This window comes from Cryptomeria japonica, chromosome 8 (assembly GCF_030272615.1).
Source record: "Cryptomeria japonica chromosome 8, Sugi_1.0, whole genome shotgun sequence".
Classification (NCBI taxonomy): domain Eukaryota; kingdom Viridiplantae; phylum Streptophyta; class Pinopsida; order Cupressales; family Cupressaceae; genus Cryptomeria; species Cryptomeria japonica.
This window is the reverse complement of record NC_081412.1, coordinates 168,143,649-168,215,737: the sequence shown is the minus strand read 5'-3', so window position 1 is coordinate 168,215,737 and position 72,089 is coordinate 168,143,649.

The following is a 72,089-nucleotide window of genomic DNA, read 5'->3' as shown; positions in this document are numbered from 1 at the left end:
GGAATCAAGTTTTCTATGAACATGTCTACTTGTTCTGTTTCTGGGATAACTGTCTTGCACCTCCTATAGAGAGCCCTCCATTGTTGTATGAAGGATGCAAATGTTTCATTCTCATATTATTTAGCAACACACAAGTTCATCAAAGTAACTAGAGTGTCAATGTTGTGCGAGAAGTTTGCAATAAATTGTTCAGCTAATTCTCCCCATGATGTGATGGTTGGTGGTAAATGTGAAAACCACTCTAAAGCTAGACCTCCCAAACTTTTAGGAAATAGTCTCATTAGATAAGTATCTTCTGAGGCCACCTCTATACATGTCGTAAAAAATTCCCTGATATGATCTCTAGAATCACCCTTCCCTTGATATCTATCAAATTTAGGCATTTCAAAATGTTGTGGGAAAGCCGGCATGTATAGTGTGTGATCAAATGGATAAGGACGTAAGTCCTGCATTGTGTAGCTCTTTTTATCATTATTGGTCTGTATGGTTATCATGTGTTGTTACAAATTCTGCCTTTATTGTGTCAGAATATCTGTTTGAGTCAAAGGTAAACCTTGTATTTGTGTATGTCCCACAAAAGGATTCGTGGTTGCATAACTAGGAGGTTGTTGGAAGGGACCAAGATTATAACTTTGTGTGGTTTGTGTTCCACTAGGTACTGTGAAATAGGTGATATGTGAACCCATGTTTGGTTGAGTTGTACTTGTTGTATTGGCAAGACCTAGATTTACATTTTGATGACTATATGTTGATCTCATAGAATATGAAATTGGAGGTTGGGTAGCACTTGCTCTTTGTGTTTGAATAGGTGTTGAGACACTTGATATTATCGGTATGTTCTGTGTTGGTATACTAACATTGATTGCCAAAGATGACGCACTTGTTTGAAAGTTTGCATTTGTGTTGACATTTGTTTGGGTAGGTACATTTTGAGGAAAACTGGAGATCATTGCTTGTATTTGTGTCATGGGTGGTGTTTGACTGTTATCTTGACCTAAAGATTTTCCCGGTGGTAAAATATTTGTGACATCAAAATCCTCAGGTAGTTTTACCCCATTTTGTATTAACAATGAGAGATACTTGTCCCTATCACTATGTATGAGTGCATCTAGGATCATGAGGAAATGTGGATCTTATTGAGTAGACTCTATTTCCTCCTTTGTCAAATGTTGTTGTAATTCATTTAGGGTAGACATTGTTTGAGTACCTGAGTGTTGACCTCTTGACATATCCATATTCCAAGTAGGGTTTACAGACTATGTGTTGTTCGGATCCATTATTCCTTTCACTGCTTGTGACCTTGTGATGGGCATCTAGACTACTTTTATGAGGGTGGTTCTATGCAAGATGATGACTTAACACTAGACTGTAGACGTAAATATGAGGTATGAAAGACCATACTAGACTCTCTATTGAGGATTTTGATGCGAGACCCATTGATCTTTTCTAGATTTCTCTAATGCAAGTCTTTCCATTTCTTGACTAAGTTGTTCAGCCTCAATCTCTTTATCAATTCTATAGGAAATCTTAGACTCAATGTTTATCTCATATATGACTCCTATATATTGAGGTGCACTTCTTCTTACGTCCCAATCTAAGTTAGCTAGACCATCAATGATTTCTCATTGACCGTAGTTTGGAACTAGATTAGGTTCCTTGAAGGGGAGCAAACCATCACCTAGGAGACCCATGAAGGCACATGCTATGACTCTATAATTGACAATGCACTTAGACGTACATGAGGTCTAGATGAATACGTATATGATAATATAGGACTACGTAACTAATATGGATGATAATGTAAAAAGACTTAGGACGATAATAAGGATGTAATTGGAACTATGCAAAAGACTTAGGATGATAATGAGGACATAAGTGGGACTATCCAAAAGACGTAGGACGATAATGAGGACGTAAGTGGGACTATGCAAAATATGTAGGATGATAATGAGGATGTAAGTGGGAGTATGCAAAAGATGTAGGACGATAATGAGGACGTAAGTGGGACTATGCATTTAAAAGACTTCCTAGGGTCACAAGTATGTAATGACTTTAAGTTTTTGGTTTCAAAATGGACTTTGTTTTTTGGAACTTCGTGTATATGACAAGTTTTGTAGTTTTCCAAATCTGAGAACAATTGCTTGTAGGTATGTATAGCTGACTGACTCAATTTTCATACAATCTCAAAAAAATTGGAGGTACGTGGGATAGGGCCTCAAATAGCCCAAGGGACTGACTCAATACTGGTCTAGTACAACGATACATAAAAAATCATGGAATACAATCTTAGGTTGGAAAGTGGACACCATTCAATGAGGCCCCCGCAACAAAATACTGAAAAAAGATGGACAAATAGAGAGTCTAGCAGCACTCGCTCCACACCATGACACACACTTCTCGGGCATGCCAGTCTCTCTTACCCCGAAGATTCAAAGATCTTATCACCAAGGGATTTCTGTCTCATAATGTAAGGTACATGAGGGGTATCTATGGGGTATGATCCACACTCTCGCAATCACTGAATGTAGGATTTTAGGCAGCTAAATTAGTTCTTAGTATTAGGTTTTGAGGGATCTCGATCCAATGATGGATTCTCAAAGAAAGCCACTTAAGACTTTAATTGAGCTTATCGGTGCAGGGAAGGCCGCCACATACATCGAATTCACTCAACACTCTAGCTGCCTAACCAGTATACTTATATAGCGGCTCAAAAAAACCACTCAAGAGTATGCTGGGAGAGATGATATCCCCAGCGCATCCCAATTTGAAGTACCTTTGTGGGGTGATGAAATCCCCAGTCAAAGATACCCCTCACTACGTAGAATAAAAAAAATGGATGTCGTTGTCACCTCCTTCCTTTCTCCCAAGACCCCGAAGGTGGGTGGAAAGTCAGTCAATGCAACAGTAGGTCCACCCTAGACACAATAAAATTCTTTCCCTTAAGAAAAAGAAAAAATGATTTAATCTAATGCAGCTTGATTCACGTTCATTTTATAGCCCAAATTTAGGTGTTAGATACGCATGTGCATGTCCATTTTAAACACCAAATTGAAATATGAAGGCATACATGTCAATTTTAACCATTTGTTGATTTTAAGCACCAAAAGACCAAGTGTGAGATACATGCATGTCAATTTTAGCCCATGTTCATTTTAAACACCAAACAACGAAGTGTGAGATTATCCATGCATGTCCATTTTAATTATTGTTGATTTTAAGCACCAAAAGATGAAGTGTTAGGTGATGCATGCAACAATTCTAATCTAATCCTTTCTGCAAATCTGCCACAGGTTGTAAACAGGAGATTAGTAGTAAAATCCAACCAACAGAAAACAAAAGCTCAAAATTTGACAGAAACGAATGCGTAATTTTACCTATGCGATTGCATGATACTTACAGATCGAATGCGTGAACCTAATAGAGCGAATGCATAATTCTGACAAATCGAATACGTGATGATGATTGATCGATTGCGTAACACTAACAGTTTGATTGCGTGACAGGTAGGTAGACAACAAAAAAAAAGTTAAAAACTAAAAAAAATAAAAGAAAACTAAACCCAATCAGGAACTTGCAAAACCAATTGTGAAGCCCTAGCTAAATCTCTCATCATCCATTCAATATTGATTAGATCATATTTAACTTGATAAGAAAGATCTAAGCTATTATAGCTATCAAAGGCTAGTTGATCTTCTGAATCTTGTATCTAATGTTCTGCTCGGAGAACCTTTTGATAGCGTTTGGCTTCTCTTCTTTGTTGTTTTGTCTATCTTGCACCTAAAATTCTAAACTGTACTTTTCTTGCCATAAACTTTTATAATGAAATTATGAAATAAAAGTAATTCGATCCCAGATTGAAGCAATTTTAGACATAATTAGACAGATGAAATAACAGATAGAAGAAAAAATTAGACAACAATTCTCCTTGCAAATGCATGATCCAGAAAGGGCGATTGCGTGATCTGAACAGGGCGATTGCGTAACCCTATCAGAGTGAATGCGTGACCTCGAGGGGTCGAATGCGTAATTCTATCTATGCGATTGCGTGACGATGTAAGCTCGATTTCATGATGAAGAATCTGTTCTCAAAATTCGTGCAACCTAAAAAAATGAAAAATTCGTACAATCCTACAAAAATCACATAGAAAATAAAGAAGGTTAAATTATTGTTAGTTCACATCGGGTTCACCAAAATGTCATCTATAAAATTCATCTAAGATTAAAAATGTATCAATTAGAGTCAAAGGGAAATCACGAATCCCTATCTAATCAAAGAATCCTAACAAACAAGACAATCAAAATAACACAATATCAAGCAAAATAGAAATTAAGAATGAAATCAATAAAAACTCCCTACTCCGTGACTGCGTATAACTTCCATTGCTCTTCTCTTCTCTATGGTATGATGGCTCTCAGATATTACACTGGCAACCTGCAAATGACACAAAGATTCAAAGTTCATGATTGTTGAAAATGGAGATTGGATGCTCAACTTATAGATTTTTGGAGAGGATTGATTGAAAAGATGGAACAAACGGATCAAGAGGTGGAACTCAGGTGAGCTCAAATGAAAATTGATAGTTGAACTGTTGATTGTAGGAATGAAACTCAATAGATTGAATAGATTAATTGAGCCAACTGATTGAGAAAAAGATGACTGAAGGAAGAAAAAGAATGATTGGAGGAAATAAACAGGATGACAAAGAAAGCAGAATTTAGAAAAAGCTAACTAAAAGATGGAAATAGAGACTGGAGAGATAAATGATTTAATTAATTAATTGATTGAATTAATTAATTTAGCATGTGCTTTCATTTAGACTTAGATTTTCAATTTAATCTTTACATGAGATTTTAATTCAAATAATTGAATTTATTTTAATTCAATTTAGCATTTGAATATATTTAGAACTTGACTTTAATTTTCAATTTAATTTTTTGAAATCATGCACATGTAATTGAATTTGGAAGAAATTAGAAGAAATAAGAAATTAAATGAAAATAGAATTTGGGGATTTGGAAATGGAAGAATTAATTAGTTAATTAAATAATTTAAAGAAACTATTTAATTATGTAGAATGGAATTTAATTAAATAATAAATATTTAATTAATATTTAGAAGAGGGTTGAATGATTAGATGATCAGAGATGAATAATTAGTAATTTATTTAAATAATAAAGATTATTTAAATTGGGGATTTAATAAAAAATAATAAACATTTAATTATTATTTTGAAAATGATTAAATGATGAAAGAATAAGAAAATAGAATAATTAGTAAGATTATGAGGAAATATGAAATTAGAAGAATTTAAATGAAATGAATTTAGAAGAATAATTAATTAACTTAATTAAATAATAAAGATTATTTAATCAAATAGAGGAATAATTAGTACATGATCAATGAGACATTTTTAGGTGTCTACATTCATCCTAAATAATTGAATCATGTATATATTTTTGAAAGAGAAAATTTATAATTTAATTTGTTTGAAAAAAATGTATTTAATTGTAAAATTGAATAAACATCATACATGATATCATTTATATATATAATTTCAAAATTTCATGTTGTTTGCAATGTAAGATTTGATATTTAAAAACTTGAATACATTAACACAAATCTAAAGTCAATTATTAATATAAAATTTAGTATATGGAAAACATATTAGGCCCACATACCTTCAGTTTTTAGATTTGATCTAAAAAATTTAAATATTTAATAAATATTTTCCATCAAGTTGACATGGATAATCAAAGGTCAATTTAGAATAGAAATTTTAGCATATGACAAACACTTAAGGCCCACAAAACCTAAATTTCTAGGCTTGTTCTAAAGATTTTAGATGTATAATGCAAATATCTCGAAGCTAATTTGTAGTCAATTTAGAGTATACACTTTATTAAGTGGCAAACATGTATGGCCCACTTACCTCCAATTTGTGTACTCAATCTAAAAGTTGTAGACTTATAATCACATCAAAAAATAATTAATTTACATTCAATTGAAAATTTAAAGTTTAATTTACACTCAATTGAAAAAATGTATTTAACTATACAATTGAATAAACATCATACGTGATCTCATTTATATATATAATTTCAAAATTTCATGTTGTTTGCAGTGTAAAATTTGATATTTAAAAACTTAATAATTAACACAAATCTATAGTCAATTATTAATATTAAATTTAGAATATGGCAAACATATTAGGCCCACATACCTTCAATTTTTAGATTTGATCTTAAAAAATTTAAACATTTAATAAATATTTTCCATCAAGTTGACATGGATAATCAAAGGTCAATTTAGAATATAAATTTTAGCATATAAAACACATGTAAGACCCACAAAACCTTAATTTCTAGGCTTGGTCTAAAGATTTTAGATGTATAATGCAAATATCTCTCATCAAACTGATAAAGCTAATTTGTAGTCAATTTAGAATATACACTTTATTAAATGGCAAACATGTATGGCCCACTTACCTCCAATTTGTGTACTCAATCTAAAAGTTGTAGACTTATAATCACATTAAAAAATAACTAATTTACACTCAATTAAAAATATAAGCTTTAGTATATGATAGATACATAAGATGCACATATGCTCAATATTTATTTTTGCCTTGGCTTAAAAGTTGACAAAGTGAATATTCGTAGTCAAGTGGGCAAAGAAAAAGTTGATGTATTCCACCATTTCCATGCACCATTGACAATTGCATGGTCTTTAAAATAAATATTATAGAATAGGTGGATACACGGATGCATATTTCCCTTGAAGGTCTTTAAGAGAAATATACATATGTGCATGCATATTTATTCTTCATTTCATATACTTACACGTATATACATTATACGTATTTGTACATTCACGCATACATGTATTGATTAAGTGATTAAACAATGAAGATGTTTTCGATTACTTAAGCAAGGAAAGGGCATTGATCCCTCACAAAGAAAGATACCTAACAACAAAATTGAGCAACAACAAAACAACAACTAACACCACACACTAAGAAGCTAGGAAAAAATCAAGTCTCCATATTAATATTAATAATAGTTACCATAATTAAACAATGAAGATGTTAATAACAGTAGCCATAATAATATTAATAATATTGACAAATAATATTACCACTACAAATTGTGGATTAAGAAAATACGTTAATAACACAGGTAGATCCAACCATAGCTTAGGTCAAGGTTTGATGACCAAGGTTCAAACATAGATCAATTATCACATACTTGACAGTACACAAGGGATTATAACAAAGTTTGATCAAATCCACTTATTCTGATGTGAATGTGTGTGTGACGACTCTGATGGCAACTTAACCCATTTTTGTGCCTCCAATCCTTTCTAACGATGCTCTCCCTCTCCTAAAGGGTGGTGATGCATCCTATGTCCAACTTGGTTTGACAACTGTAATTAGACCATTTAGATAACCATCTCATTGTATTAAATATCAAACATTAATCACATTGATTATTTCCAAAAAAAAAAAAAACTCATTTTAAACATCTAACTGATGCAATCACATAAATAAATATATATTCACCACAAAACTATTATGTAGAGGAGGAAAACAATAACTGTAACTTAAGAGGGGTATAACATGTGTACCCCCTCATGAATTATTGTCCTTGATGATTAGTATCAATGTAAACATAACGTGCCAAGTTTTAAAGCAAAGAGCTCTTTAGCTATTAAAGACATTGAAAAGGTTATGAAACTTTTGCTGGGTCTCGTCATAGTCCTGTCGGGTGGCACTCTCTTTTGCATACTTTGCATTTTAATCTTCTCGCATGGAAAAGAAATTTAAAGTAATGCATTCACTTGATTTGGTATAGCATGTTTTTCATGGCATTGTCATTGTCACTGTCTGCCATTGTCATTGTCATTGTCAGTCTGCCTTCACTTGTGGAAAATAGCTCACTTTTGGAAAATGCATTGGCTTGAAAGAACGAAAAAATCGCGGTTTGTAACGGCCAGATCAACGGATGGTCTTTTCTACTGCTCTACTTTCAACTACACCCAACAATTTAGCCACAGATTATGCCCCTGACTTCTCATCATGTATAGAGAATTAGCGATATAAAATTACAAGCTCTTTGCATTTGGAAATAAAAAATTATATATTCAGCAAAAGGCAAGTGTCTAAATCTTTTCTTTCTTTATTTTCTTTTTCCTTCTAAATTTTATTAAGGTTGGGATCCCATGGGAGGGGTTTGGACTCTATTTTTGTAGAGGAGGCAGTCTCATGAAGAAATTGATTATTTGGAATCTTTTCCAAAAACATATCAGCCCCTACTTTTTAGGCATGCAAATTTGAACGAGTGCAAAAGGGGTGGGGCTAGAAAGCTTAGGGATGTTATTTGCCACTTGTCAAAAATCTAAATTTAATTTCTATTAAAAAATAGTTTTGGAGGGAAATGAATAAGGAAATGAATTATTTTTATTTGTTTTTATTATTCACATCTTATAAAATATATTCATGAGACCACCAACCTCCTTAAATTTAGGAGCTGGACTACACTACAAAATTCATGGGACCACCAACTTAAAAAATTTCTTAAAAAATCTAAGCAACTCCTGCTCTATTTTTTTAGGAAGCACCCCTCCATGGGACCACAACTTAATACTATTCATTCTGATCTAGTAGAAGTATGAAAGAGACTTGCTTGGATTCTATTCTTGGTAGTTTCTATTTAACTTCTACGCTAAGGATAGTCCACTTTCCAAAAAGGGAGTCGAGTAGTTTTGAATCATTGACCTCCACTCTTCACATTTTTCTCTCCACCGGTGCGGCTGCAAGTATTTTGGGATACACATTAGTGATTCTAGGGTTTTGTTAAATGATAATTTGAGAGTTGAAACCCAAGCCCTTCCTGATTTGGAACCATAAACTAATTCAAATAAACCTGATAAATATAAACACAACAAGATTATAATGTGAGGCTCAATTTAATATGAGCCAAAAATTTAAACGGATGAGAATATTTTATAAGATTATAAGTTATTTTAAGAGATATAGTTTAAAATTGGGAGATATGGGGATATTGTAAAATAATATTGTTTTAACCCAATTTTAGCATATGGAATTGTATAAAAGGCAATTGATGTTTGTAATGGAGGACATGGAAGAGTAGAGAATGGTAGATAATTGTGAGAGAAGTGTGAGAGGATTTTTGGAGAGCTAAGCCATTTGGAGAGTTAGCTTGTGATAGTGAATTGTTAATCTTTGTGCATTGGGAGCTTGAAGTCAAGCTTGTTGTACTTGTTGGAGAAGGACTTTTTGTAATTCATTATCATCGATGGAGACATGAGGAGACTTTGTAACAAGTTGAAGACCTTGTAACCTTTTTTTTGGAGCATAATCAAGGATCGGTCACTCTATTGGAGAGGGACCTGGAAGCCATTTGGTGAACTTCATTATCAACTCGTGTTTCCTTGTCTTCTCTTCTTTCTCTTTGTTGTTAATTCATTGTTTAATCATTGTGATGTTTATTTAAGCTTTTTAATTTCAATTTCAAGACGTTCAATTTAATTGTTGTAAAAGTTAACATCTCACGTGCAACAATCATAGATCCTAATATCAGATCAAGTGGTATCAGAGCTTGTTTGACTAGTGTTTGTAGAGGTGGATGTAAACGCAATCTAAGAGCCAACAAGGTGAAGGTACATTTGCAGAGTATAATCCTGACATCGGTAAACGAAGGAGCTTTCCACCAAAGATGTCAGAAATTGTAATTGAACAGGAATACCCTGAGCTCAGTGAAAAAGACTTTTGGAAAGCCTTTCTTGAAAGGAAGGCTATGGTGGAAGAACTCTACTAAGAGAGGCAAGAATGAATGAAGCACGAAAAAGGAGATTCATCGAAGGACCATGATGATCGAGAGGACAAAGCGAAGCGATTGAGAGTTGGTGATTCACCACCAAAAACTCCTCCATCTCCATCTCCTCCTTATTCCCCTTCTTCTTCTTCTACTTATGTTAATCCTTTCAAGAGCACATCTAAGCCTGTAATTAAACTGGATGTAAAATTTGAATTACCTAAGTACTATGGGGAGTTGGATGCTGAAAAGTTAGATGATTGGGTCCAACAAGTAGAAGTGTATTGTATGATTCAAGGCCTTGTAGAAGATGCTTCTAAGATTTAGTTAGCTACTCTCTAGTTGGGAGGAACAACTCTCACTTGGTGGGAGAGTAGGACTCGAGTAGAAATTGCTTGCCATGGTAATGTTGGTATGACTTGGATGGAATTTGTTGTTGTTGTCAAGAAGCAATTCTATCCTTTAGGTCATATGCAACAATTGAAAATTAATTGGAAAACCTTTAGGCAAGCTAAGGGTTAGTCTGTCCAAGATTACAACCATCAGTTCAGAAAATGGGCTATTGCTTTGAATGTTCCATTGTATACTTAGGATACCCTGCTTAAGTACATAGGTTGTTTTCATTCTTACCTAAGACATTCTATTTTGATGTTGAATCCTAGTAATTTGGATGAAGTCAGTGTTCAAGCCACACATCTAGAGTCTAGGGGTAAGAATATGGACAATGATAATTTTGTACAAAAGTCATCTAAAGTTGCAGAGATAGGAAAAGGGAAGAATATAGCTGTCATTAAGAAGAACGATGATCAACTCGCATGCTATCATTGTGACAGGAAAGGGCATGATGAAGATCACTATTGGCAGTTGCATCCAGAATTGAAAACAAAATGGGCTAAAAAATAGAAAGGTAAGGAGCAGTCTGTTAATATTGTTATGGATCTTGGTTCAGAGTCTGAAGATGAAGCTAATATAAAAATAAAGGGATTAAAAGGTAAAGCTTCTATTGCCAATGTTTATGTTGCTAATTGTGCTTCTACTTCTCAAGTCTATGATGTCCATGAAGATAAGAAAATAAATGAATTTTTTCATATAAGGGTTGGTGCTAAACACACTAAAGTTGGTGCACTCATAGACAGTGGATCCCAAAATAACTTAACCTCAGAAGATGTTGTAAGGAATTTGGGATTGAAAACCACACCACATAAGAGACCTTATCCACTAGGTTGGGTTTGATAAAATAATGAATTGCAAGTAACAAAACAATGCACTTTAAGATTCACAATCTCAAGTATGTTGATAAGGTGCATTTTGATGTGGTTCCACTAGATATTTGTGGAATAGTGTTGGGTAGCCCTTATTTGTATAATCAAAAAGCTATTTTCTATAGAGAATTTAATAGTTATCATTTGTTCAAAGATGGCATTAGGTATATTGTACACTCTCATAGGGTTAAGACTAATCAATCTTTTGCAAACATAGGGTAGTTGAAGAGGATGATTAATGCAAGTAAAGATTTGTCTCTTATGTCTGTCAAGTCAAGTGATTCAAGGCATGAACTTGAAGAAATCAAGGCTAATCAAGATCAGATGTCCCAGGATATGACAACAATATAGTGTGAGGAGACAACAAATGAAAACATTGATGATCCAAGTCCTCAACTTATGGTTGAGATTTCAGAGGTTCCCTTAGGTAAAAATGTTCCTGTTGTGAAAAATAGACATGTTGTTGATTCATTTGCTTTTGTATCTACATTATTATTCAGCTTGATATTAGTCAGTGGTTATTGGTTAATGGCTATAACAATTGATGTAGATGCTTATGGAAGTGATAAAATGATGCATATGTTCAACAATATTGTTGCAGTCTTGATTGTGGTGATGAGCCAGGTGTACAAATGGGGTCCAAAAGTTCTCCAGTGGCGAGGATTGATCCAGGAGGATATGCTCTCAAAATAGTTCTAAATGGTTCCAAGTGACACCTCGTAGAAGTATGAAAGATTTGGTTGGTTAAAATGTTTGTTATGAGGTTCAAACTATGAACCTCCTATCACCTATTCTCATGCACTACCAATATACCATCTGACTTGCTTGAATTCTATTCTTGGTGGTTTGTATTTAACTTCTACGCTAAGGATAGTCCATTTGCCAAAAAGGGAGTCAAGCGGTTTTGAACGACCTCCACTCTTCACATTTTTCTCTCCACCAGTGCGGCTGCGGGTATTTCGGGATTCACATTGGCGATTCTTGGTTTTTCTTAAATGATAATTTGAGAGTTTAGGACTCAGGCCACACCTAAGCCTTTCCCCATTTGGAACCATAAACTAATTCAAATAAACCCAACAAGATTATAATATGAGGCTCAATTTAATATGAGCCAAAAATTTAAATAGATGAGAATTTTTTAAAAGATGATAAGGTATTTTAAGAGATATAGTTTAAAATTGGGAGATATGGGGATATTGTAAAATAATATTGTTTTAACCCATTTTAGGATATGGAATTGTATAAAATGGGGTTGATGTTTGTAATGGAGGACATGGAAGAGTAGATAATGGTAGATAATTGTGAGAGAAGTGTGAGAAGATTTTTGGAGAGCTAAGCCATTTGGAGAATTAGCTTGTGATATTGAATTGTTCATCTCTGTGCATTGGGAGATTGAAGTCAAGCTTGTTGTACTTGTTGGAGAAGGAATTTTTGTAACTCATTATCATCCGAGGAGACGTGAGGAGACTTTGTAACAAGTTGAAGACCTTGTAACCTTTTTTTTGGAGCATACTCAAGGATTGATCACTCTATTGGAGAGGGACCCGAAGATGTAGCCATTTGGTGAACTCCGTTATCAACTCGTGTTTCCTTGTCTTCTCTTCTTTATCTCTATTTTTAATTCATTGTTTAATTATTGTGATGTTTATCTAAGCATTTTAATTTCAATTTCAAGACCTTTAATTTAATTTTTGTAAAAGTTAACATCTCACGTGCAACAATCATAGATTCTAACATCAAATCACATTCATACATGCTAAAAAAAAAGTCAAAAATTTGTCGCACAACAAATTTTGATTACACTTCTTATTTGATATATGGGGATCTGTATGCGTGAATGAATTTATATTTATTCATTCTATTAGTTTACATTAACATTCACTATAACACACTAAATTCAAGAATTTAAATGTGTTATCTATTTGGGATTAAGGTGCTTCAACCTTAGGAGTCCCAAGAATATTATTTAATCATTTTTAATGGTCCTATGTGCTGATTTTATTTATTTAATGGAATATATTAAGTTTCCAAAGTGCAAAGCTTTATTGCAAGGCCTGATGGCAAGTTGGGTGCAACAAACTTTGAGATGAAAGGAAATTGTGACACTTGGCACAAGGAGGGAACTTTGGAGAAGTAAAATTCTTAGGAGCTTCTCAAACCCCCCTCCAAGTGACATATGACAATTGCATTCTTTAGCGCGTTTTTGGAAAGATTTTTAGCAAGACCAAATCTTCCACTCGGATAAGCTTGGAGTAAAATAGAAAGTTTTATATTAGCAAAAGATTTGTTTATCTAATCTTGGATGACTTGTACTTGTGGATAAATAATATTAAATATTATTTATGCAAGAGTTATGTAAAAGGAAGTTTCTAATTACATTTGGGATACATTGAATGTGGACGCTTTTGGGAAGCTATTGTTTTTGCATTGTAAGCTCTATAAATACTAGCAATTGCACCTTTGTGTGCAATGGGTATGCCAAAAATGTGTGGAAGGTCAATTATATATATATATATATATATATATATATATTTGTCTATTTTTTGCATATTGAGAAGTGGGGAGAGGGAGAGAGAAAGGATAAGGAGATAGATATTGGGGATAGAGATGGAGATTGAGATGGAGATGGAGACGAAGATAAAGATAGGGGATAAAGAGATATGGGAGAGGAATAGATAAAGATGGAAGAGACAAATATATAGATAAGGGAATAGAGAGGGAAAGATAGAAAATAAAGATATAGGACACAATATATAGAGAGAGATAGAGAGATGAAAATATAACAAGATAGAAATAGGAGACATATTAGAAGAAATATGGAGAGATGGAGATAAAGGAGTGAATAGATATAGACATAGAGGTTTAGAAAGAGGGGGAGAGAGGGAGAGAGATGAATTGGTAAATAGTGGGATACATGTCTAGAGATAGAGGGGGAATGGGAAAATAGAGGGAGAGATGAAGATGGAGGGAGGGAATAAGAGGGTGAGAAATAAATAGAGAGATAGAGAGGGTTAGATGGAGAGATAAATATAGAGGTAGGGAGATGGAGAGGGAGAGATGAAGATGGAGATATATAGATGGTGAGATAGAGTGATGAACATATTAAAATCTAAGGAGATATGGAGGGGAAGAGGAAGAGAGACAAAGAGATAGATAAAGAGGTAGAGAGAAGTAGAGAGAGAGTGTGTTGGAGATGGAGTGATATATAACTACATAGGAAGTGATAAAGGGATATATAGATAAAGAGGGAGAGAGAGATGAGAAGATATCGATAGAGGGGGTAATAATGAGAAATAAAGGAGATGATGTAGATAAGTAATAGAGATAGTGAGGGATAGATAAAGAGGGGGGGAGGAGGGATATATTAAGACAAGAAAGAAGAAATAAGGAGTGAGTGTGTATATGTGAGTGATAGAGATATACAGATCTAGAAACAAGGAGGAAGAATTAGGGAGTGTGTGAGTGAGAGAGTGAGATTGAGAGAGATATTGAGATGGTGCTAGTGATCCAAACATGATTAAAACAAAGCCTCTAAATTAGGAAAAGTAGAGAGAGAGATATTTGGGTAGAGAAAGATTGAGAGATAATGAGATACACATAGAATGAGAGATAAAAGAAGAAATATGGAGATATATAGATAAAGAGGAAAATAGATATAGATATAGAGGTCTATGAAGAGGAGAGGGAGAGGGACAAAGAGAGAGATGGATGGATATGGAGAGACATTTCTAGAGAGAGAGAGATTCACAAAGAGAAATAGAGGGAGATAGACCGAGGGAAAGAGAAAAAGGGACAGGCAAAGATATATGTCAAGAAAAAAAGACAAAGGTAAAGATATATGGGAAGACAAAGGGAGAGATATATAAAGATAGGGAGATAGATAGGGGATATGGAGGGAGTGAGGAATGTGAGGGAGAGAGAGAGAGAGAGAGAGAGAGAGAGAGAGAGAGAGTTCAATATAGAGAGAGGAGGAGGAGGAGGAGGAGGAATATAGATAGAGGGAAATATATAGAGTAAAATGCCTATAAATATATGTTTGTAGTAACTAAATTTAAAGTTTAGAACTTATGACTCAAATTTGTAATGAAGAGGGCATTAAGTGGCCTAATCCAAGATATCAAATGATGTAGACATGTGGATCATTTTAGATTAAAATACAATATAATAAAATTTGGATAACAAACTCTAAATACAAATTAATATAAATACCAGAAAACAAATAAAATATAACTTTATGGTTACAAATGATATATAAATTTAAAAACTAAAAATACGAAATATATATTTTTATCCCTTACATATAAAAACCTAAAAAAATAAATGAGACAAAATAATCTTTGAACCAATGTTAACAATTTTAACAAAATATTGAATTATTTTTAGTTGACATGCATAACCTTATTTTATTTTATTGTCACACATGCAGAGTCCTTTAGTGCCCTTGTCCATGTATACTTCTTAAGACAAAATACATTCTGAGGAATTTTGTAGAGAGAGTGGCAAGGGAGGAAGCTACTTAGAATTTGCATAGGTGTCATTTTTCATTGAATATGTATGATTTTCATAGAATATTTATTAGTTTGACTTCATTGCAACTAATCTATTTTAGCTTCATTATCATTTCTCCTGTTTATACTTGTTTCTCGTCTTTGAGAGTCTTAAATTACACTATATGCCATTATTTTCCTTATATTTGTACTTGCCTTGATTTAGTTTAACATATAACTTTATTACCATTGATAAGTAAATAAATACAAAATAGTATTGAACTAATTTAATAATTATTATATAATATTAAATAGAATTTAAATAATAACTATTATTGATTACTATAAATACAATAAAATTTATATAACAAGGTTGTTTCTATGATTATAAAATAAAATAAATATAATTTATAAATGATTATATATACTAGATAGAATGTAAAATATTTATTATTGCTAATAAGAAAAAAAAAAAAATTTATCTTAATTTAATTTGTATTATATTAAAAAAACATGTATAATATAATATTATGTTTTTATTATGATTGTAATATAATATAAGTATGATACAATAATTATTAAAATAAATAAAAATAAAATTTAAGAAAACATATAATTTATTATCAATTTTTAAATATATAATTAATTATTAATATATTATCTTTATCATTTTAATATTATAAACTTATAAAAACAGTTAAAATTAATACATAAAAGTTTAAATGAAAAAGAATAAAATAAATTATTTTTAAAACTCATAATAAAATTTTAAAAAATTAATATTAAATTTTACATTTTCAAAAACCATGAAAAGTTAAATGCATTAGGTATTAAAATGTAAAATATGATATAAACTATGAAAACTAAATATCAGGGTACCACTTCTCACGTGGTACCATTTCCTTACATGGTACCATGTGAGAAGTGGTACCCTGATATTTATTATACCCATCTGTTTGCATGAAGACTGTGACGTGACGATAAGAATAAATGGTGAAGCGGGAAAGCCGTTAAAACAAGACACACGTTACATGGAGAATGGTGATGACAGACCACGATACTTATAACACTTAGTGTACAAAACTGTTGGAGTACTTTCAACCCATCCAATTTATTCGATAGTCACGATCTTTGTGATGGTCTTGCAACTCACTAGATACATTATAGACCATTGATTTACAAAGTCAGCCGATGCATCTCATATAAGAGACGCCTTCGGTGTAATAAGAATTGCTAAAGTTGTAAGATAGAGGAGTTCATTTTATAGGGGTTATGCTACCAGATTTTCTCTAGAATGGAGCAGGATGTAAATCTCCATGTAAAGCCGTAGAGCTTGAAGATTGTATTATAAATGCCTAGAGCTTGAAGATTGTATTGTAACTATTTTTTGTTGCTGAATAATACAATGGCTCTCTGGTTTTGGAGTGTGGGGTTTTTTAACCAAAAGGGTTTTTCCCACGGTAAATCTGTGTTCTATTCTTTTGTCTTTTTCTTTTGTTTTATGATTCTATGTTGTTAAATCTAAATATATGCATGTTGTTGAAATTTCTCTTTGATTTGGCAATATCTTAAATTTCAATCACTTTCCTCTAAGGGTTAATGTGGGAAATAAACTATGTCTGATTCCACTCTATGGCATAGTATTGTGCACTTGTAATTAATCTTGGATGCGCATACTGATATCAGATGGTTGTTTTCTGGGATGCCCATTTTCCCTTCATTATCCGTTTGGTTTGTTCATGATCTATTGTCTAAACGAGTGTTCTCATAACCTAAATATTAGTGCAACTTTCTTGAGCTTTCTCAAGAAAATTCTAGACCATCATGTGGTATCATTATCGTAGAGTTACCTCTTAGTAGAACCATTGTTAAGATTGCGATTTTGAATTTCAATAACAATGTAAGGTCCTGAATTTTGCATCAAAAAGAAAAAAAAGTCATATTTTATAGCATATCAATTGATTTTACAACAAAAAATATAATATATCATATCCTTCATTTTTGTTTATCTAAAACAAGTAGAAAAGCATAAAATTACCATATTGTATTTTTAATTAAAAAAGTAGAAAGTTTTAATATGTGAAGTAGTTTCACTCAACCATCTACATTTTTATTTCTAGATCCTTGGCTTCCCTCATCAACCAACACTTTTTCCTTAACCAAATCTCCCATCTTTATAGATTTAGGCCTCACATGTTGTCCCTCTTCTTTATCCATAGCCATCCAGATAGCTTTACAAACATCCCCTCCTATAATAGATCCATTAGTTTCTCTACTAAAAAAATAGAAAACTTCAAACTCAAATTTTAAATATATAGCTTTATAAACATCCCCTCTAATAATAGCTCATTGTTAACTAATTTCTCTAGCTTGGAACAAATCAATTTGTCATTTAATAATCTCATTGTTCAAGCTTGCCCACTTCAATTGGTCGCCTTTCAAATTTACCCTAATTTTTAGGATTGAGATCAAATGAAACTGGGGGAAACACACCAGATGAGATTGGTAACCTCACATACTTGGTGGCAATAGACCTAGTAGAAAACAGATTCAATGGGACTATTCCATCTACACTCAATAAACTTTGAAATCTGGAAAGATTATCTTTGGACACAAACAATTTGCAAGGAAGAATTCTAGAAAGTTTTGGCCAATCAAAAGGCTTGGATTGTTGTCTCTTACCGAGAATATGCTTTCAAGGTAAATTCTAGATAGTCTTGGTGAGCTTCCACAACTAAGAGATATTTTTCTTAATCATAATCAGCTATCAAGTAAAATTCTTGCAAGTTTAGGGAGATGTCTGATGATGGATGGTGGACTTTGCCCACAAAAACTATCGGGAAATATACCTCCTAAAATTGTAGGTCTTCAGAATCTCCAGTTTTAATTGAACATTTTTAACAACTTCTTGCAAGGTTCTATTTTGGAAATAAGAAAAATTATTATGGTTTTAGCTATATATGATTCTCAAAAAAATTTCTTGGGTGTCATTCCTAGTGCATGGCAAGCTACAAGGGTTTGGAATATCTAAATTTTTCTTGGAATACATTTGAGGGTCCAATACCTACATCTCTGGCAAATCTAGCAAATCTATAGTACATGGATCTTTTGTGCAATAATTTTTTAGGTATGATACTAGTGATTTTCAAAAAGATGAAAAAGCTTTGGTATCTCAATCTCTTTTCAAATAGGCTAATTGGAGAGGTCCCAAAGGGAGCAGATTTCACAATACTTGATGCCTCACAAATTATGGGAAATCTTGGCCTCTATGGTGGATGGATAAACTTGCCACCATGCTCTCATTCTAATCACAAACAACCATTAGTCTCCAAAAAAGTGATTATTCACATCGGAGTAGGCATTACAATTTTGATCATGTCTTCTATTGGTAGTATTCTTCTATAGATCATACATACGTTCTTGTACCCCTTCTCTCAAAGTATGGCCTGCAAAAGTTTCATATGAAGAACTTGTAGTAGCAACTAGTGAGTTTAGTGGTGTAAATATTTTAGGAATCAATAGTTTTGGGCTAGTTTATAAAGGGATTGTAAAGAGTGGTACACATATTGTTTTTAAAGTTCTCAAGTTACAAGATGAACATGCTCACCAAATTTTCAACAAAGAATGCAATGTATTAACGAGAGTTTGACATTGCAATGCAACTAGAATCATTTCATCATGCTCCAACCTTGATTTTAAAGCCTTAATTCTTATTTTTATGTCAAATGGAAGTTTAGAGAGATGGTTGTATCATTCGAAAGGTGGTAGATGCAAATTAAATTTGAGTGATCGATTAAGGATAGTAATGAACATGGTAGAGGGAATGGCATATCTTCAAGCAATCAATGCTTCAAGCTCATCTAGTTCTCTTTCTTGCTCTTCCATCTCTCTCCTTTCTCTTTCCTATCTGGATATTCTGCTTTCATCATGATCATATTTCTTCTTTCCGGATATAGATGCTCTAAATGTTGTCTCAAACTTTCCATGTGATTCACAGCATTTGCTCAGATCAAAAGCAACAATCTTTCCAATCGACATATCTCTTGTCACTGTAGTCACACTCTGGATCTCATTAATAGCAGCTACCTTATATTTGTAAGCATGAGGCAAATATCTCAGCACCTTAGCAACAATTTCATCTTCTTCAAGGGTTCCATCGACACATCTGATACCTAGGACAAGGTCATTCACCTTAGCAATAAAGGTATTTATATTCTCATCTTCTCCCATCTTCAACATCTCATATTTCCCTTTCAAACTCTACAACTTAGCAACTTTCACTTGTTTATCTCCTTCATACAGGGTTTGAAGCTTCTCCCAAATCTCGTGTGTAGTCTGAAGTCCGATTACATTTGTCATCTCTGAATCAATCAGGGAACTCATCAATGCTTCCTTCACTCTAATGTTATGTTCAACTTCCCCGATCTCATCACCAATAATCCATTCGAAGGAGCAAAGTAGGCATTCTTTGTAATCTTCCAGTAATCCTCTCCAAGACATCTCAACTGCACTTCCACCCAGTTCTTTCATATAGCATAGTTACTCCCATCAAATCTCAGACTTTCCTTTTTAAAGATAACACCTTCAGTTCTAGTTGCCATCCTGGATCTCCTCAAGTGGTTAAGCTTCTTCGGGAAGATCTAGCTCTAATACCAATTGTTGGCAACAACAATGAGAGAAAACTGAGAGGGGGGGTGAATCGGATTTCTCCATATCAACAAACTTAATCACAAAAATAGATTTGATAAACTGCAACAATAACAAAGATAAGCAAATTGATAACACAACACACAACACCAAGATTTTGACGTGGAAAAATCAGTTAAGGGAAAAACCATAGTGGAAACCTACCCACAATAAGATGATACTCTATAGTAGTATGTGAAACTATTACAATGGGGAATGCACATCAATTCAGGCACACTGCCTAGAGCTCACTACTCAAAAGATAATGAACTGGAAGGCTACAACCCTCAAGGAAGTCTCACTGACTTATAATAAAATTTATACTACAATCTGAAAAAGAATGGACTGGAATAATAGCAACTCCAAATGCTTGATGGTAGTTCTGATTAAGCACAATTGTCTGCTCTGCAACAACAATCTCTACTCAATCACAATGTCAAAGGATGAATCAATTGATTGCACATACACCACTCTCTGATAATGTAGACACAACCACAACACCTAATTAACATGACTATATCACCTATTTATACAATTCATCAACCTTAACAACAAGGTTGGTTAAACCCTCAACTCACAATTACAAAATTACATCACAAGATACAAAGATTGACCATCGGATCAATATAATGATTTACATGACATAACATGGACCTAATTAAAATTCTCAAACACGCAACACCACTTGAAATCATGCCAAGATCAACTGCAATATGCTACACCACTAGGAAAATTGCATAACACGAAGAACATCACCAGATTAGCAAAATCACCGAAAACTCACACAATGATCAATTCAGATCATAAAAAAAATAGGGCACAATTAGGAAACACCAACAACCACATTAGAATCATCAATAATAGCTACACCAACACCACTTATCAAATCTTCATTGATCAACATCTAAACCTCAAGAATACTCAAACAACAACAACTATCACGAAGAAAGATAACTTGAGGAGAACCAAATCACAAACCATGTCCAAGGAAGATAGAAAAGACCATCCCAAACAATATCCCAAAATTTCAAATAGAGATCTGATCACATCAGAATATACCAGAGGAAATACTGAACTCTGCAAAGCACTAATTAGAAAAGTAAACTACAAAACCGGATCATATGATATGATTAATTAATCTTCTCAAATCACCAAAACCAATACAAAAGAATATAATGATACTAGAAATACTCCATGCACAAAACCATAATCCCAATAAATCAATCTGTAATCACCGAAGGAGGAATATGTTGACATCAATGACAACAACATATCCTAGCAGTGACAATGTCCAGCAAAAAGGACTAGCATAATAACAAGGATCCCACATAAACATATCTCATATATAAGTACAACTCGATGATACTCTCTCTTAAGTTATCCTTTCTAATTTCCTCTCAACTTTTATTAATTGGGTTTATCTTTTTAATTAGATTAATACATATATACATGAAGCACTTCATTACGCAACATTATAGAAATGTATATATAGGCACTTTGTCATAGTCTCGAAGATCAGTAATACAAACTATAATTATATATTTAGAACCATTTGTAATATCTTGACCAACCTTACTTTTAGCTTTGTTAATAAAATGAATTTTAATAGTGTGTTTTTTCTTTACTTAAAATAAGTTAGCCTATGCACAAACCTATATATAAATAAGAAATTGTTGACTTCCTTTTAGAATTCAGAAACCATCCCACTTAAACCTTAGAAAAAATATTAAAATTTTGATAATCTAAAGAAAACATAAGATTATTTATATAGAATGTGGGAATTGGGTATCCCCTTGGAAACTGTAGTGCACTTGGCAAACTTTTTAATGTGATTGGTGACAAAGGCATGACACGTCCTTTGGTACCACATGGGTTGAGGGTAGAGGGGACCTCATGACCTTGTTCTTTACCACATGAAGCTCTTACCAATCAAGCTCAACCCCTAATTTGAAAACATAAGATTTTAGTTTACAAGGCCAATTTAAATTTATTAAGTAGTGTAGCATCGTAAATTGTACTTCCCTAATTAGGGTTGTGCAATTCCATGCTTAGGTTACCACCTGTCTTAGTGTGTCCCTTTGCATTTTTCATTTTAAGGATTCCTTTGATCATTTAATTATTAATTTAATTAAATTTAAAGTCCTCTATCAATAATTCACATATTATAAAATTAGGCCCTTAACCCTAAGTGTGCCCCTTTTTATTTCATTTAATTAATCCTAATAAAGTCCTAATTTTGATCTTCAAAGTGAATTTCGCACATCTAAACACCTTGGATTCACACACCAATCTATATTTTACTTTGTAATCATGATATTTTACTTCCCTCAAAATTTGGTAAAAATTCAGTCGAACCGCAACAACCATTGCCATGGTCTTTACTTTTTCTCCATGAATTTTACGAGCTTAATTTGGCAGTATTATAATGTTCAAATCCCACTTTATGAATTTTTTAATCAATTCTAGGTTATCCTATGATCAAAATTAAAGTTAGGGTTTCATATATATAACCCTTTCTTTCCTCATTTGAAGGATCCATTCACTAGCAATTGAACTTGAGACTCTTATGAAGTACTAGTGTAAGTTTTTATGTGGAGTCTACAATTAGAAAATTCATCATTTATCAAGTCATCATCAACCTTTTCATCAACCATGGAAGCTTAGGAGATATTGAAGAATGATAAGGAGATCACTGATTATTGATTGGCTTGTACCTCTCCCTTAAAAGTTTGGTATGGTTTCATGTTATTTTCATATCTCTATGTTAGCCTTCAGATCGACATATTGATAATTTTTGGATTTTCATTATTGCTTTAGATCCATATAGTATTTTTTATTTGAAGCATTTACATTATCTTCATTTAGAGTTTTCATTCCAAAAATAGAGTAAAACTCTAGTTTTGCATGTTTAGCTCATATGAATCTTACAAGCACATGAGATTCTAGGGCACACACACTTTTCAATACTTTATTGGCTATTTGTGAAGGTGGAAATCACCAAAACAAGCAGTTTAACTAAGGCAAAACCCTATATAGCTACAAACACACCATTTCTTTGATTGCAGGTGCAAGTATAAGTTTCCATTAGAGCTACACGTTTCTGAGAAGTTGCAATCAATAGGCACAGATCCAAATCCAAAATTTAGGCCCAAACCTCAAGGACTAGAGAGCCCAGTGCCCTAGTCCCAAGACTAGAGCGCCCAGGGTAAAAACACAAAATTGTGTCATGTTTCAGGCTAACTTATCAACACAAGTTAATTGAAGTAATTCTAACTAAAAAATAATTTTAGTCAAACATATAGTCTATAGAGATTCACTAGCTATCTTATATATGGGCCATAACTTTTCGAATTGGAATTATCCACTAGATTTACATTTTATACCACTTTGGGCTAATTACCATTTTTTTTTTGAAAAACTCAATGTTTCAACAATAGCTAGTCTTATAAATAATTTTTTTTTGAAATGTAAAAATACCTTTTTATTTATCTATAAGTGAATTTTACAAAATATATATATTTTAATATTTTATATTTTACTTTTATCAAAAGTAGGTCATCAACACTAAAATATAAGGTTGATTATCTTGTAAAGGAAAAACACTACAATTTATTTAAACTTTTTGAAAAAAAAAAATGATGCACCTGAGAAAAGAGTCTATGTCAAGAACATATAATTCTTTTCTAATTTGATAAATAGTTAAGAAAAAATGTGATTCCAAATGGAAAGAGTTATATTTCAATACATGCAACTTTTCAAATTTATTGAAAAATATATATACATAAAAAATAATTCAAAATATATTTTGCGCTAAAGGTTTAAGTTATCAATATAAACAAAATGAATTGAAGAAAAATAGGTAAAATTTACCATATAAAGTGTGATGCCTCATGTAACTTCAATTTTAGCATTTTATCAGCAGCAAAATTATATTGTTTACTTTATAAGAAAGTATATTCAAATAATGTTTGAATTTTTTTTTAAAATTACTAACATAAAATACATAAAAAAAAATATAGAGTTTATTAATTTACATCATTTCAAAATTCAAAAATATTTATTTCACTTTTTATTGATTCTACCTAAAAATTTGGATTAGCATTGGCCATTTCCTTTATAAAAGTGTGAAACAACTTTGTGATTATACCCCCCAATGCCCTGGTCCTTCCCAGTTACGTGCAAAATTTGGAAGTTTTGATCCGGAGCACTTGAATCTACAACTTTCTAGTTTTTAGCGTAGTACAGTCACTGGAATCAGAGTGCCCAGCATCTTGGTCCTACCAATTAAAGCCCAAATTTCAATATCAGGTGCACATTAGAATTCCTCTCCCAAATCTGTACCTTGTGTCTTAGTTTCACTTCCATATCAATCTATTATTTACTATTATTCTAGTTTTTTTCATTACTCCTACTAGCTTAGTTTGTTTGCATCCTTCATTTGACTCATTCACTTTCATATTAGTAAAGGAATAGAAACCCTAAAAGTATTCCTTGAGAGTTAGTCAAAGTGAATCACTTCCTTAAGCTCTTTCATATTCCAATGTATTAATGAGAGTGGGATTAGGTCCTAGTTTACCTAATCCCATTTTCATCCATCACGAGTAGTTAACCAATTTTTTGGGAGAGATTTCAATACTATAGAACAAGACATCAAGTCATGAAATAGAAGCAACACTTGCCCAAACAAACATGTAAGAAATAACTGTATACTAATTTTTTATAATAAAGTTAAAAATGTATACTTGAAAGATTCATGCAATCCAAACACAAGACACAATTTATTCTTGGAACTAAGAAATTCACCTACAATAAATGTTTTTAATAATAAACCCTCTAAAATAAATATTTTTGGGCTCGATCACAATTGACCAAATATTTTCAAACTTGGTGAAATATCTAGATTTTAGATCATTTATCCCATAGGAGTTAAAATTAAATTCTAATCTATCAATAATATAAAGCATTCCATACATAATCTAAATAGTACCATCCAACAACATTTTGCCACATGACTCTGACAAGTTATCCCACAAATTAAGATCATAATTCCAATGAGAAAAATATTTATTTTCTTTGATAAATTATTTGTGGAATGAAAGTTCTCTATGAAGATTAAAGGATTTTTCATTTAGTTTAATAGACCATCAAATATATCTAAAAGAAAAAGTATTATCATTTAAGATATCCTTGAAAAAAATGCCTAAGATTTTTCATTTTAAATTGATTACTAAGAGTGGTTTTTCCCATTAGTAGGTAGAAATTGAACACACTACAACATAACATATAGTGGTAGCCCATCAAGTAGACGTGAATCTCAAGATTGTGTCATCATGTTTAGTATGTTTCACACGCTAATAATAGTATTGATGTGAGCAAATTAAAAAATATGCTAAAGAGATGTTTCTTAATCAATTGTAATAATTTGAAATATATACATAAAATGGATCTATTGAAAAGATTGCTAAATATCTCAAGAAAACACAATTGGTAATTAGATACAAAAATTATACTCCCTTTGCCAACATAATTTTTCTTCTACCACAATAGGAGCTTTAGAATAGAATAAGGACATCCATAAAAGCATAAAAACAAAGAAATTTCATTAGATGTTTAACTTTTCCAAATGTAAATAGAATTTCATTAGTTGAAGAATATGAAAAATAGGAAAGCATAAACAAGGAAAAGAATTTGAAATAATGTCTCAAATTGAGGTGCTTTCATGGATTATAATGATTGAAGCACATGCATGGAATCTATTATTGTAAATTATTTTAAAAAGTCAATTAATACTATTTGTAAGTGTCAATTGGGGTTTGACAATGTTTTCCTAAGCCAAAATAGGAGTTTTGGTATATGTGGAAGTTTGTTTGTATAAATACATTAGAAATATGGAAATGTAGATTATGTAGGGAATAGTATCTTTGCAAAAAGTGAGCAAGTTTTTTGTTTCATATCAAGGATGTATAAAATGCATTCATTGAAATGGATTTATATTTTTTTAAGTAGCCCCACACACACACCCCCTTTTGTTTTGTTTTTGATAGGTAATGGGCCAAAGCCGATAAGGTGTACATACCCTACCCCCTTCTAGGATTTGAACTTGTCACCTCTGTTTGAAGAATACAAGTTATCCACCACTAGGCCAACTCAAGTTATATCCCACACACACCCCCTTGACTGACAACATTTAAAAGAATAAAATTTAATTACATAATACCTAAAGGTCTCTATAATTTGAGTGCCCATAAAATATGACACACCAAATTATTATTATTTTTTATTGGTATGACACACCAAATAATTAAAGTCATTTTACTAATTTAATTTCTCAAACCTTGGACAAAAGCAAAATAAGCTTAAGGAACATCTAGGAATCTTATTAAAAAAAAGAACTGAACATATTTTTTGAAATACTACCATATATTTTTTTTACCTAGACAAAATAATTCAAACATATAGAAATAGAATGAGTGGTGATTTTGAATTTCTTCCCATGGTGTGTTGGTTGAGTGGTGGTGTATTTGTTGTGGCCATCAAGGTTCAAACCCCTGTAGGGCCATTTTGATCACGGGCTTGTACCTTCATCTCACATTTTGAGATTGCTAATACCATTTGATAGTATGTTAATATGCATACCCTATATTGTTGCTCCATCCTCTCAAGTTGTTGAGGTAGATCGATTAATAATTTTGAGTAGCGGGTATGTGCAAGATCATGGTGGGCCAAATAGGCCCTTAGGTGGCAATGAAAATTAGAAAACCAGAGTTAGGAAACTTGACGTAAAACTTTGAATAAGTTACCAACATTATTTCAAAAATATGTAAGAATAGAATCTGTAGAAAATTGAATATAGTTTCTAAGCTACTAATTATTTTATAAAAAAAATCTATTTGATGAAAATTTCAAATTTCAATGCAGTACTACTAAAATTTCAAGAAAAAGATAAGCAAGTGTATGTTTGACCACCCTAACCACAATAAAATCATAATATTTTTTATAAGATTTTAGATATAAGTAGGAGGCTCATGTTCGGATGTGACACATATTTTTTTGTATTTGTTTTTTAAATAGATGATTAATTATGATTTTTTTACTACAACATTTCAAAAATCTAAAAAACTCATATATCTGAACACCATAACTTGGTCAAAACTTTATGATTTTTTTTTTAATCCTATAGTATACGAAGCATAGAATGTGACACATGTTTCAGATTCAGAAAATGTGATACTATTTGAAAGTTATAAATAATTTTCAATCAACCTATTAATCAAGACTCTAGTCAAAATATCGCCACTTTTTGGCCCCTCATGATCTTGCACATACCCTAGTTTAAACATAACCATTTCTGTGAGATTTTGCCAAGATCAAGAGGCAATGGAAAGCACAAATAAGAGAGAACAAAATAGATGATAGAAATAAACTGTATTCTATCAAGATGAAAAATATGATCAACTGGATCATTCAGCATTCAATTGTTACATACAATGAATATGAGCTTGCTTATATAGGCAAGGCTATATGGATATGTGAGCACACAAACATGACATGTGGCTTAATAAGAAACAAGGGTAGGTAGGAAATAGGTGTGGTTAGGTAGGAGAAATAATATAATAGTCCACATGAGGTGGATCACCCACTGAATGTGGAGTGTAACAACAAGATCAACACCATAAAAGGTGGAATTTATCCTACACACACTATCCCAATGTGGCACAAACACCCAAGTGTCTCATACCCAAACTACTATTGAATGCATTTCCTAAGTAAACTTAAGTAAAGTGTAATAATATCCATGATGAATAATTATTTACACCAACACCTCACCTTAAGTGCAACTTAGTGGAATGCACTAAAGTCTACAATGCAACTAAGCAATGCAAGATGGGTCCTGACTATGAGGCCATGTTAGGTACCCATGTACAAATGCAAATGCATGCAAACCAATGCAATGAAATCTCTCACAAAGTGGGGAAAGAGAGAAAAACCCAATGGGAAAAAACCCTCCCCCAAAAGAGAGATGAAAAAATAGATACAAAGAACTTTCATAGAAGTATGTGAAGGACAAAACCCCATGTGATGAAAAAGTCCCCCCCATATGAGAGAAGAAGAGAAGCTAGGAAGCCCCCCCTCAATGTGGAATCTGTACCAATGATAGAAGCTCGATGTATGAAGAAACTACTCCATGAACGTCGAACAATATTCCTCCCCTCAGGAAGAAACAAAACCAAAGGTGTATCCATGAAGTCTCCCCAATCATGAAGGGAAGATGTATGAAGAAAACTGATGATGAAAGGAATCTCTGAAAATTGCTCATGTGTTCCCATGTCAATGCTAAAAGATACCCCCTCCAAAGGTGGTAAACTGTGCCACACTACTGAAAAAGGCACTCCAAGATCTAGTGGAGATGGATGTAGAACATGTCCCAAAGACTCACATGTCTCCTCAAAAAATAAAGAGACCTCCTCCAACTATTGTACATAAGTATCCATAATCATGTCAACCTCTAAAGATTGATCATGTAGAGAATGCACAAGAGGGTCAGAGTGTTCCCTCACAACAATCGAAGAAGGATCATCTTCATCAAAGAGAAGATGAATGTCATCAATGAAGTCTCCCAAATCTGCAATGTAGGATTCCACAAACAAACCTACAATGTCTGTCAAGTAATCATCCCATGAATCTGAAGCTGGAAGACAACAAATATCCTATTGTACTGAATCACATGAAGGTAAAACTGTCACACTATTTGCATCATCAGATGCAATAGGTGATGTGATACCAATATGAGGAGATGAAATACAAGGCTCAAGAACGGGGTCACATGTGAGAATCCCCATTTTCAAGTGTCCAAAGTTCTCCTCAAAAAATGAACCATCACAAGAAGTGTGATCATCATGTGTAGAATCATCAAATGTGAAATCATCATCATCAACAAAATCTGAAAAGGAGTATAACCGAGATGCATGATCAACCATCCCAGTCGCAATGATAGCTCTAGTCTCCAAGTCTCTAATGAAAACTACCTCAGGTGTGAACTCCACAACTCTCTTAGTTGCGCCATGTGTGATTTGATAGATAGAAAGGAGATTGTTTGTCAAGTGGGGTACACACAACACATTATTGAAGGAGTTATCCCCAATGTCAATAGATCCTTTCCCAATCACATCCATGTATGTATGATTTCCCATCAAAATTTGTGGCATGGTGCAAGGCTCAAATATAGAGAACATAGACTGTGAAGATGCCATATGATGAGAAACCCCTGTATCTAGAAGCCATCTCTCTGAATCATGATTGATAGTAGCACATAGAGCTTTTCCTTTTCTTGTCCCAAAAGAGTGAGTCTTCCCACTTGTAGAAGCCATGAATGCTTTCCCTTTTCCTTTTAAATGTGAGGAAGTGGAAGTTGATGAGTCATCCTTCTTGTAGACATTAGGCAAATCAATGTTATGCTTTTTGATGATATGTGTGAGCTCATCAATCTTCTTAAAATGTCAACAATGCTCCTCATGACCAAACTTTTTACAATAGGCACAAGTAGGTCTCTCCCTCTTTGGTGAGTTATCCCTCTTGGAAGAAGATGAATCTCCTTGTTGTGGAGAAGATGATGCTTTGTCCTTAGGATTTGATTGCCATTTCTTCTTGTTTGAGTTGTCCTTTCCTTGATTTCCTTTGTTCCCTTGATTTGCCACTAATGCTTGAGACTTAGAAGCCTTAAGAATTCCCATGCTTATCAACTTAGTTTGTTCCATCATTAACATTTAATTGAAAGCATCAAATGTAGGCATTGTGTAGCTTGAACCCATTGTCATCCTATGGGTTTGGAAACTAGAAACAAATGTTGCATATTCTTGTGGAATATTTCCCATCAAGTTGAAGATCAATTGAGTATCCTTCTTATCAATGCCACAATCTTTGAGTTGTGCCCTCAACTCATTTTCCTTGGTGACATAATCTTGTATAGTATCAAAGTTCTTGGGATCCAACATGGTGAGATCACTATCAATTTGATATCCCCTAATCTCATCAACTTGACCATACAAGTCTTGAAACTTTTTCCAAGCATCCTTGATTAGAGTACACTTCTCAATATGAAAAATGAGATCCTTTGATACATACTTTCTTAAGGTACCAATTGCCATGATATTTTTAGTGAGCCAATCCAAGTGACCAACTGGATCAACCTTAGGATCAATGGGAGCAACAATAGTTCTATCAATGTAATGAGTTAGTCCTTTTTCCATAAGTTTACTCCATGCATCAATTTTCCAAGTAGCATAATTATGAGGAGTTAAGAGAGGAAACTTAGAAGAACCCATAGCAACAAAAAGGAAGGAGCACAAAAGCACAAGAGACACCCTCCCAAATTCACTCAATCAAAGTATCCCCCCAAAAAACAATGATTTTGGCACTTTATACTTAGTGCATATACAATGCGCCACTTGCAAAACAAGGTGAATTGGACTTCTGATTTCAATTTACAACTTCTCAAAATGAGATCTAAGAGACTTCAACAAATACTGCTAGTGATCTAAACGGAGATCCAAGCAAAATACAAGTACCAAATATGCCAAAAATGGCCAAATACTAAAAGTACTATATCTACTTAAAATCACTACAAACAGATGGTAGATTATGAAAGTAGATAAAAAAATATGCACTTTCAAAAAAAACAGCACATGAAAAGGAGTCCATATGAGTCCAGATGAAGCCTCCAAAGTTGTAAAAATCAGGATTTTGTGATTTCGGAAAAACTTGTATCCGAAAATCAGAAAAATTCTACACCGATGTACAAATCATGAAATTCTACCCCAAAACAAAAAAAAATGCTTGTAAAAACGAGTCCGGATGAGTGAGATATCGCTATTTGAAAATTGCCTGCAAAATTATAATTTCTGGAAAATTTCCACCATAGCATCAAACTTCAAATGCCTCTAGATTTGGCCTCCAAAGTCCAATTTGGATGAAACAAAAGGAAAAAATGACTTTCTTGGACCTCCTCAATCCAATGATAACCTCATATTTGACCCATCAAGCTTCAATAATAACCTACAATAGAAAACTCCAAAATACACAATACCAAATAACATCATTTTCTCTCAATTAGCAAACCAATGACACTCTAATGGCTCTGATATCATGTGAGACATGGACCAACTCTGATACCATGTGAGATTTTTCCAAGATCAAGAGGCAATGGAAAGCACAAATAAGAGAGAACAAAATAGATGATAGAAATAAATTGTATTCTATCAAGATGAAAAATATGATCAACTGGATCATTAAGCATTCAATTGTTACATACAATGAATATGAGCTTGCTTATATAGACAAGGCTATATGCATATGTGAGCACACAAACATGACATGTGGCTCAATAAGAAACAAGAGTAGGTAGGAAATAGGTGTGGGTAGATAGGAGAAATAATATAATAGTCCACATGAGGTGGATCACCCACTGAATGTGGAGTGTAACAACAAGATCAACACCATAAAAGGTGGAATTTCTCCTGCACACACTATCCCAATGTGGCACAAACACCCAAGTGTCTCATACCCAAACTACTATGAAATGCATTTCCTAAGTAAACTTAAGTAAAGTGTAATAATATCCATGATGAACAATTATTTACACCAACAAATTCCATAGAAATGTTACCTTAAAATATATGAACCAATTTCTACTAAACTTTCCTATATGGGGCCAACCGATTTGACAAACATGTGGGCTACACTAGTGAGCTAATAAATCTTTTGGCACACAAAAGAAATTTTTAGTAATGCACTAAAGTTGGCCAATGACTTGACTTGGTATTAATCTTCTATTTCCAACAAGTACAATGTGTTTTTCTTGTCAAACAAATGTAAGAAATTCTTGCAATTTTCACATCATCTTGAGCCTTCACTTATTCACAGTGTCTGGCCTACATTGGCCAAGTAATGACAAATAAAAAATAGATAGGAGGCACCCCATCTTCTACCAGGAAAATAGCTCAGTTTTGATTTATGCAAATGGACTATAGTGTGTTTTCCTTGGTAAGGCTAGGGTCCCATGGAGGGGGGCTTCCTAAAAAATAGAGCTAGAGTTGCTGATATTTTTTAGGAATATTTTAAAGTTTGTGGACCCATGAATTTTGTATTGCACTTCAACTTAAAAAATTAAGCTCCTAAATTTAAGGATGTTGAGAGTCTCACCTTAAGTTTGAATTCCTAAATTTAAGCAAGCTAGTTGTAAATAAATTTAGTTTTCCCTCTAAAATTCAGAGAATTGACAAGTGGCATAAAATGTTCCTAATCTTGTGGGGAATTTCCAGCCCCATAATTTCTAGCCCCACCCCATTTTCACCTGCTTAAAATCAGAAGCCTAAAAAGTAGGGGATCCTATTTTTTGGGAAAAGATTCCAAATAATCTCATAGCAGAAAAATAATTTCTTTATGAGACCACCTCTTCCTTAAAAATAGAGCTTAAGCCCCCCCTCCATGGCATCCCTACCTAGATTCCAAGAAACATGTGGAGTTCATCTTCAACCTTCACTACAGTCATCAATTGTATTCCAAACAAAAATGGAAGGTAGAGAAATCACAAGACATTTCAATTTTCATCACATAGCTTAGTTATGCATCAAATAATTAGTGATATATATATCTATTTTTATTATCCCATGTTTGTTGAATGTATTTTGTGTTTAAATTTAAGCAATTCAAGCAAGCCAAGAATGATAATTTAAATTCTTTTTTCATTTGAGTAGAGTAGCTATTGTTCAGATTTGAAATTAGGCTATGTTTAAAAAGCATTTGGAAATAAAAAATTATATTTTGAGAAAAATGTCAAGTGTCTAATTTTTTTTTCTTTTTTTTTTCATTTGTCTCTAATTTCTTGCTTCCAAATTTTAGCCACAAATTTGATTATTAATACTATTCATTTATACAAACATATAAACTAGGCAAAAAATTATGATTGAACAAATTTTGATTACACTTATTATTTGAAATATGGATCCTTATGTGTGAATGAATTTATATATATTCACTCTATTCATTTACATTGGCATTTGCAAGATAACACAAAAAATTCAATAGTTTAAACATGCTATCCATTTGGTTTGTTCATGATCTATTGCCTTAATGAGTAATACATAATAACCAAAATATTAGTACAACTTTCTTGACCTTTCTCAAGACAATTACAAATCAACACGTGGCATCACTATTGTAGAGTTTCCTCTTAGTAGAACCAAATTTAAGATTGCGATTTTGAATATCAATAATAATATAGATGTCTTGAATTTTGCATCAAAAAGTAAAAAAGATTCCCATTTTTATAGCATATCAATTGGTTTTACAACCAAAAATCTAATATATCATATCCTTCATTTTTGTTTGATATCTAAAACAAGTAGAAAAGTATGCAATTTCCATCTTGAATTTTTAATTCAAAAAGTAGAAAATTTTAATATGTGAAGTAGTTTCACTCAACCATCTACATATTTGTATCTAGATCCATGGTTTCCCTCATCAACCGACACATTTTCCTTAGGAAAATATCCCATCTTCATAACTTTAGGCCTAACATGTCATCCCTCATTTTTATCCATAGCCATCTAGATAGCTTTACAAACATCCCCTTTGATAATAAATCCATTAGTTTCTCTCAACACTTCAACACCCTCTTGCAATTGCATAAAGATCCATATTACAACTTGTCTATATACATATAAAAAACCTCTCAAGAAAAAAATTTGACAAATTATTTGGATAGAATCCCATTTCAATAGGAGGACAAGAAGGCATTAATTTGATTGTGTACATTCATGAACCTTGGTAAAAAAATGGGGACAATTCTACTAAAAAAGGTTATTTGAAAACATTTTAATTAAATTCTAAAGTATGAGTGTTGATATCCTTCACCAACTTCTAATATCTAAGAGTTCATTATGGTCCTATTCATTTATAACTAGTAATAGATCATAGCCCCTGAGTATGTTTTGAACTATCTATTGGATATTGTTGAGAAGTTTGCTGGAATGATGTGTTGTCATTGATGTCAACATATTCCTCTGTGTTTTCTAGTGTTCAGTCGGATTAAATGAGTTGGTTTGCCTAGTGTGTTACAAATGAGTTGTTGCAGATTAATGGGTTTTGAGATAAGTATATCTAGTTGATTCAAATAAATTTTCAGTGGTCTGCATGATGATTGGATCAAGTTATGAGATCTAGTATTGTGATTGGTTTTCTATTTGATCAGTGTTCTGGATTCTGCTCTGCATTGCTCCATGTTGCAATATCTTCATTTGTGGATTTGGTAGAGTGTTTGGGACATTCATATTTATCCTCAACTTAGATGGTTCATGATTTGGAGGTTGGCAAGTGAATCTTTCAGTTTGTTAGTCAATGTGTGTTCTTGAGGTTCGGTATAATGATGATGAAGATTCTAGTAACTAGTGATGTTGCGGTTGTTGATGTGGTAATTCATGATGCTTGTAGATGTTTCTAGATCATGCCCTATCCTTGTTGATGGTCCGCATTGATTGTTGTGCACATTATTGATCATTTTCTTGATCTAGTGGTGTTCTTTGTGTTATGTGACATTCATGATGATTGTAGCGTGTTATGAATGTTCGAGGCATAATTCTTGGAGGTGTTTCTTGCGTGCGATATTGATTTAGGTCCATACTATATCTTAGCTAACATTATTTTGATCCACATGTATCATTGTAACGTGTTCTTGTAATTTGTGATGTGTGTTGAGCTGACCTTGAAATATAGGTTGATGATTTGTATAAATATATCTATAGACACCTAAAATTTTCCTGTCTAATTAAATAAATATTTTATTTATTTAATTATTTTATCCTTATTCTTCTATTAATTAAATGAATCTTTATTTATTTAATTAATTCATTTATCCTTTTCTAGCCTTATTTTTCATTTAAATAAATATTTTATTTATTTAATTGATCCCACTTCCTCTATTAATTAAATAAATCTTTATTTATTTAATTAATTCATTAGCCTTTTCTACCCATGACACATGTCATTCATCTCTTAATTCTTACACTACCTACCCTCTTATTATTTTCTTATTTCCTCTACCTACCCTCTAATCCTAGCCAACCATTTATCTTTTACACCTCTTCATCTTATCCCTCCATTTCTTATAGTGTCTTCTATATAAGAGGATGCTTCTCTCATTATCAAGCCCCCTACCTACTGGACTAGCATTCGAACTTTCATATGCGATCAAGCCTACTTACAACCACATTTTCATTCTTTGTTGAGCTCTTGTGCACACATAAAATTTGAGAGCAAATATATCAAGTAAGATCAATGGAGATAGGAAGAATGGAGATTCAAACCCTATTAGACATGTGATGGTATAATCTTTGTGATTTTATTGATTTTCATTGTCTTAGGTAATCTTCATATGTTATGGTGGATCTTTGTTGTTGTTAGGCTAGGGTTTTGTGGTTGAATTCATTTAGTCTTTCAATGTTGTTGTTTCCATTTTTACCATAAACAATATGTAATAATCATGTGAGAGATGGATCTGCGTGGTATCTGTGAGTGTATCTAAATGTGTATGATCAGATAAGTGTGTGAGAAAGTGTTTTGATATTTTGAAAGTTTGTAGAAGTGTGGCAGATTAGATCAAACTGTGTGCTTAACTAGAACTGTTACCATGTATGAGGAGACATTATTTTATAGTTCATGATTCTCTGAATGTAATCTAAATGTTTTTGTAAGATAGTGAGTCTTCCTAAAGGTTTTAGCCCTTCTTGTTATGTGATTTGAGCAGTGAGCTCTAGGTCATGTATTTGAATGCATGTGCATTCCCTATTATAATATTTCATATACTTCTAATAGGGTATCAGCTCATTGTGGGTAGGCTCCCATGTGTTTTTTCCCTTAAGTGGGTTTTCCACGTCAAAAACCTTGGTGTTATGTGTGTTATTGATGTGGTTTTAATTTATGCTTTCATTTCTAATTATGAGATCTGAATTTGTGTTTGAGTTTAGTAAAGTTTGTGAGCAAACTGATTCACCCCCCCCTCTCAGTTTGTTGCATTGTTGCCAACAATTGGTATCAAAGCTAGATCCTTCAAAAGAAGTTTGACTACTTGAGGTGATCCGAGAGGAAACCTATGCTTTCAAAAATGATAGGTTGAGATTTGATGGAATGAATTACACTCTTTGGAAGAACCAAATGGAGTGTCACTTGAGATGCATCAGTGAAGACTACTGGAATATTACCAAGACTGTGTATAATGCTCCTCTGAATGATCCTACAACTCTAGATGAGATAAAGGAAGATAAATTCAATATGAGAGCTAAGGAAGCATTGTTGAGTGCCTTGTTTGATTCTGAGATGACTAATGTGATAGATTTGCAAACTGCTCATGAGATCTGGAAGAAGCTAGAAACTTTGTATGAAGGTGATAGCCATGTGAAAGTTCCTAAGTTGTAGATCTCGAAGGGAAAGTATGAGGTGCTAAAGATGGACGAAGATGAGAACATTACCTCCATTATGTAGAAAGTGAATGATCTTGTGTTGAACATCAGATGTGCCAATGGAGTATTGGAAGAATTTGAGATTGTAGCTAAAGTGCTTAGATCCTTGCCTTCTAATTACAAGTACAAGGTTGCTGCTATTGAGAAGATTTGGATCGTGACAAATGTGACTAGAGACATACTGATTGGAAAGCTTGTTGCCTTTGAGTTGAGAAAATTTGGCGAATCTCTTCCTAAGTTAGAATCCACATTCAAAGCTACTAATTTTGAGAAGTAGAAATATGATCCGAGAGAAAGTTCTACAAGGGTGTCTAGATATGAGAAGGAGATGAGTGAGATTGAAGAAGAAGAAAGAGAGCTTGCAGAGCTTGAAGCCTTGATTTCTAGGAGATTGTCAAAGGGAGCCAATAAGTATGAAGGAAAGTTGCTACTTAAATGTTTTCCATGCAATAAGATAGAACATTTTTCCTCAAGTTCTTTGGAAAGAGTTCCTAAGAAGCCATTATAGCCATATAAGCCTAAATATAACAAAGAGTGTTATTTTGCTGCTAATGAAGGTGTGACAAATGATGAATCTGATAAAGGAAACTCGGGAGATGAATGGGTGTTTATTGCTATCAAGTAAGATAATCCGACGTCTATTGATTCTACTAGCTACATTATTGAGGAGAAAGCTTTGGTTGCTAAAGTTGAATAGAAAGATGAATGGGTTATTGATAGTGGCTACTGTCATCACATGATAGGTGATAAGAGTATGTTTGTGAGTATGGAAAAGTATGAAGGTGGTGTAGTAAGATTTGGTGATGACAAAGTTGGTATAATCCATGGTAGAGGTTCTATTTCTCTTGATGGTAAGCATAACATTGATGATGTGGTTTTTGTCTTAACTAGGTTTTCCACATCAAAAGTTTTGGTGTTATGTGTATTATTGATGTGATTTTGATTTATTCTTTCATTGCTAATTATCAAATTTGAATTTGTGTTTGACTTTAGTAAAGGTTGTGACCAAACTGATTCACCCCCCTCTCTTAGTTTGTTGCATTGTTGCCAATATTATCAATATTAATGATTTTAAAACCATCACCTATAAGGTCTAAAGGAATCTCATGGGGAATCACATGTGGTAAAAGAGACTCAATTGGGTGTTAGAGCCATTTGAACAAGATTATAATAAGTTTTTATATGATGGTAGCATTGGAATAGTGTTGGCCTTTGGGTTGGTACCAACATAGTCAGGTGAGGATTTTGATGTTGTAGATGTGTTTGGATAGATCAAAGGAGATAAATGATACTTTTTGGGGTAATTTTGGACAATTTGTCTAAGAATTACTATTTATAGTCAGTTCCCATGCTTTAGGAAGAGTTAGTCTCCACATTGTGTATCTAGCTAGGAGACTTACTATTTTTAGTAAGTTTCTATTTTTGGAAGTTCCTAGTTTTAGGATTTACTATTTATAGTAACTATTATTTTTGGCATCTAGTCATAGTGTTTCAGTTTTATTTCAATTTTAGTATGCAACACCAACTCAACTCTATGGATTAGCCTATCACTTGGGTCTTTGTAGGCTAATGGGATAAATTATAGACCATTCTAGCTATGGGCACATTTATTGCCAATTTTCTAAGTTTGTTGAATATTCAAAATACTAAGGGGGGAGGGGTGAATCAATATTCCCTTGAACTTATTAAAAATTCTAACTAACGAATCACATAACATAATTTAAACGCAGTAAAGAAATTAACACAAAATACATAACACTAGATTTATATGTGGAAAACCTAATATGGGAAAAACTACGAAGAGGATGAAATATCAAGTATAGTTTAATATGTAATTGGTTACATAGTAAAAATGTGGCTCACTATCGGTGGGGATCACTACTCGGAGGGCTCACTACCCAAAAGAAAAAAGGGCTCATTGCTAGAGAATAGGCTTACAACAATAATACAAAATTGAACTGCTAGAAGTACATCTGACATATGCATGATCTACAATTCAGTTGAAGTGTACAAAATAATTTTACAAGTATTGTACATATATTGCCTAAACAAAATTCACATTTGCATAAATTTTTGCATATACAATATGTACACAATAGTTGTTCTAAAAACAATTCTGCTCATATCTTGCAAAAACTACTGATTATATATCCACATCGAAAATTTGATAAGCAAGCTCAACTGGAGAGGGGATGAGACTAAATCACACACATGCTAATGCAAAATAGCTTCATATGATGTCAACCACAATCTTGAATCAAAAAACCTTGTAGAATATGCCTCCTTCATATCTAGATAGGACTAAATCCAAAAACTACCTTCTAGAGCATGCCTTCGACATTTTCGGATGTGATCAGACCTAAGATGCATTGCTGGATCACAAAACTACATGAGATAAATACTAAAAAAGTATCCATACTCTTCATAATTAAAGGAGAAAAAAAAGGGCCAAAAACATATGTCGGAACACACAAATAGCTGGACAACACCAAAACATATATGTTGGATCGCACTTCATCAGTGACATCAATGACAATAGGCCAACAATCTCTCCCTTTGTCATTGATGACAACATAAAGAAATAGTGTATATTTTTGCATATAAAAATTAAAACTGAAAAACTAAAACTCTGAAGAAATTTTGTCTGAAAGTATCACATAACATCACATTGCACTGCTCCCCCTTTGACAACAATGACAAAGGGAAAAACCAGAAGAAACATTCATAAACTTAACTCCCCCTAAGGGAAAAAGACTAGGGAATCGAAGAACTACTTAATCATTTGAACGTGTGTTTCCCATGAATCTTTATGCTTGTCCCAATGTGAAATGGCTTATGTCACGAACTCAATATGCACCTGCAAGGATGCATACACCTACTCTGCTTCTTGCACTGAACAAGGGAGAGAATACTTGAACTTTTGTGCCTTGGAAAGAGCATGGTTCATAACAAATATGCTTTCAATACACATATCTCTCAATTGATCCAAAGGTTGTTGCAGCTACTGTATAGCCGATCCATAGGAACTAGATAGATCATGAGTTAACTAGAAATAATGTTGATTTCATCTTTAATAATTTGGTGACATCTAGCCACTGAAGATTGTATGAGAAAAGTACATTCCCTTTTGATAAACATTATTTACCATGATAGATAAGTTTGGAGAGTTGTTGATATGCGATCTCACACTTACCTTTAAGTTCAAGTAACAGTTTCTCTTTGTCTTCATCTCTATCTTTCTCATATTTTTGTTTCAATTTTTCTGAGTAATTTTTTAAAGAATTTATCAATACTTTACACTTGTCAACACTGGGGGTAGCCAGATCTAATTCACATTCAAGCATAGCATCATGAGGTGTAGTAAGCAATTCTTCAACAATTTTATCCATCTTATGTGACTCGCCTATGAAGTCCTATTTGGTGAAAGATAGAAAAGCTTCTCCAATCTGAAATTTTTGTACTGGATCAACCTTAGTAAAGTCAACTATCAATTTAGATGAAGTTATGGGTTGGATGTTTAGAGGTGAGGCGAACAAACTCTTCCAAGATTCATCAGTTGTACCCAAATTGGTACCAATCTTGACACCTATCTAATCACTATCCTTCTTGACCTTTGTCACCTGATCTATCTATTTCTTTACCTTTAATGAAATCATTTTTTAATGGAGGACCAACAAAAATTTTAGGTACATTCATTTCATCATCCATAATGGGCACATTATCAACAGGATTAGAAATCATATCCTTAGACATACCAATGGCAGTATCAGAATCAGCAGTTGGTAACATTCCACAGTTCTTAGCTATAGTCATTATCTTTTCAATGACTTCTTCTTTAAGTTTTTCTTTAGCATCTAGTTCTCCTGACATGAGACAACCCAAACTTTTCTTTGTCCTTCATTCTGTCTTATAGGCTTGTATAAGACTGGCTTTTTTTTCTTCTAAAGAGTGAAACTAATAAAATCAAAAGCATGATCCTTAATAACTTGGTTTTCTTCTATTTCAACTTGTCTAATCCTAATTAATTCTTTCCATAATCTTGGTATATATTTTCTAAATCCTTCTACAACCACGCCTAGCTTAACAATACATAGTAAAAAGGATTTTAGTATAATATCTTTATCTTCATTACTAGCCTCATTGTGGAGATTACCTACCTCTTTTAGGCTATCTACATCAAGGGGTCTCTTTAGTTTCTTAACTGTGGACTTACAAACCTATATCCAATATTTCTCTAGTTCTTCTTCTTCCTCAGGTTCAATTTATATGGTTTTCCATTTTGCATCTTTCTGCTTCTTTTCTTTGGAGGAAGTACCTTCAGATTCCCTTTAGCAGAGGTTCCGAGTGAACTAGCTAGTCCTCCAGAATGCCTATACTCTATAATCTCCTCTTCAGTTATGTTTTCTTGGTAATTTTCCGTTTGAATCTTCAAAGACTTCTCAGCTGCTATTTCAAATCTTTCTTGCATTTCATCCACAATGCTCTTCAATAGCAGTTGAGTTGTACCTTCTATCATGTCCTTGGTAACCTCATAAACAAATGGTGGAATCCAAATTTTCCTTTGGACAAGAGCCTCCAAGTAGGATTTGTCGGTTGTGAACACGAAAGTGATATCTTCTTTGTTTTTTTCAATATTTCCTTGGGAATCCTTTGTCTCCTCTACATGTTGAGCTGAAACAAAGAAAAATAGGAGGTGGAGGCATTTTCCTTTGCCACATCATTAGGGAATCTCCTTAGCCACTATGTAATTTGATGACCTACCGGTCTTTCTAGAGACCAAAGAACTCTTCCTTGATCAAGAACTTCTTGTAGGAAATAGAACAAAATACACAATGCTATGGTTCCATTCTTGAAAAGGTGTTTCTTCTTTTTGCACTATGCAAGGTTTTCTAGGAATTGTCGTCTCAATATTCCATATTTCAAAATCCTTGTTTAACTCAGTTATCACATAAGTCATGTTTATCATCATGGCATAAGTGAAATTGTGTTGGTTAATGAAGTAAATTTTGTTTCCTATCATCATTGATAGATACTTTACAACCTTGTTCTTAGTAGAAGTGATGGACAGGGATCGCTTGTCACAAGTTGCCCCTATTAGTTCCACTACATTCTTGTTCTTCGCTAATTTCAAAACAAAATTGGCCCCAAAATCACTCAAAATAGTAATAACCCTCATTAATTTCTTAGTGATAAGATAGGTCTAATCTAACCATAAGAACTCATCGCGGAATCTACTCATTGCTATTATTACCTATTTATCTTCATAACAAACATTTGGAAAGTTATTCTAGGTATTAAATTTATTTTCAACTAGGGTTTTTGAATTCAGGGTTTACCTCAAGATTGTTTCCCATCATCTTGTCTATCCACAAACTCAACATTTTCCCATGGTTAGTGAATTCATCAAGCTTCACATGAATGTATGACCAAATATCTTCAGCCAACACAACTGCAACTGGTATACTACAAAATGTTTTTGTTGCATTAGTCTCCATCACCTTGTATGAAGTTTTCTCAAATACTAGGCAAGGCTCAGTCGTGATGTCAATAACTACAGGAGTATCCATGAAAATAGATTCAATGGACCACAACTCAGATAGATTTGCTAGGAAACACTAATTCCCTTGATCACCTTCGACACTTACAATTCTCTTTCTATTTTTGATGGGATAAAACTTTGTCGAAAATCCTCTTTTAACTTCCCATCCAATAACATGCCAAATTTTTATGATGAGCTATAACTTAATGCACTTTTCTAGATTTACACACACTTTTCCAAGCTGTCACTGCAACCTTAGTTTCTATGGTAGGCAAAAAGATTTTTCATTGATCTCCCCCTGGGCCAAAGCCACATGTTCTTTAGTTTCCAGATGAAGTATATGCACCAAAGATGGGTGCATCGAAAGTTTCCTTCTTTTTCCATATCTTCTTCATTTTGGCCTTCACATCATCTACATTGATTCTCTTTATTGGTTTATTTGGAGCTTTAACCTCATTCCTTCTGCATTGTCTTGCCATGTGTCTAGAGATCTATTGTAGTTATAGCATCTGATATTTATTGGAGCTTGCCTTGACCTGCACTGTGTTGGCAACAACAAGGAAGGAAAACTCAGAGGGGGAGGGTTGAATCAATTTTCATTGGACTATACAATTTAAGCACAATCTCAGATCCGATCAACTATAGCAAAGAGAAAGATAACAACAATAACAACAACACACATAACACCAATATTTTGACGTGGAATACCCGATTAAGGGAAAAACCATGGTGGGAACCTACCCATAATGACATGATACTTTGCAGTAGTATGTGTAAATATTGTAATGGGGAATGCATAAGCATTCAGGCACACTACCTAGATCTCACTGCTCAAATTAAAATGACCTAGAAGGCTACAACCCTCGAGGAAGGTTCACTATCTTACAATAATGTTTGGACTACAATCTAGAAAATATGAACTACAAAAATAGCATTTGCTAATGCCTAATGACAGTTCTAATTAAGCTTATATGTCTTCCCTACACTGCACACTTTCTTCAATACACCACACCAAAATATGAATTCACTTGTTCACACATACACCCATCTTTGATAATGTATACTGAACACCTACACCCAAATTACAAGATTATTACACCCATCTATATAGATCATCAACCTTGACTACAAGGTCAAACAAACCCTCAACACCTAATTACAAAATTACACCCCACAATACATAATTCAACCTGCAGACCAATACAATATCATAAATAACATATCATGGACCCAAATCAACTCCTCGAACACACACCACCATTGGAATTCTCGCCAAGCTCAACTACAACATGTTACACCATCTGAAATACAACATAACATGAAGAATATCACCGAACCCATAAGATCATCAAGAACATGCACAGTGATCAATGGAGACCATCATAAAATGAAGATACACATGAACATCCCAAACACTCCCAAATCCGCAATACATGATATGATCATACCAGAGCACAACAGATCAAACACTAGAACACTATAACATTGAACACTGAAAACCAACCTCCATACCAGAATCCTCTACTCTATCAAATCACCACATAACATCATGGAATCAATAAACAATGAAGTATCTTGAGTTGGTTCGGCATAGAAAATAGATAAACCAACCATATCAACTCACTACAAACACTAGAACACCAAAACATTTCTTTGCAACATCAAAACATAGGAATATGTTGACATCAATGACAACAACATATCCTAGCAGCAACAATATCCATCAATATCCTCCTTTGGCATTGATGGAAACATATGAATGTGAAAAATAATCAATGTAAAGGAATAAATCAACACCAATAGACTCCCCCTAAGACCATGAACATAATGCTCCAAAGATAGGCAGTTTTTCACATGCTTCTCTCCCCCTTTGATAGCAATGCCAAAGACATACTCATCAATCTTCTCTCCCCAAAGCTGACAAACTCTCCCTCTAAGAAGGAAAAAATCTCCCCCTTAGGATAAACTCACAAATCTGAACAACATACTGACTACCTTAGCTAAGTAGCAACACCAACTAATCAACCCGGATAAGAAGATAAGACTATGAAGTCCACCGAATTGATGCATCTCAATGAACCTAGTTCTCATTAGGAGGGGCAGAGACCCCTAACATATCTCTCAAATACACAAATGTATCTATAGGAAAAAGCTTAGTGAAAATATCTACAATCTAATCCTTTATAGATACTTACTCCAGTTTTTCATCTTCATCACTAACGTTCTCCCTCAAGAAATAATACTTAATTGATATATTCTTTGTTTTAGAGTGTAGTAAAATATTCTTGGGAGTATTAATAGCACTTGAATTGTCACAGTAAATAATAGTAGGCTCATCATACACAACTCTAGATAATGTCTTTTAGCATCTGATTCATTCAAACTACCTGAGTACAGTTTTAGTTCTTGTTGAATGACTCACAAAATTGAGAAATTTGTTCTTCACAAGTGAAAGGGTTGAAAATGAAAATGAAGGCAACCTTGGAACAAGAAGAAATTTGTGAAAGGAGGTTCCTAGCATTAGGGAATTTTTGCTCAAGAGTTCTTTCACAAGCCTAATCTCCACTTGGAAATCCTTACACAAACCACCCATGAGTTCTTGCACAAATCAAATTTCCACTTGCATTTGGGTGTTGAGTTCTTGCACACTCCAAATCTCCACTATGTCTTTATGCATAGAGGTGAAATCAAATCAAGCCTAGCTGACTTGAGGAGACAAACAAATTTTTTCCCTTCCAAAAAATTTAATTTTTAAATGTACAAAGACCTGGCCGATGTGATTCAAATTGAGTACAATTTGGATTTTGGGGGAAAATAAAGAAAACAAGAAGAAAAAAACCCCCATTTAGCTGATCCCTTTGTCAATGGTGAAGCATTTCATGAGAGGCATATAAAGGAAAGATCATACAAGTCATTTTACATTGCAATTCAAAGAAATCAATTCAGGAGTAGAGCAAAAGTGGATTGAGTGTGAATTCAGTACAACAAAATCAGAATTCATTTGTAATGGGAAGTCTATAATAGGATTGGCCTTTTCATTTGTAAAGGATATATAGTTAATAGTGAATAGATTGTTAGGAGTTGTGGTAGGAGGGGGAGATTAGAAATTGTAGTGAAGGCTATGTCGAAATTAATACATGATTTTCATTGAAGATATGATGGATCTTTATGTGTTGTTTTTACATTTTGTATGGTTTCTATTTCCCAAGTTTTAGTTGAAATTCATTGATTGTGATGGAGAAATGTGGAGATATGTAATTAATTTCTTGGTTCATACCATTGTGATTTGTTGATTGCAAGTTACTTTGCATAGTTAGTTTGAACCTCATTTGGCAATAGTTTGATTATTGATGTTCATTTGGATTGCGCCAACATTGGGTATTTGAATGGATGTTTGTATTATAAAATCATTTAGTACCTTTGGAGATCGTATGAGTTTTGTGTAGTTGTTGATTATCATGGCAAAGAAAAACTTGATGTAAGGAATTTGTCTATCTAGCATTATCTATTATCATCATTGTCCTTAGGTTCATAGTTTAGATTCTCTAACCCCTATGCCTTTTGTCTTTTATTTGAAGTTCAAGTCAATTTAGTATTCCAGTTCCAATGAAAGCATAAGTCCCTTTGTGAGAACAACAAATCACATTGTTCTATTGTGAGGTATTCACACATTGCCCCATTGCAAATGGGGACCCCCACTTTTTTCTTTCTAGGTTGTCTTAGAGTCTTTGCTGTTAGTCTTTGCATTGAAGGGATAGAGTTTCTCCAATAGCTAGAGGGTTCATCAAGTCAAGTCAATCTCCTTAGGGTTGAGTGAAAATAGTTGGTTGTGAGCATGAAAGTAGATCTAGAACCCCTTGGATCATGCCTAGATTTCTTGTGTTATCTGATCATATTTCTAGTTGCAAAAGTAAACCTTGGTTGAATGAATTGTGTCCTCCTTGAATTTCATAGGAGACCCCATACCTTACCAAGGACATAGACTCTCGTACCTTCTGAAGGTCCAAGAGAGAATTTTTTTATCAAGTCTTGTCCTTGTCGCGGCCCAAGAGTGATTTTTATCTTCAAGGTCATGTCCTTCCTAAGGTCATTGAGTGAAATTCCTTGGATACTTCCTAAGGTAGATGTTGAATTGACATCCTTCCAGAGGGCATAGAGCAAAGTTTTCCTTGAGGTCTTGTCCTTCCAAAGGTCCTAGGGTGAACTTCATGCCTTGTCCTTACTAAGGGTCCAAAGCAAACTTGGATATGTGTACCTTGGAGAAGTCTTAAAATGAATCTTTACCAAGACCTTGTCCTTCCAAAGGACAAAGCGAATTTTCATTTTAGATCCTGTCTTTCCTAAGGATGAAAAGTGAATTTTCATTATAAATCCTGTCCTTCCTAAGGATGAAGAGAGAGATTTTGTTTTAGCTGTTGTCCTTCTGAAGGTCACAGAGCAAATTTCCTCTATATGTGTTCTTAGGGCGCCGAATTGATGAGGCTTTCATGTGAAGAAATTGGAAAACTTAAGACTTAAATTGATGAGGTAAAAGGAAGAGGTGAGTTTCAAGCCATGTCCTTGTAAGATCCTAAGGTGAACTACTAAGTCTTGTCATATAGGCCCTATCCTTGGAAAGGACATTGAGTGATTTTTATGTACCTTGACCTTGTTCTTCTAAAGGACAGTGAGCGAATTATGTTTTGAGTCTTGTCATTACCAAGGTCATAGAGAGAAATTCTCATCAAGGACATTGATCAAACTTCTTCACTTAACCATGTATCTTGCATCAACTTGGAATGAATAATCTTTTAGACCTTGTCCTTGGATAGAGCATGAAATGATTTTTGTTATAGGGCCTGTTCTTCCAAGGGACATAGAGCGAATTCCATTTTTGAAGCTTGTCCTTAGAAAGGTCCTGGAGCAAAAATTTCTATATAGGTCCTATTCTTCCAAAGGACATTGGGCAAAATATCACCATGCCTTGTCCTTGCTGAGGGTCTAGAGTGATCTACATGCTTTGTCCCTACTGATGGTCTAGAGAAAACTTGAATATGTCTTAGAGTGAACCTTGTTTAGAATCATGCCTTGTCCTTACCATGGTCCAAGAGTGAACTTTATCATTTGAAGCTATTCTTAGAAGGGTCTTGGAGTAAAAATAGCATTATAGGTCCTGTCCTTGCCAAGGACAAAGAGCGAACTACATTATAAGTCTTGTCCTTGTCAAGGGCATAGAGCAAAAATATCATATTCATATTGGGCTTGTTCTTGCTAAGGACATGGAGCAAAACACCTACCTTGACCTTGTCCTTTCAAAGGACATAAAATGAATTGATGTGAAGATGGCGTACCACCCAAAGGTCATCAAGCGATTTTTTTGATATAGGTTCTGTCCTTTTAAAGGATGATGAGTGAACATCAATTATAGGGCCTATCCTTTTGAAGGATAGAGGGCAAAATTTTGATATAGGACCTATTCTTCTAAAGCACAAGGAGCGAATGGCATTATAGGTTATGTCCTTGGAAAGGACATAGAGCAAAATTACTACCTCAAGTGAATTGTGTGTACATTGCAACAGACCTAGAGCGAAATTCAACAAGACAAGCATTTTGGCACCATGATCAATTCAAAAATTTGAATTGGTAGAAGGGAGAGTCTAATCTATCAAGTCAGCTGGCATGATAGAAGCAATTTAGTTTTTAAGTAAATCAGGTTGGCCATGCACTCAAGGGACATGACTCTTGCTTTAAGCACCTATAAAGGAAGGGTTAAAACATTCATTTCAACCATTAATTCAAGTATATTCTTCTCTCTAAGTGCAAATTTGAGAGCAGACCTACTGAATTTGACCAGCAAGACAACAAATTTCTCTAGCTAGACATCAAATTTTGTCAGCACATAAGCAAATTTTATCAGAATATAGGTGAGTTGCTGCAGCACAAGGGCAAAATTAGACATTGAAGGTGTGGACCTAATGATCAAGGAAGATAAATTTGAGCATTGAGGATGTGGATTTGATGTTTAGGGGGATGAATTCATCATAGAGCATCAAAATTAAACAAAGGAGGAGTGAATTTGTCAAAAGGGAAGCAAATTTCATTATTAAGCAGTCCAAATTCATCTAAAGAGTAGAAAATTCATCTTCCACAAGGCAAAATCCTTTAAGCTACAATGAGATCCTTGATTATTATCAATCCTCTTTGATCAGATTTAGAGAAAATCACATAAAATCAGAATGAGGGACTAAGTAGTATGTAAAGGTTATATACCATGTATGTTTCATGCCCAATTGTTTATTTTGTAGGAGGTAAGGAAAGAGATCAAAAGGATCAGGTTGGAAGAAGATTGGAGTGAGTATCTTAAGGAGAAGTTATACAATCACTCCAAGGCATGCAAGCAAGGATGGAAGGACTCAGCTACATCAATAATTCTCATCACCACTACTTTGAGCAAGCTAGAGAATGTTGAGTATCAAGAGATATCTCTTGATATCCCTTCATGATGATGAATCAAATCAAGACTATGAAGTGCAAGATAAAGGTGGAATCCTAGTCATCATCCCAGTCACTACCTCCACCAACCAAAAAGGTTCCACTGCAACACGTTCAAGTTTAATGAATCAAGCTCATATATGAATGCACAAACTCGAATGTACCTACCTTTGATATCTATTGGTCCACGTTCATTGAATGTGATTTTCTCATTGGTTGAGAGTTTGTTGTAGCAAACCCTAATTAGGTTTTCTTTGTAAAATCTTGGCCATTGATGGAGAATTAATCCTGACCGTTCATTGTAAATGAGCTCTCTATATAAATCTCAAACTCTTCATTTGTAAAGGTTAATGGTTAATAGTTGGCTAGTACGAAATAGAGTAGTGAATAGAGAGAATAGAATAGCAATTAGAATAGAACTTAGATTAGGAGAAGGCAAAGGTTGTTGCTAAACCTTGTTGTAAAGAACAATTGATTTCATTGAAGTTATGATGAATTTGATTTGTTGTTTCAACAACTCGCATGGTATTTACTTCTCAATTTATTTTCATGTGGATTAGATTGAATGGAAGAAATTGTTGAATGAATTTGTGTGGAATTTGGTTTGTCCATACCAATAGCCTCTTGCTGATTGTAAGTGTACCTTGCATGGTCAACTAGAGTGATATGAGCTCAAATTCAAATCGTTATACGTCCATTTCTTATGCATTAACTTGAATGGTGATCAATGTTGATGGTAATGATTTGAACATCTTTGAAACATCCTTAGAAGATTGCACTAAGCTTGTGTGAAATTGTTCAATTTGATGGTGAGACCTTGCCCAATAGGATTCCAGCTAATCATTCAACTATCTTCTTACATTCTAGGTCTTAGAATAGACTCTCTCAACCCTTTCCTTTTGCCATTTTTTCAAACTTGAGCTAGTTTAGGATAAACAATATCACCATATAGCAACATCAGATGATCAAGTTCCAACAAATCAATCATTCAAGAATTCAAACGTAAGTCCCCTTGTGATTCCAACATAATCACATGAAACCAACAAAGCTTATCCACACGTAGTGACTCTACATTCATGAACCTTGGAGTCTTCTCAAGTGATCCTTAAGCTAATCTTCAACATTTGAGAGATTTTGTTCAAGAGAGGATAAGATACTTTTTGGTTTTTTATTCTGCGTTTGCATGTGCGTAAAAAACACATCAACACGTTCCACTGAGTCTATCCATTGCATCATCAAGACCTGACATTAAGAAGCTTGCGTTTACCTTAATTGATCACATTACTTAGAATTTGAGTTTTCGTTGTTCATAATATTTATTATTTTATTCTGTGTTGTAGAGTGTCACAAAACACACATCAACACATTGGAGACTACAAAATCAGCAAAAGTATTTGTTACTACATCCTCCAAGTCCATATCAGTAATGTGGAAAATTTTAGCAAACACTTGATTGTATTCTTTGTTGACATCTACATTTCTATCTGACAGCACCCTCATCAACAAAGAAAGGATCTCATCATCTATATGGCATCACACTAGAAGAGTTAGATTTGCACACTTAAGAAATATGTTGAATGTGGTGGCCTGACATTGCTGTTGATGACTTGTTAAGGTTGGCCATTTTTGCAGGGCAAACTTCATAAGGTACTAGTGATGTCTTATTTTCCATTGAGGGATTTTGTGGTAGATTTATAGAGTATTGGCCATACAAGCCAAAGTTTAGATAGAGGATATTATTATTTCAAAGGGTCTCAAGTATCTCTCAAAATGGAAAGATCATGGTAAATTATAGTGGGAAGATAGATGATTAGGCAATAAAGAAGTACTACATTTCAATCTGTTACTTAATGGAGTACATAACCTTACGGAAAAACAAGTGTTAAAAATTAAACAACATTTTACATCCTTTAAAGTGCATTGTTATGCCCTATTGCAAATAAAAAGAAAAAGAAAAAGAGAGTATTTAGGAAAACTGCCATAAAAATAGCAATGATTTTTTTAAAACACAGTGCAAAGGAATATATACAAGAAAACAACAATATTTAACCTATCGCAAGAGAAAAAGAATTAGAAATCAATACATTTCAATTTAGGGCAAGTGAACAAAAAAAGAAATTCTGAAATTCTGTCATTTAAATTTATTTAAATATATATTTTTGATATTTTGCATATTGCACCAATGGACAATGAAAAACCTTATGGTCTAATGGTTCATTGTGTTGAATCACAATAATCCACAAGGAACTTTGAAATTGAAAAAAAGAAAGAAGGTCAAACTACTTTGCAAAATTGTCAGATTTCCTGCTAAATTATCAAATAGAAAACAATTAATTCTATTGATTTTGAAGCTTAAGCGAGAAACTTATTTCTTTTTCAATTTGTAGCTCAACATCAAGAAATTCTCCTTTCTATACAAGATTTTGTCTTGAAACACTGCACAGATGCATATTTTTACTTTTAAGGCTCTAATGCAATTTTGTTTCTTGTCATTGCTAGGGACATGTTGGTGCTGCAATTGCATATGGAGCACTTATTTTCAAAGGTAGAATTGATGCTTAATATGAATTATTTACTTCTCTAGTACAAATTTGAAATGATAGATAACATTTTCCAATCACTTTTAAGACATGCAATAATTTTTTTTTTGACAAAGCTATCTGGATGGTTAATGGAAGGAAAGGAAGATAAAGGTGTTTGGCAATGAGCATTATGGTTAGCATAAAACAAATGGCCATTAACTATTGAACATGCATCATTTGTAGTCTTTAAAACAAAAAAAAATTGCTTCTATGTTAGTCAACAATGATCAATTAGTATATACTGATCTTTCATTTGATTCTGCTTGGTTTCTAGTGAATAAATTGTAATGTCCCCTAGTAAATGTGGTCTAAATATGGTCAAACATGGAAAATATTAATTACTTTATATTAATATTTCATTCATTAATATAAATAATTAATATTATATGTTCCTATTTATTAAAGCATTTTAATAAAGCATTTCATTAACACCATAACTATTCTCTTAACTATTACGGGAATAAAACCAATTTTTGGCGAATAAAAGGATGGATTCGGGAGATGGGAGGTATGCATGGAAGAATAGATTTGAAGCCTGCATGTGTTAACACACAAAGATTAATATCCTTTTGTCAGTCCTTGACTGACCTATTGGTCATATGATTTCGGAGAAGAATCAATCTTGCTTATTCAAGAGTGTAGTTCATAGTGATCCCTGGTTTATATTGTGGAGTGCGTATCAGTGCAAACACAAACAACAGAGTCACGAGCTGCATACACATTGAAATCATAGGAAGTAGCATACACGACGTCACTCATACTAAACAACGGAACCACGAGAAGCATACACAGCGCCAGTCCCTCTGCAATCTAGAAACATTGCGGCATCTAAGCGGGCCTTGGTAACCCAATATCGGGTAATGATGCGGATGTTTGCCTAACTGCATACAGGTAGTGCCATCAATAAATGGGAGGAAAGAGATTGCTATCATCGCAGTGTGGGGAAAATGGAAACTACATGGAGAATTTCAGAGTATTTGCATATAGTAGAAGTGCAGCGTCTTCGAACCTGATGCAAATGTACATACATTATACACTTTGGTGAATCAGCTGCAACCAAAAATGTATCATTTTTTCCTTCTATTGAAGTCAATGTGAAGTCGATTTACGGACATTACTTCCCAATCAGGTGCATCATAAAAGACTTCTCTACCTTGTTCTCTGAAGGAATAAATTGATATCAATATCCGTTTTAGTTTGTTATATGTTTCAGTGATTACTAAAATAGAATTAGAATCAATGCCAATAAGGAAGACCCCAAATAAAGAAAATAATGTGTAAGGTGTTCATTTTCACCTTTGACTGTGTTGCATAAATAATTTTCTGCTATGTCTTGGTTATGCAACTGACCGCAATTAAAGCCTAGTTAGGGAATTTTACAGTGGTATCAGAGCTTAGAATTCTTCCCAACCTGTAGGGTGTTCTTGAGTTAGAAATTCATGTAAAATCTATGCACAGCTAAGTATGCACCAGGGAAATTATAATTTTTGAAATACTAGGGTCCGACAAAATAGATATCCAAATTCTCCTTTAGCACAAAGTAGTTCTTCTATTCAGTTTGAAATTGAGGACAACCATATTGCAACTAACAAAGAGATTATTTTTGAAACAAACAATATGGGGGAACCGAAAAATAATAGGGATCTCAAAACAACTTTAATTAGAAGTCAACAAGATATGCAGGACAACTTCAACAAAATGACTAATTTAATGACCCAATTTATTAATTAGCATCAAAATAATGGAAATAATCAACACCATAATGTTGAGACAAACAATGGGGGTAGAGATGAGCATTCTGTCAATAATCAACTAGAAAGAGCATGAATAGCTAGACCTTTTATGCCAACGTTCACTGTTAGAAATGTGCAACCAGAAAATGAACTGAGAATTAGAGAATTATAGGATGAGATACACCAAGATTGGTTATTATTAGGGGATGATTTTAGATCAACCATGAAATTTAGAGAGTATTTGGATGTCAGAATGAAACAAAGGCCAAGGGGATAGCGTGGGAATACCAGTGAATTGCAGAGGAAAATAGGTAAGATGTCTATCCCTTATTTTGATGGGTCAGGGAACACAACAACTTGAGCCTGGGTGCAAAAACTTGACACCTACTTCTAATTAAATCCTATGTTCGAAGATGAAGCAATCAAATATGCATCATTACATCTTGATGGTGTACCACACAAATGGTGGCACCATGGGCAGGTAACCTTGGGTCATAATCCAATTGTTACATATGTGGAATTTGTTAGGATTCCCACAGATACTGAGAGGGGGGGGGGTGAATCAGTATCTGACTGGTGAGGATTCCCATAGATACTAAGAGGGGGGGGGGGTGAATCAGTATCTGACCAGTGAACAGAATTTCTTAACTTAAAACATACAAAACATATTATAACAGTGTACCGGTAAGCAAGAATTAATGCAATAAACAGAATCAAGAACATCCACATGAAAAGCACACCATAACACAAGGATTTAACGAGGAAACCCGATGTGGGAAAAACCTCAGTGGGATTTGTGACCCACAATATTCACTCACTGGCCAATAAGAGAATATTACTTACAATAGGGGCCTGCACATGTAGGAAGGCCAACTGCCTAGAGCTCACTGCTCAAAATGAGAAGTCTCACTGACTTACAATGAGGATTATACAAATCCAATATCTTGTACTGCTTTACAATAGCATCTTCAATGCCAGATTCAGTATCAGTTTCTGCTCTATTCTTTACATATACCCTTAACCTATATTTCGCATAATAGGTCTACCTTATTTTTTGCCCACATCTTCCTTACAAAATGTTCTACAACGACTTCTTATATATACAAGTCATTTTACAATGATATCAAGTCGGCTTACAAAGTTTTTACAATAATAAACAAAATACAATATATCAAAAATCCAGGCGGCCTCTATGCCGGTGCCAGTGCCTTGAGTGTGATCTACTGATGTCGGTGTAATGCCTTGCCAGTGCCATAGGATTGTAAGGTTTCCATCAATGAGAAAACCTTCAATCACTTACAATGTCTCATTGGAGTGTGCATATGCCAACAGTCTCCCCCTTTGGCATTGATGGCAACACTCATGAGAAATTCAAAAAGTGTCCAAAAACTTGTAATCCAAAAATGTGAAGTCCAAAAAAGTTACCAAAAATATGTGCTCCCCCTGAGCATATGATTCCTGTGATTTGAATTTGCTCATACTACTACTCCCCCTTTGGCATCAATGACAAAGGTTGTCAAGATGTCTGTAGAGTTTGTAGTTTCACCCTTGTGCCTGTGTGATTACCAATTGAAATATATCTGCTAGAATAGAGTTTATACTCTCCATGAAATTTTTACTATCTCTTATTGTTGTCTCTGTTCTCTTAACTGTACTAGTGAGATGTTGCAAGTGCTCTATCAATTTTTTTTGTCCCTGTATTAATGCCTCAGATATTTCTTTCCATAGTGATGCTAGATAGTCCAATCTTGGACTCGGTTTTAATCTTAGATGCTTTGCCTTATTCACTATTGTTTCTTTCTCTCTTTCCAATTTAAGTAATTCTTCCTCAAAATTTGTTATCTTCTATTCAAAAACTGATAGTGTGTCAGGTGAGTTAACAAAATTGTCAGCAAGTTTATTGATTTCATCCTGTATCTTGCTCATCTTCTTGTCTATATCTACCATCAAAAGGTTTGTCTTACAGGTGTCTTTGTACAGAGTTTTGTACTCTTTCAATGAATTACACAATTCTAGTAGAAGTGTGTCAAAATCTTTGTTACACTTCTTTATTTGTTCATCAAAGAATTTCTGCTTTTCAATTTCTATTTTATCCTTCAGTGTCTCTTCCTTTAATTTCTCAATGTTTTTTGTGATATATTTACATAGGGTATCAAGTTGTCCTAAAGAATCTTTATTGTCTATATTACAGTTAGGAGCAATTACCTTCAAAATTGGTATGGTATCATCTATTGCCTTATAAGCTTGTGAGCTGCAGTCTACTATCTTTTTAATTGAATCTAATAGTACCTCAATCACATTTGTAGGTTTGAAGCCTGATGATGAACCAACATTCTGAATACTGCTGGTGGGAGCACTAACCTTGCTAGTAGTGACCTCTAGTAGGTTAGTCTGTGTTTCCATTTCCTTTACCAGTGGTTTCCCTTGTTTACCAATTGCTGGTGGCACTGTTTCCTTCTGATCTTGTTCCCATTGTTGCTATTCCGGAGCCTTTTTCTTTGTTTGTTTCTGTATTTGTTGCATTGTCTCAGTCTGAGTCTGAGTTTCTACTTTTTTCTCTTTGTCATCAGCCAGTTTCTCCTATGTGTTGTCAGTTACCGGTGGCTCACTAGTCATTTCTGTTTTACGAGTTGTATCTTTGTCTACCACAATGTTGATTTTCTATGTATCAACATTTACTATGTATAGGACCTCAGAGTTAGGATTACCACCCTCTACATCCATACTTTCAACTGCCGGTGGATCATCTATAATTGTTGTTGTTGTTGCTACTACCGATGGATTAATCAAAGGAGGTGGGGGTAAGTTGTCTTTAACCTTGATGCTAGGTGGTCCACCAACTTTACCTTTACCCTTGTCTCTATCTTTTTGATAAACTTTTATAGGTTTGTGATTCCTGTATTCTTCTTGTTTTTCTTTTTCAACTAGGAATATATCCCATCCATTTTCTGTCTCCTCTTTTACCTCATTAATTCTTCCTATCATTAAAGCAATGTGCCGGTGTGCAGTGGAAAATACTGACCGATTGGCTTGAGCAATTAGGTCATCAATTTCTTTGGGTGAATTCATCGGATATACAACAAGTAGCTTTTCAACCTTTATTTTCTCATCCAGTTCTACTACTGCTTGTCTTCTTGCTTCCAATCTATTAAATAGTTCATTTGGAATTTCATTTACTATTTCCATCAAAAATTTCTTATACATATCCATATGCAATATAACACTATTTTCAACTTGTTCTTTTTCATCAGCTGTTAAAGTGTCATATATTTTCTCTATATTCTTCAATTTTCCTTCCTCTGTAATTTCATTCAACAATATGTCAAGAGGGGCTAAGTCCTTATTTGTCCTCTTCTTCCTTTTGGGTGTCAGTTTTTCTTTGGTGTAGCCTTTCTTACTGGAGATATCACTGCTTGTTGTTTTTGTCTTGTCCTCCTAGGTGAGGGTGTGGTTGCCGATGAGGGATCTCTTTTTCTTACAACTCTTTTGAAAGTTGCAGGCATGTCATTCTCTGAAGAAGTACCTACCGGTGATAGGTGAGTTTCAGGCTGTAATGTTGCTAACTATTCCTCTGTCATACCGATTAGTTTTAACACATCTTCTTTGATGGCCTTTGCTTGTCTGGAACCTCTTCTTACACCTACCTCCATCTTTTTCACTCTTTTCTTAGATTGAATTTCATCTTCAATTGATTTAGCATTGCCAAATATTTCTTCCTTGGGTTCTTTAGGGGCTTCCAGAAGTGCTTTAGCATATGTTTCAATTATATGATCATTTGTTTCATAGCCCATCTCTGTCACCCAAACTATCCTAGGGATGACTGCTTCCATCCAGATCTCATCTTTCTTGATTAGAAAGAATATTTCATCTTTATATTTATTGACAATCTTTTGTGATAACCTGATTCTTTTCTTCATTTTGGCCTTTAGTGCTTGAAAGAAATCATGGATATTGTTTTCCTTATTATCACCCATGTTATTGAATAGTTCTGATAACTGTTTCCCTACTGGTATATCAAATCCAAACTCTTTATAGCCTATACCAGGAGCTTGTTTATTTAAATGTAGCATTAGACATACTAACAAATTTCCAAATTTGAAAGTTCCTTTCTTATCCTTCTTGATCTTTCCAAGGTTGCCAATTAATTCATCCTTTAACCATTCACATATATCAATCTTTGCATTTTCTGTTACCATATCATAAGCACTCTTAATGCATAAAATTGAAACTGAATTAAGTCTATTTGCATGAGTAGCTTTATACCCTAGTATCATGTTGATAAATCTCACATTAATGCCTGTTACATCATTTACTCTTAAGGTCCTTTTATCAAATGTGGCACCAATTAGCTTAATAACTAGGTCATTGGATACCTTCTTAGTTTTGTCTGGTCTTTTACTGGTGGCCAGTAACCTTGTGATAGCTTTCACAGCTTCCTTAGTGATTTTGTGGATTGCATCTAGCCAGAAAAATTCTCCATGCACCCTGCTTAAGACTATCCTAATCACATCCTTGGGAAATTTAGGAATGCTAAGGATCTTTGTAAATCCTAGGGTTTCAATAATCTTGTGTTCATCTTTTACTTTGTCAGATTCATCACATATCATAGTTTTAAACATTGTCTTAATCTCTTCATCTCCTAATTCCTCAATGTTACAGTGAATGTAAATTATTGGATCTTCAGCATAAACAAATCTCTTAGGAATTTGAGAAAAAGCACCTATAGCATCATCTTTCTTTGCTACTTCAAGAATTATTTGAAATACGGGCCTAGGTCTTTTTATAACTTCTACAACAATAGGGTTTGCTATGTATTCAAGTGCAGAGGTGGATGCCATGATAAAATACCTTTTATTGCCTTTAGGATGGATGATTTCTTGGAGAGTTCTTGCTTCTTGCTTGGAATTCCTTAGCTTGGAATCTTCGCGCTCTTTGTAGGTTTGAAAACTTGGTGAAATGAAATGGAGCCAAAACCACAAATTTATAAGCTTTACTTTTCCATCTACCATATTAAATATATGTCGGTTAAGTAATATCTTAATATGTTTGTCAGTATATGAGTATCTTTCAACTTCTCATCTCTAACCGAGGGAATAATACCACGTGTCATTTGATTTGCCAAACCCTCAAAGAAGCTTTCTTCAATTCGATGAAGAACTTCCTACCGGTGGAATACTACTCTGTCCTACTGGTGGAGTGTTGATTGAATCTACCGGTGGAGGAGTATTCCCAACATTTAGATATGCTTTTCTAATCCATTGTTTTGAGAATTCCTACTTAACCTCTTCAACTTTTTCTTTACCTTTCAAGGTATAACTTTTGTTGTCTACTGGTGATCCTTTACTTCTGCAGAATTTTGCAATATGCACAATCTTGTTACAAGCATAACTAGTCACATTGTTTTTCTGAATAGCTTTGTTGTAACCTATGCCGGTTTGTGTTCTGCATTGATTAGATAAGTGTCCAAATCTTCCACAATTATAACATCTCACATTCATTCTACAATTTTCAGAATTGTGACCAACTTTGTTGCATTTTGAACATTAACCGGTGGGTGTGTTGATGTTTTGAGAACTTCTAGATCTACATTGATTTCCTCTATGCCCATACTTATTACAATTAAAGCATTTTCCATTGAATTTATAAGCATTAGGTTGTCTTACTGGTTTGCTATGATCCTGAGTATTTGCAATACCAAAGCTTTCTCCTACTTCAAAGCCAATTCCACAAGTGTCACCATTAGGTTTTTGAATCTTCAATAAGTCACCAAGTTCCTCTGAGCTTTTCTTGAATTTATCTTTGTGTTGATTTGCAATATCCAGTTCTCTTTGTAAGATCTCTTCCTGTCTCATTAGTTCATTTGAGTTATTTTGTGCATGCAACAAATCTGTTTTCAATAAGTCATTTTCATAACCAAGTCTTGTATTTGTATTTTCAGCATCATTCAGTCTTCTAGTCAATTCCTCTTCATTCTTTTTCCTTTCGTCAATTTCTTTGCAAAATCTCATAGTCATATCCTACATCTCGTTCTTTGTTGCCATGTTCTCTTGCTTTAGCTTGTTTATTGTATCATTAAGAGTTTCTTTTTCATCATTATCACTCTGCATCTTTTCACAAAGTTATCTTCTCTTGTTCCTTGCAATGGTAAAATTCTCTTGAAGTGCTTGAATGATATCCCGAGCTACCTTCAGATCATCTTCAAGTTTGATGTTTTTTAATTTTTCTGTATCATGGTCTGAGAGAGCTACTTCAAGTTGCTTCATCAAATTTTCCATTTCTACCAGTGTCAAGATCTTCCTCAAGTTGTTAGGCTTCTAAAAATAGAGGACCAGGCTCTGACACCAATTGTTAGGATTCCCACAGATACTAAGAGGGGGGGGGGGGTGAATCAGTATCTGACCGGTGAACAAAATTTCTTAACTTAAAACATATAGAACATATTATAACAGTGTACCCATAAGCAAGAATTAATGCAATAAACAGAATCAAGAACATCCACATGAAAAGCACAGCATAACACAAGGATTTAATGAGGAAACCTAGTGTGGGAAAAACCTTGGTGGGATTTGTGACCCACAATATTCACTCACTGGCCAATAAGAGAATATTACTTACAATAGGGGCCTGCACATGCAGGAAGGCCAACTGCCTAGAGCTCACTGCTCAAAATGAGAAGTCTCACTGACTTACATTGAGGATTATAAAAATCCAATATCTTGTAATGCTTTACAATAGCATCTTCAATTCCAGATTCAGTACCGGTTTCTTCTCTATTCTTTACATATACCCTTAACCTATATTTCACATAATAGGTCTACCTTATTTTTTGCCTACGTCTTCCTTACAAAATGTTCTACAATGACTTCTTATATATACAAGTCATTTTACAATGATATCAAGTCGGCTTACAAATTTTTTACAATAATAAACAAAATACAATATATCAAAAATCTTGTCGGCTTCTGTGCCAGTATGCTTCCTTTTTCTGTGCCAATGCTAGTGCCCTGAGTGTTGGTGTAGAGTGTGATTTGCTGATGTCGGTGTAATGCCTTGCCGATGCCATAGGATTGTAAGGTTGCCATAAATGACAAAACCTTCAATCACTTGCAATGTCTCATTGGAGTGTGCATATGCCAACAGAATTCACTGAGAAACTTATTGATAGATTTGACTCTAAAGATCCTAAACTTCATCTTAAAGATTTAACTCAACTTAAGCAATCTGGAACTGTTGAACAATACATTTCTGAATTTGAAAAATTGGCAGTTTTAGTAACTAAAATTTCAGAAAGACATAAAATTGTGATATTCATAGATGGATTGTCTGATTCGCTCAAAGGTTGGGTTAAGTCCTTGAACCCTCCTACTTTACAAACAACTATTAAAAGAGCAAGAGAATTGGAACCATCTTCAAAAGGGAAAGTTTTTAATAAAGCCCCACCAACTAAACCTGAAAGTGACAAACAATCTTTCAATAAAGATAATTTCTCTAAAAACAAGTTAGAAAAAGAAGAGAGAGAAGAACTCAGAAGGAAAAAACTATGTTTCAGTTGTAGAGAGTCATGGTAGCTAGGACACAAATGTTTGGGAAAGGGAAAATTTTATTACATTGAGGTTATGTTAGATAGTGATGATGAAGAGAATGTTGATCCTAGTATAGAAACTGTACCACAAAACACAGAATAAGGGGCAATAACTAAACATGGAGAAGGGGTAATAGTATCTATGATAGGAACACCTCATTATAATATTTTCAGAGTTGGAGGAGTTTTGAATGGGCAACGTGTGGTTGTCATGCTTGATAGTAGTTCTACTCATAATTTTATAGATGCAGCTCTTGTGGAAAAATGTGGATTGCAAACTGAAAAACATGAAGGTTTTGATGTTAGAGTCACAAGTGGAACTAATTTGTCTAGTACTCATAAAGTCCCTAAATTGAGTATTACTCTTGGCAATTATACTATTACTGATGATTTTTTATGTGATTCACTTGGCTGATACAAATGTTGTTTTGGGCATTCAATGGATGGAAACATTAGATGAGTACACACAAAGTTTTAAAAGATTGGAATTTTCTTTTAAGATTGATGATAAGAAAGTAGTACTTTGGGGTATGTCTAACGGTGGTCCTAGGATTGTTAGTGCTAAAAGAATGGAGGCTATTTTCAGACATGGTGATGTGGCATGGTCATCACAATGTTTAATTTCCAACAAGGTAACAGGTTTTGAATCTAAAAATTATCAAGATGATTTATTGAAAGTATTAGGTTCACATAATCAGATTTTCAATGATATACCTCTAGGAGTTCCGCCTAACAGAAGATTTGAATATACCATTGAATTAGAGGAAGGCACAAAACCCATTATCACAACTCCTTATAGACATGCTAAAACATTCAGAGATGAAATAGAAAAGGCAATTAAGGAATTGTTGGATATGGGGCATATCAGGCCCAATTCTAGTCCTTTTGCATCATCAGTAGTATTGGTCAAAAAGAAGGATGGGACTCTTCGCATGTGTATAGATTACCATGCTCTTAACAAAAAGACAATCAAAAAAAGGTATCCAATTCCTCGAATTGGTGAGTTGTTAGATGAATTACATGGTGCTGTTTATTTTTCTAAAATTGATTTGAGGTCAGGATATCATCAAATTAAGTTAAGAGATTAGGATGTCCATAAAACTGCTTTCCGTTGTCATTATGGTCATTATGAATTCTTGGTTTTTCCATTTGGGTTAACAAATGCTCCGATAACATTTTAGTCTTGCATGAATCATACTTTTAACAAACAGTTGAGGAAATATCTGCTAGTTTTCTTTGATGATATATTGATTTACAACAAAACTTGCCAAGATCATTTGAAACATATTGATATTGTTCTTGGTATTATGGAATCCCAATCACTTTATGCAAAGGCCTCTAAATGTGAATTTGGAATGACAAAATTTTTGTATTGAGGACATATGATTAGTGCTACAGGTGTACAAGTTCATTAGGAAAAAATAAGAGCCATTTTGGATTGGCCACCTCCACAAAATCTTACAGATTTACGAGGATTCTTTGGATTATGCAGTTATTACAGAAGATTCGTTAGAGGACTTTCACAGCTCAGGGCATCATTGATAGATCTTACCAAAAAATGGGCATTCTATTGGACGGAGGAGGCACAACAAGTTTTTGAGAATCTAAAAGAGGTAACGAGTTCTTGCCCAGTACTTGCACTTCCAGCCTTTTGTCTTGGAATGTGATGCATCTAGTGAAGGAATAGGAGCGGTCTTAATGCAAAATAAACATGCTATAGTGTATGAAAGTAGGAAACTTAATAACCTAGAGAGATTGTATTCTATTTATGACAAAGAAATGTTGGTAATCATGCACACATTGGCAAAATTTAGACAATATTTGGTTCGTGGCAAATTTGTAGTTAGAACTGACCATAACAGTTTGAGATATTTCTTGGGACAGAAAGACTTGAATGATAGGCAACAAAAATGGATCAGTAAGATCCAAGCTTATGATTTCGAAATTGAATATGTGAAAGGTAAAAACAATGTTGTTGCAGATGCACTATCTAGAAGGCCTGAAATAAATGCATTATCTGTAGTAACAACTGATTGGAAATCTTTATTGCTGGTTGAATATTCTAAGGATTCTTTTGCCTATGATTTGATAGATGGTAATACACAAGATGATAAATATAAGGTTATAAATGATATTATCTATTACAAAGACATGATTTACTTGATTCCAGGGTCGAAGTTGAAAGAGAAAATCCTCCAATCAATGCATGATGTTCATTTAGCGGGGCATCACAGCTACTTCAAAACTTACCGGCAGATAAGGGAAAGATTCACTTCGAAATGTCTAAAGAATGATGTCCTTTGTTATGTCAAAGAATGCATCACTTGTCAACAAAATAAGGCAGAGCATACTTATTCTGCAGGACTATTGCAGCCATTGCCCATCCCAGAATAGAAATGGGAAAGTATATCTATGGATTTCATTATAGGCCTACCACAATCTCAAGGTAAAGATTGTATTTTTGTTGTGGTTGATACATTAACTAAATTTGCATATTTATTATCTATCACTACAGAATTCACAACTATTCATCTCGCCGAACTATTCTTTCGAGAGGTGTTCCGTTTACATGGTTTACCAAAAAATATAATCAGTGACCGTGATAGCAGATTTTTGAGTATATTTTGGGGGGAACTTTTTAGATTGACAAGTACAGAGTTAAATCACAGTACGAGTTATCATCCACAAACCGATGGGTAGACAGAAATAGTAAACAAGTGGATTGAGGGATACCTTCATAATTATGTGTCTGGACATCAGAAAGCATGGATCTAGTGGTTATATTTGGGTGAATACTGCTATAATACTACATATCATATATCTATCAGTATGACTCCTTTCAAAGCATTATATGGGTATGATGCACTACCTTTTATTGATCTTGCTTTCGATCAGAGTAATGTACCCAAATCTCGTGATGTACTTCATGAATGCCAAGATATATTGAAAACACTTAAGGAAAATTTGTAATGTGCACAAAATCAACAAAAGATTTATGCTGATAAGAAGTGTGTTGAGCATCACTTTGACATAGGAGATTTGGTGTATCTCAGACTACAACCCTATAGGCAGTCATCTCTCAAGCATAGTGGGGTTAAGAAATTGAAGCCTTGATTTTATGGGCTGTACCAGGTAATTCGAAAGGTTGGTGCAGTGGCATATGAATTAGACTTTTCGGTCAAAAGCGGAATACATAATGTGTTCCACGTGTCTTGTCTCAAAAGAGCTTTAGGGCAACAGGTGAAGGTTTCAGAAAATATACCACCATTGGATGAGGAAGGAAAATTAGCAATGATACCTGAAGTGATTTTGGAGACCCGTGACAGGCATTTATGGAATAGGACAATCAGGGAATATCTCATTAAATGGTAGAATTTACCTTTAGATGATGCTACCTGGGAAAATGAGCAGTTTCTTCAACATCCGGAGTTACAGTTGCTTGCGAGCAAGCAACATTTGTGTAGGGGAGACTGTAATGTCCCCTAGTAAATGTGGTCTAAATGTGGTCAAACATGGAAAACATTAATTACTTTATATTAATATTTCATTCATTAATATAAATACTTAATATTATATGTTCCTATTTATTAAAGCATTTTAATAAAGCATTTCATTAACACCATAACTATTCTCTTAACTATTACGGGAATAAAACCAATTTTTGGCAAATAAAAGGATGGCTTCGGAAGATGAGAAGTATGCGTGGAAGAATAGATTTGAAGCCTACGTGTGTTAACACATATAGCCTTTCATCAGTCCTTGACTGACCTATTGGCCATACGATTTTGGAGAAGAATCAATCTTTCTTATTCAAGAGTGAAGTTCACAGTGATCCCTGGTTTATATTGCAGAGTGCATATCAGTGCAAACACAAACAGTGGAGTCGCGAGCTGCATACATGACAGAATCACAAGAAGTAGCATACACGACATCACCCATACTAAACAATGAAACCACAAGAAGCATATATAGCACCAGTCCCTCTACAATCCAGAAACACTAGAGCATCTAAGTGGGCCTTGGTAACCTGATATCAGGTAATGATGCGGATGTTTGCCTAATTGCATACGGGTTGTGTCGTTAATAAATGGGAGGAAAGAGATTGTTATCATCGCAGTGTGGGGAAAATGGAAATCACATGGAGAATTTCAAAGTATTTGCATATAGTAGAAGTACAGCATCTTCAAACCTGATGCAAATGCACATACATTATATGCTCTGGTGAATCAACTGCAACCAGAAATGTATCATTTTGTCCTTCTATTGAAGTCAATGTGAAGTCTTAATCAACGAACATTACTTCCCAACCAGGTGCATCATAAAAGACTTCTCTACCTTGTTCTCCGAAGGAATAAATTGATATCAATGTCTATTTTAGTTTGTTATATGTTTCAGTGATTACTAAAATAGAATTAGAATCAATGCTAATAAGGAAGACCCCAAATAAAGAAAATAATGTGTAAGGTGTTCATTTCCACTTTTTGCTGTGCTGCATAAATAATTTTCTACTATGTCTTGGTTATGCAACTGACTGCAATTAAAGCCTAGTTAGGGAATTTTATAGTGGTATCAGAGCTTAGAATTCTTTCCAACCTGTAGGGTGTTCTTGAGTTAGAAATTCATGTAAAATCTATGCACAGCTAAGTATGCACCAGGGAAATTATAATTTTTAGAATACTAGGGTCCGACAAAACAGATATCCGAATTCTCCTTTAGCACAAAGTAGTTCTTCTGTTCAGTTTGAAATTGAGGACAACCATACTGAAATTGACGAAGAGATTATTTTGAAACAAACAATATGGGGGAACTGGAAAACAATAGGGATCTCACAATAGCTTTAATTAGACGTCAACAAGATATGCAGGACAACATCAACAAAATGACTAATTTAATGAACGAATTTATTAATCAATGTCAAAATAATGGAAATAATCAACACCATAATGTTGGGGCAAACAATGGGGGTAGAGATGAGCATTCTATCAATAATCAGTCAGAAAGAATAGGAACAACCAGACCTTTTATGCCAACGTTCACTCTTAGAAATGTGCAACCAGAAAACAAACCGACAATTAGAGAATTACAGGATGAGATACACCAAGATTGGTTATTATCACGGGATGATTTTAGATCAACCATGACATTTAGAGAGTACTTGGATGTCAGAATGAAACATAGGCCAAGGGGATAACGTGGGAATAACAGTGAATTGCAGAGGAAAATAGGTAAGATGTTTATCCCTTACTTTGATGGGTCAGGGAAAACAACAGCTAGAGCCTAGGTATAGAAACTTGACACCTACTTCCAATTAAATCATATGTTGGAAGATGAAGCAATCAAATATGCAGCATTACATCTTGATGGTGTAGCACATGAATGGTGGCACCATGGGCAGGTAACCTTGGGTCATAATCAGATTGTTACATATGTTGAATTCACTGAGAAACTTATTGATAGATTTGACTCTAAAGATCCTGAACTTCATCTTAAAGATTTAACTCAGCTTAAGCAATTTGGAACTGCTGAAAAATACATTTCTGAATTTGAAAAATTGGTAGTTTTAGTAACTGAAATTTTAGAAATACATAAAATTGTGATATTCATAGATGGATTGTCTGATTCGCTCAAAGGTTGGGTTAAGTCCTTGAACCCTCCTACTTTACAAACAGCTATTAAAAGAGAAAGAGAATTGGAACCATCTTCAAAAGGGAAATTTTTTAATAAAGCCCCACCAACTAAACCTGAAAATGACAAACAATCTTTCAATAAAGATAATTTCTCTAAAAATAAGTTAGAAAAAGAAGAGAGAGAAGAACTTAGAAGGAAAAAACTATGTTTCAGCTGTAGAGAGTCATGGCATCTAGGACACAAATGTTTGGGAAAGGGAAAAATTCATTACATTGAGGTTATGTCAGATAGTGACGATGAAGAGAATGTTGATCCTAATATAGAAACTGTACCACAGAACATAGAATCAGGGACAAGCACTAAACATGGAGAAGGGGTAATAGCATTTATGACAAGAACACCTCATTATAATATTTTCATAGTTAGAGGAGTTTTGAATGGCCAATGTGTGGTTGTCATGCTTGATAGTGGTTCTACTCATAATTTTATAGATGCAACTCTTGCGGAAAAACGTGGATCGCAAATTGAAAAACATGAAGGTTTTGATGTTAGAGTTGTAGGTGGAACTAATTTGTCCAGTACTCATAAAGTCCTTAAATTGAGTATTACTCTTGGCAATTATACTGTTACTGATGATTTTTATGTGATTGACTTGGCTAATATAAATGTTGTTTTGGGCATTCAATGGATGGAAACATTAGATGAGTACACACAGAGTTTTAAAAGATTGGAATTTTCTTTTAAGATTGATGATAAGAAAGTAGTACTCGGGGTATGTCTAATGGTGGTCCAAGGATCGTTAGTGCTAAAAGAATGTAGGCTATTTTCAGACATGGTGATATGACATGGTCGTCTCAATGTTTAATTTCCAACAAGGTAACAAGTTTTGAATCTAAAAATTATTAAGATGATTTATTGAAAGTATTAGATTCACATAATCTGATTTTTAGTGATATACCTACATTTATGTCGACCATGAGAAGCATACTGTAAAAGTGTCTTATGATTGATAATGTTGTAGGTCTTGTTGGTGTTTGTTTTATCATCTACCAAACATTAGAATAAAATTCCCCAAGGATACTCTATTCTCTCCTAAAAAACCACCACTTATGCTAAGATTGCGAGAAGATCATATGGAAATTCCAAGGTCTATATGTGTGAACAAGTGACTTTAGTGGGATAGCTTCTTGGGTAGTATATGCTGAAAATCTCAAGGGGGACTTACGCTGTCAACTCATGTCATTTAAGTTGTACTTAGGCAAATTTTAACAATTTATGCTCTCTATTTTTGGATTTTTTGGTTTAGGACTTCAAAAAATGATAAAAGAGGATAGTGTTTAGGAGTTCTAACTAATTCTACAAACTCAAGAGACAGTGTAGACTAGGTGAAACTAATAACAATACTCTGTTTCACCACATGTGAGACAACTATGCAAAGTATGTGCAATTTTCTAGGATTGTGCTTATGATTTTGAAACTTAGGAATAGTACCAACAATTGAAGAATATTATTCCAAGTAGAAGTTAAACATCCACATTAAAAGCTCAGGCTAACTTTACACATAGAATGGAAATCATCCATCCAAAGAAAGTATGAGCAAAATCTCACCAATCTATACCATCAAATCTATCTTTCATCTAACAACTTCAAAGAAAATAACTTAAGCAAATTTAATCTAAGTGTTGAAGGAAATATGCAACCATGCAACCATTTAGCAATAAAAATATTTCAAGACAATACTGATAATGAACATTTATTACTCAAATAGCTCTAAGCAAGAATTTCATAAATCTCTCCACACTAAAAGGAAATAAGAGAATGAGTTTATATAGAGTTTCTGAAAACAAATGAATGACCAAGATTGATCTAAGATCAATGGTCAAGATTAAGACAACCTAACGCTAATCAAAGTTTCCCAAAATAATTCAAATATCTGTCAGATGAGAGACAAGTGGCACAATATGATATCTTTTAGGATTGCATCCCCTTCTTTTGACATTCAATGAACCTAGTGTAATATCCTCAGCAGTGGATAGACTGAATATGCAAGGAATATTTACAAACAGTTGGCTGACAAACTTCAATCTGTTGTTCAAAGGTATTAGATTGTATAACCTATGTGTTATGTGGTTTTCTGGACAATTGAATAACCTTGCGTGTTATGCAGTTTTGGTTGATATAATACTTCATACTTGTTTTGACAGCATTAACTTCGACCTACAATCAAAAGATGACTTGCAAAAGTTGCTAAACATGAAGATAACCCTCTAAGATGAATGTACAATTGTTTTGTATTTTTCTGATGCAATTACATGGATCAAATGCAAGAATTGTACACCTACAATAGACTATTATTTTGACAAACAATTGTCATGCATCCTCAGATTAGTAGCAAGACTTCCTGACAACATATATAAAGCTCAAAACCCACTCCTTTATTGGATGCAATATCTTATACAAATTCAGTTTTGAATTACATATATATGTCTGCTCAAATCATATCATCTACAATAGCACAACTGACCCAAATTGACATGGAAACAATGAAAAACAACTTGGTTACAAAATCGCCCCAAATGGTAGTTGAAGAAGCAAGAAACATCCAATACAAATGCCCAGATAATGTAGCAGTAATGTTCATGACCACTATAGTGATGATACTATTCATGACCACTGTTCATGTCACCTTCAAACTTAGGAAAGCCTTCAAAACATGCTAGAAATGATGGTCTAGTTTGAGAAAAATGATTGGTCAAATACCCAGAACAATTTACCTCTTCTATCAAATACCATGAACATAAATGTGAGTCTCATGTAGTCTAATCAACCTTCATGGCAGACCTATATAAATCTAAGAACTACTTCCAAACTTCAAAAAATCACCTCCAAATTACTCCTAAATTGAATGCCTATCTTCCCTCAATAAATGGACGCTAAAACTAAAATCAATCAATTCGCAAGTGAAGGCTCCATACCAAAATGTCTCCATTTACTTCACAAAATCGAACTTAAGCTGAGTTGGCCTTTGGCCACAATTCAAGCATAATTGGGATGACTGAAGTATCACCTCCTCAATGCAACCCCTCGAGAGTTCTTTCACTCCCTCAGTTATGCTATAAATGGGATTTTTCATTCCCAAAGACAAAGATCTGCAGAAACCCCTTGGCTCGACAAAACCCAATCAATTCTGTGTGGGGGAAAAAGCGAGACTAGGTCAACATACCCTAATCCTACTCTTTGACACACATTACGGAATACGGAAGAGACTAGAGATATTGCACAATTAGCTACTTCTTTTGGTGAAAGAGAGAGCCATGGGATATCTATTAGGATTCCTATTCCCTTGTTGAAATTGTAAGATCAAGTAATGCAAGTTCAAACCCTAATCTCAAAATGCAAGTATGAACTAATAACAAGATTGCAGAATTGAGATTCAATAATGAACAGTTGTAAGTGTAAGGATAAAATAAGAATGTAGATATGTACCTGAAGTCAAAATTGGACTAAAAATATTCGGGACGGGGGCGTGGGCGCCACTGTTCTGAAAACTGCACCGGAAACCACTGTTCTGCACTCTAAAACACTGTCTGGAAACTGTCTGCAAACTGTCTGTCCGGAGGACCAGGGCACCCAGTGCCTCTGTCCTAGGGACCAGGGCACCCAGCGCCCCTATCCTGGTAGGACCAGGGCACCCAACGCCCCTGTCCTGGTCTCCTGCTCTGCAATTTCACACAGAGTGCTGTTCCAACTTTCTCTCTCCGGATCTGTATCCTGCGGCGTCGTCTGAATCCCGAAACCTGCAATAATATCTGAAAAGGGGGAGGGGTGGCTATATAGGGTTTTGCCTTAGTCAAACCACCACTTCGGTGATTTCCACCTCCACAAATAGCCAAGTTGTTTTGTAAAATATATTGTGTGTGCAAACCTTGTGTGTGTGCAAGGTCCAAAAATGCAAGAAAGCAAACTAGAGCAACCTAGAAAGTAAACCCTAATTGCTTGCAAATGATAATGTAAATTCTCTAAATCAAGATGCAATGTGATCTAAAGCATGAATAAATGATGTATCAAAGCTTATGCAAAGACATGAAAACAATACAAAATCATACCCAACCCTCAAGGGAGGAGTACAAGCCAATCTTCAGTCGGTAATCTCCTATTGTTCTTCAATGTCTTCCAAACCCTAAGTGGATGAATGAATTTGATAGATGCTTGATAGAAAGATGTTGTAAGATGTTGAAGTCCTCAAAGATCTTCTCTTTCGCTGCATATGAAGTTCCTCGAAACAAAAATCCCCTCCCTTCCAATGAAGAAAGAGAGCTCTTATGTATGAAACCCTAGATCGTAAATTCATATTTTGGCCGACCTAGAGATTGAATATCCCGCCAATTTCTTGGGGTTAAGCTTTATTTTATGATTGGATCGTGCTCCCAAAATTTTGGGAAAAATGTCCGGGACCATGTGCACCGGGCGCCATGGTCCCGGCAACTTTTCACCAAATTTTCAGGGCTATCGGATATGATGATTTTAGAGAGAATCCCGAAGTTACAGGTGATTTCGAGATATTTTGACCCCGAAACCAAGCCCCCAAGTTTGAAATAGGACTTAATTAGGGTTTTTGATTAAGTGATGTATTAGAGGAATAAAATGCGAAGGACACGCTTTAGTGAAAGGGCCCAACTTTGTGATGTAGAGAATGATGAAATGGAACCTTAGACCTAATTAATTTGATTAATTAAGTGCTTAAGGAGAAATGCAATGCAAAATGCCAAATGCACTAAGGCGGGTGCTAAACTAGGTGTGAAATTGTACCACCCTAGCGAGTGCATACAATTTACGACGCTACAAATTCAAATATCAATTCCTGGCTGCCTTGAAGCTCAACTTGATCTCCTTTAATACTTTTTCACCCCAACATCCAGAAGCTTCTAGAAATAATATTAAAATAATATTATTTCAGTTAAGTGATTTTATGATATTATATTTAATTAAGTCACTTTATTAAATTAATTAAATATAAAGTCATTTTTTAATTTTAAATTTATTTGATAACTTTATAAATAATTAACTTAATATTATTAATTAAGCTATCCATGAAAAATAATAATATTTTGGACAACTTAACTAATTAAATTAATTAATTAATTCTTCTCCAAAAAATGGGGACATTACACCTGGACACAATTTGGTAAACTTCCTCCATTGTGACATGTGGCAACATGTTGATCCTGAATTCTAATCCTTCCAAGTCATCTGCACATAGAGAAAAAGTGATTTCCCAATCTAGTTCTTGCTTCTGAAAAGCATCTTTGATGGACAAGAGGTTCGATGCCTTAGCCAAATTTCTCTTCAACACTGGTACTATGATGGCAAAGAAGATGTCTTGTGTTTTGACCTTCAGATTCTCCAACAGCATATCCCTTTCCTTGGTAGTTTCTTTTCCAAGTATCTATGCAACTATAAGGAAAATCTTGTCCTCGATAGACTTTATCTGTTCTTCTATTCTATTAGCATCAACCTTTACCTTTTCTAAGATTTCATTCCATGCAACCAACATCCAGTGCCAACAGTTGAAGTCATAGGCAGCCCCTGCTTCAATTATCTTTCCATTAACCAATTCTTGTGACGGGACTCCTTTTAGCTCGCTAAGGCATGGGATAATTCAATCTTGGATATCTTGGAAGTCAGCCCATACTTCTGCCATGTTCACAAGCCTGGAAAGTAAAGAAGAGGTTTGTTCATGTACTAATGATATTCCTTCCATAAATGTGGCTACT